The sequence below is a fragment of the Pyrgilauda ruficollis genome, unplaced genomic scaffold (assembly GCF_017590135.1).
Source record: "Pyrgilauda ruficollis isolate IOZ18807 unplaced genomic scaffold, ASM1759013v1 scaffold35, whole genome shotgun sequence".
NCBI classification, from domain to species: Eukaryota; Metazoa; Chordata; class Aves; order Passeriformes; family Passeridae; genus Pyrgilauda; species Pyrgilauda ruficollis.
The window spans coordinates 4,734,468-4,806,556 of record NW_024524934.1 but is presented as its reverse complement, the minus strand read 5'-3'; the positions used below and the strand labels follow the sequence as shown (position 1 = coordinate 4,806,556).

General features: G+C 42.7%; 1 protein-coding gene across 1 annotated transcript; it reads left to right on the top strand.

The window, feature by feature from the left end:
- The first annotated feature begins 29,098 nt into the window (after positions 1-29,098).
- Positions 29,099-58,964, top strand: LOC121357805 (androgen dependent TFPI regulating protein). The gene is made up of 6 exons (XM_041475425.1): positions 29,099-29,315; positions 36,593-36,727; positions 38,134-38,235; positions 48,651-48,766; positions 52,479-52,630; positions 58,452-58,964. Exons 1-6 carry the CDS (start codon positions 29,163-29,165, stop codon positions 58,493-58,495), a joined length of 702 nt encoding a protein of 233 aa, XP_041331359.1. The 5' UTR covers positions 29,099-29,162; the 3' UTR covers positions 58,496-58,964.
- The last annotated feature ends 13,125 nt before the right edge of the window (positions 58,965-72,089 follow it).

Genomic DNA, 72,089 nt, shown 5'->3' with positions numbered 1-72,089 from the left:
TCATCTGAACGTGCCTAGAAGATATCTGATGCTTGAGGATGAGAGAGTTTATCTGGCTCAGTACCTTGACTGCTGTCTCTTGGAAAGTTTCAGGTGTTGCAGAAAATGAAGAGAATGGTGGTGTACAATTATGATTTTTTTTTCTTCTGGGACCCAAAGCCAGGATTTTGCTTGGTACATGGAGAGCTTGTTTTAAACAGAGATTGCATCTAAGGGGAAATGAAATTTCTGCTCCAATCTTAATGCAAAATTAAAAGGTGTAATGTTTATTCCTTGAGAGCACCTTGACAGCATAGAATCTCCAGCATCACATTCCAGAGTAAATATGTAGATATGCCTATCTGCCAGGGACAGTGACTTAGAAAACTAATCTTCAACTGCAGAAACCACAGCCTCTGGCTCTTGCCCCTTGGGGCCAAATCTAGTAAAGAGAAAAAGGCAAATGTCACATTTCCCTGCCAGCAAAGTTTCTGACCACCCAGAAGGCTATTCAGCCCAGGGAGAAGCAAGCAGTTTTTAATGCAGCTTCTATAATATCTCCTCCCAACCCTATTTAGACACAAACCAGGCCTTTACAGGCAATGAACAGACTCTACAGGAGCTGTTATTCTGCATTTTAGAATCATGGTATGAGGTCTCACAACATTGCCCATGGTGACAGGCCTCACAGAAACCCACCATGAGAGGCAATACTTGTCCTGAGGAGCACCAGAGCCCAGAGAGAGGAAAAGAAAGGCTCATCTCAGTGGGTAAATATGCCTGCAATGACCCAGCCCCGCAGCCAAAGAGCAGAAGAGCAGACAGATCAGACAGAGAATCATAGAATCATTTAGTTTCACAAACACCTTTAAGTTCATAGAGTCCAACCACAAGCCTAACACTGACAAGTCCATTGCTAAACCACCTCTCATACCAGTGATCCTTGTGTGCTTTTCACATTTTATCCTGGATCTAATTGTCTGTGACCTGGTACAAACAGCACTGAGATGGACAGGGTAGGGGCAAGGTAAAGCGAAGCTCGGATTCTCTGGTTTTCTTTGGCAGGTCTCTTCTCCTACACATTATATGGGCATTTCTCTGATTTTCTAATCTAGACCTCGTTCAAATCTTATCATCCCAAACACAAAGGACAGCAGCTGTCACCCTGGCAGAAAGGGGCACTCCAGCAGACAGCCTTGCTTCAACTTCCCTCTCCAAATCAGGCAGATTGGGGATTTTAACATGGGCCTTCCCCAGTGATTTCTGAACCACAAGGCTGCTGGCTACTCTGCTAAAAGATTCAGCATTTCCTGGTGGAGCTGCTCCACTCTGTGCCAAATAATCTAGTTTGAACAAATCTGGTTTGGTCACTCTTGTTAAGCTTTAAGGGGAATAGGGAAACTAGGGAAGGGTTTTCATAAAGACAGTCATGATCACATCACGTCATGAGCGGAAGCTGCAAATTTCCTCTGCACACAAAGAAGGAACTGAAGTGGAAAGTGCAAACCCTGGACAACCCCTGTTGCTCCAACCGCAGAGTGAAACAGAAACAAACACAGCTAAAGGAGGAAGCAATGTGACCAGCAAAGTGTCACATCAGCACTGCTCCTCTGGAAACCTCCTGGCCCAGGTCTGCCTGCCTGTGGGTGGGACAAGACTGAATGAGGCAATGAAGAGAGAAAATGCCTATTCACTCTGCTTGTCCTCAGCTCAGCAGGGTTTCTGAAAAATTCCTTGTGTGCTCTGGATGTGCACATCTATTGGCATCCATTACCTTGCTCAAGGAAAACTCTCTTAGTTATTTGAGATCTGAGGAAATTTCTCAGGGATGCCGAGCAAATTAAACAATACAGGGATGGCTTCTGCATGGGAAAAATGCAGACATTTGAGAGCCACTCCTTCACACACCCCAGTTCAACATAATCTGGCTTCTTGAAGATCTGTGTCTTGTAGTTGCTTTCAAACTCCCAGGGTAGCTTTTCCTGTGGTTGGGACATTCATAAAGTCTCTCTCTCTCATGTGGGTGTTCCAGCAGTTAACACCATCTGCAATCATGTTGCAGACGTTGCTTGTGCTGGAGCACACTTTTCTTCTCTTTTTATTTTATTTTTTTTTTAAATGAAGACTCTAATTTTCACATGACTGATTGAATTTAATGACATCTCAGACATTTCCTCCTCTGAAAAAATGTGCTGAAAAATGTGCCTAAAAATGACCAAAGGATTCAAATATTGAGAGATTCAAGCCAGGCAGCCAATGTGATTGCATAAGACTTGCTTCCTTAGAAAAGCCATGCTAGAAAACAATGAAATTCAAAGTAGCTGCTTTTCTGTTCTCTTAATTCTCTGATTCTAACAAACTAGTCTGACAGTAGGACTGGAAAATTTTCCATTCACAGAAGCTGCATATCTGTGTCTGTAAGGTCCTAGAGATTTGCCGAGATTTGTGGGTGCCCAATTCTCTACAGAGGTGTGGAAATTAACCCTGTGTTTAGCAAAACATTCCCTTGTTTGCCAATGTCTTTTCATGAGAATAAGTAATGAAAATTCTGTTAACTATTTTCACAGCCCAGTTGATAAACAGATAAAAATCTGTGCAAAACTGAGCAGACTTCTCTTCAAAATACTCTCTTCTCAAGAAAAAAAAAATTAAAAAGCAAGAAAAATTTTGGTTGATGGTGTTCATCAACGTGTATAGCTGAGGGGTGAGCAAAACACTTCACTTACAGGCTGGCACTGTAAAAAAGAGGAAGATGACAAGGCAAAGGAAAAGACCATGTTCCACACCCACTGTATAAAATCCAGGGTAGGTGGACCTGCTTCCTCTGAAGAAGCTCAGACAAATACCACAGAAACACCTGGGAGAGTGGCACTGTGTTGATTTCTCAGCGGATCAGCACTCCAGGGTTGGACAGCCTGGCTGGGATTTTCCACACCCCCTACAGCCTTACCAGCCTCTGGGCCACCCCTCTGAGTCAGGTGAGATGCACATGAGCTCCTGGCACGAAGGACATAGCTGCAGCTCCAGAACAGCCCAAGCTGGCATATAATGCCAGCCTCTCTCCCTGGGGCCTGGGAGCATAGACATTTGGGCTGAGGAGGAAGAAGAGGAGGAGGAGGAAGTTGGTGTCCGTGACATATCTCACACATGTGGCAGCAACCACAACAGCTGAGAAGGCTCCTGAGTCAGGAAACTGGATTATAGATAATGGAGAGAGGTTTCTCCTGTGTCCTGGGGGTCCATAAACCTGCATGTGGGTGGGAGCATATCTGCCTGGGAGCATGCTTTGTCCCTTGATCAAACCTGGGCCAACAGCCCATCATTTCCAACAGTACCCAGCTTTGTGTTAAGGAGCAACTTGTGGCTTGAAAAGTGCCTTTGTCACCCTGTATATAAATAACAGACACAGCACAAGCTGCACCATGTCTAACTAGAAGACAATCATAGCTTCTCTGGATTTATTGTTGACTCTGAACACACTAACATGAAAATACTTTTTTAAAAGTCTGTATGCAGTACATGTTTTCTCCGTCTGTGTTCTTAAATTGATAAAATACATCTGCTCAGAAGAGCCATTACAGCTTATCACAGAAACTTGGATCTAATTTATTGCCAGCAAAAAGCTTTCTTCAAGCCTCTTTCTTTTTCAGATGCTCTACCATAAAACATGATAATTCACATTAAGAATGCATTTAAACACTGCTGAAAAGAAAACTTGTCCTGAATAAAAGGTAGCATTCAGGGTGATGGTTAGGATAAAACATAGCCAAGATTGGAAATACAAGCTTTAGTGATTTGGAATGCATCAAGTCTTGCCTAATAACCCTTTTATAGCCAAAGTGGCCTACAGCATGCTGAAAATCATCTCCCCTTAAATCAGCTTCCTTTTGAGTCCTCAAAATTGCCTGCTAGATGTTTGAGAAATCCAGATCCATTGCTTTCACCCATAACACTCTCTTTACCCTTTTTTGTGGCTTTGGGGGTGCACTCATCAGGCAAAACTTGTTGCTCCTCAGAGGTTTTAAAATCAAATTAAATCAAATCAAACAGAGCGGCGTGCAGTACCAAACATAACTGCTGCCTGTGGCCATAGGCTGAGGACAGGCACGGTGATGGACAATGTGAGGCCTCCTCCTCTGCAGGATGGAGCAGATACCACAGCACCTTCAGGGACAGTTAGGGGGAAGGGCTTACAGAAGGAGCCCAAAGGGCCAGTAGGGTCTGAATGAAGCAGTGCTGCTTGTGAGAGGTCCCTGTGCAGGACAGGATGCTGCCACAGCCCATGATGTTCCACAATTATCACCCAAATTCCTCCTCATTCTCCCCAGATTTTCATACCTTTGTCATGCATTCCGCAGCAGCCCTTGGCTCCTGTGCTCTCCTTCACCCCTGGATGGGGTGAGCACAGAGCAGGTGCTGGGGAAAAGTGATACAAACACACCCCTGGCATTCCCAAGCAGCACATGCTTCTGTAAGCAAACTGTGTCCCAGAAGCCATGCTCTTTTTGCTCCTTCACCAAGGATGCTCTCCAGATCCAGTGTGTTTCTGTAGTGGCCCTGCTGGATTTGGACAGGGAGAGCTGCAGTTGCCTGCTATAGTTGGTGCCTGTTCACCTGCTCAGGTCTTCTCCTCGGGTTCTATCTCAGTGCTCATTACATGAGTGCAAAGGCAGCCAGTGGCACTATGGGGTAGAAACTCCCTTCTCCCAAAGAGAAAGGCTGAGAGTAAACAGTGTAATGGCCAGACTTTGCCTTCTGGTGCCAGGACAGATCCAGCCTTCTAGGTGATCTCAGGGATTTCCAGGCAGCTGGCAGCTTTTTTGCAGCCTTGTCTCAGACACTGTTCCCTGCTTTCACATGGAAATTAACTGCTTTTCCCAGGAAACAAGTGGTGCTGAAGCGTTGCCCCACCAAACCCAAACCCTAACCCTAAGTCTTTGTTGTTCCTGTCCAAAGCCCCCCTACTGAAGGCCCAGTGGGTGGTGGGGCAGGGCTATCCATTGTGCACAAGACCACTGGGACTCACCTGGTGGCTGAGGAGACTCCGGGCAGAGTCACACCCCTGCTCCAAGATCCACTCTCCGGGCGTTCAGCAACCTCCCTCCCTAGACTCATCAGCTCAGCAAAGCAACCACGCTGCTCTGGCCACTCTAGGATCTCGTAGGGCAGCAATATTGGACTTGGCCACACTTCTAAGTTTGTTTCCACTGCTGTGTTAGTTTCATTAAATGCCCCCTAACAGCTGCTGATTTGAGCACTGGAAACACAGAGTCACTCCATTGCCCTGCTCAGTGCCACTGGCAGATGCACTTCTATGCACTTCTGCTCACATTGGTGCTTTCCTGTGCATCATTGGTGCTTTCCTGAGCATTGGCACCAGCAGAGCACAGCTGCACACCAGCCAGGAGGTGCAGAAGGCAAATTAATGTTTCATGTTAAAAGTGCAACGTCATAGATTAGTAGGAAGAAGGAAAAAACCCCCAAACCACCACATAGGTAACTCTCCTCCCTCAAAAGGATCAAGTTCACTGGCAGATTTAGAAGTTTGAAAGCTAACAATGCTCTTGCATTATTGCTTGAACAACTTGGCCAGACCTTCCTCCCTCTGAGCAGAACTCAGACTTTCCTGGAGACATCTCTGCAGCCATGGGTAAATCCTGTTTTTTTGGCAGTACTTAAGCATTATTGGGGATCTCTTTTCATGCACTCAGCTATCCATGTAAAAACACCATCAAAGTCTCCAGTGCCAAGCACGTAGCAAAAGCTGTGGACATCTAGGTTAGATGTTTTGGAAATGCCACCACGGAGTATTCTCCTCCAGATACTGACTCCAGCTATTTGCTTGCTGTTAGAAAAGGGCCTGCTCAGTCCAACAGCCACAAATCAAGAGTGTTGTGCAGTAATACAGCATTGTTCACTTTCTTTTCTCAAAGAAAAAAAAAAAGAAATCAGATTTCATCGCTTCTTTATGTGTTACAGTTGTTTAAATGAAAGACTTTGCTTCGAATTTTCCTACAGTCATTTTCTGTCTTATTTTTGTTATGCTTCCAAATAACATTCACTTGGGCATTCACTTGGGAAACACAAGAAAAGGAAAATGTTGAAAAGTTATTGATCTGCCAGGTGGAGAACTCTACATTTAATTTCCAGGACTTGTTTTTATTTTTTTTAGCTTGAGAAACAAGACATTATCCGTTCAGTAAAATTCTGGAATCATAAAATTGTTTTATAACAAGAACAATCACAAAGACAATTTGTTCTTTAAATTTATTTTGAAGCCTGCACATCTATTGTATGCTATGCTTATATGTATAAGTCAGTTGTGAATACAGTTTTGGTTCTTGTTCACAAAGCTGATTACAACCAGAAAAGAAAAAACTGCTAGCAATGCTAAAATTCGTCCCTATGGAAAAAGCATCTCTAAAATGACTGCTCGTGTGCCATGGAAGATGCCAAATTACAGTACCTCCCTTTCCATTAGTCACTCCACAACATTGTTCCCAGTTGCCACATCTTGCTCTTCCCCAGCAAGAAAGCAGAGAGGGCCACCAGACTCCCTGCTATCCTTAAGTGATAGATTGAAAACATTTCCTTTTTGTTTTGTCTTTTAGGAAGAGGAGAAATGGACCATGCATTTAGAGAAGAGTTTGAGATGCTGCAGTTCTAAATTTCCACAAAAATACCCATTGGCAGAACTGTGAGAAGCAAGAAGGCTCTGCTTAGTGGGGTTTCAACACTCTGTGCTACATATATTTTCTCCAACTGGTTCTCAGCTTATCATGCCATTTCTCTCCAAAATAAAGTGCCTGTCCTGCACTGTCTTTGGCAAAGCCTATACTCTAATGTCCCCTAGTCCTGCAGCAAACACAGAAGCAGCACCAGGTACTCTTTAATTGCCTACTTCAGCCATTGCTATTGTCAGACCTAAGGGAGGGGTGACATCACAGGTTTCTCTAACTTAATGAACACTGCCTGCACTGCAAGGGTCAGAGAAACCCTAGACAAACATCACCTGATGTTGAAAAAGAGCCTTAAAAAAAAAAAAAAAAAAAAAAAAAAAAGGTCAGAATCCTGTTCTTCCTGTATTTGCTCCAGAGCGAGTGAAGCTGTAGAGCAAGAACAGCTTTTAAAGGCACAAAGTGGATTCTGGCATGTTTCCCCTTTTGTATTCCAAGCTTCAAGTTGGAAAAGGCTGCATTGAGGGTGGGGTTTTTTGTTAGTTTAGTTGTGCTGCTAGACATATATTTAATCTGTTTCCCTGATATTCCTGTTATGAGAAGTCGCAGCCAGAATTAGGGAGACATTTATCAATAGAGAAAGCATACATGCAATTACTACAACATGGTCTAAAACAAAGGGAGTTCACTTTTCATTACCCTGAGGCACTGAAAAGGCCCTGCCATTCTTAGTATTCCCTCCCTCCTTCCAATATTAAGTTATTGGGAACTGGCACCCATCCTTTCCCCAAGAAGACATGGGAAGTTTGCAAGCTTTAAGTGAAAGCTCTGGAGGTGGATCACATCAGCCTGGTTGGGGTGAGAAGAGACCTGTGGGGACCACCTGGCCAAACTGCCCTGCTCAGTGAGGTCACCCAGAGGTGGTTGCTCAGAACCACGTCCAGAAGACTTTTGAGTATCTCTGAAGACGGGTATCTATGCACTTAGAAGCATTTGTTTACTTCATGTAAATGCAGAAAAGTGACTTGTCTTACCCAAACTGTCCTTCCACAAGAAGTAAATCCCATAGATCATGGATAGGTTCACACGTAAGGGAAAACAGAGCAAGCCTGAAGATACTGCATGGTCAGGGTGGGCATTAATTTCTCCCATGACACCAATCAATCCTTTCACTTATTGTGAGAGAAACAAACCCACTTTCTCTTTTCTCTGCATTTTACCTTTTTTGCCTCTCCTAACACCCACGCTTTGCCTGTGGCACTGGACCATCGAAGGGAATTACCAAGATGGAGGGAGCCCTTTACCAAGATGTCCAATAACCACACAGAGAACTTTCTAATCATCTTTTCCCATCACGAGGGACAGTAGGGGTGACAGACCTGGGTCAGATGGGTGGTTTTGTGGACAAAGGAGTGACTAAGCAAGTTTCAGTTCAGCCACCTTCCTGCTCTTCCCCTGGGGAAATACAAGCCCACGTAAGAACAAAGAAGTGGTTAAATATGGGGTTACCTGACCAGATCTCTCACCAATCTTCCACACTTGGGGATTCCTTCAGCCACTAGTACATACATTTCTGAATTTTGATAACATATACTAGTGCAGCTCTCCATATTCTTGTTAACCTTGGGACTGTTTGTTTGGAAGTCACAGTGAGGCTTTTGGTGTGGGTTTTGCTGTTCTTGGGGGGCTTTTGTTTGTGTTTTTCTTTCCCTGATTTTTGTTTTGTTTTGGTTCATTGTTGTTTTGGGGGGGTTTCATTTTGGTGTTTTTTTGTTGTTTTTTTGAATTGCAGCTTGCTAACTTGTGGACTTTACTGATTTGTGGTGGTAACAAGCTTTTCAAACAACTGTCCCTTATTTAAGGAACTTTTTTCACCGTATGCTCAGCAAAATACTCTTTGGAAGCTGGCACAGATTCCCCAGAGCTTTCCAGTTTTCCTGTTAGGTGTTTAATCCCTGCTCCAGCATGAGTGGAAGTAATTAGGAGCTATCTCTCTGGGCTTCAGCAGGCTGAGAATGAAGCTTCCAATTTGCTCTCTGAGACTTTTTGTAAAAGCATACCACAGTAAGTTGCCCTGAGGTGTGTCTTACTCAAGAAGGTGTCTGGGGCAGCTGGGGCTGAGGCCTCCTTCCCTTATCACTAGCAGGGAGATCTATAGTGCTGTTTCACTGCAGTGACTGCACTTTAAAAACAATCTTGTATTACAGGTTTCCTTATCCCAGTTGCCATCCTAACTTAATTTTTCATTAGAAGGATGGTGTGACTTTAACAGCCCAAATATTTTGGCTAATATTTAATGTTCTTGCCTAGACTGAGAATGTAAAATACCCTATTAATGAAAAAAAAATTCAGCATGATACATTTGGCTTGCGTCAGCTTATATTTTTCATTTGCCTTGTATCTCAGCTTTGGTAATCAAGTTGATTTTATTTTTATTTACACTTAAGTGTCACTGGCCAATTCAATTGCAAAGGCTGAAATAGGGAGGGGACAGAATCCTGTATGAAAACCAGCTGTTGACATTGGAATTTAAAAAAAAAAAAAGGGAGAGAGAGAGAGAGAGAAACATCTTCTGCATTTCTTTGCTTATCATTGCCTAATTTGTGGCAAATCATAGACACATTCCTAAGGATGCAGATGATGGCAGTGTCAGAAGACTCATTGTTCCAGAGGTCAAAGGAAGTCAGTGGCAATCGGAGGACCCAGGGTTCCCCTACAGAGATATTTCTAGTGTTTTTTGTATTTGTCCATAACAAGGTGAAATTTAAGTTGACAAAACTGCTTCAAAATCAATGCCTTGGAAAAGATATTGCATATGTTTTCACTTCTACCACATACATTTGATTGTTATGTCAGGGGGTTTTTTTCATACTTTTTCCACAAACACAAAAAGTGCCAAAACATGAAATTCTCTATTAACTGTGCAGTCTATCCTGTAAGCAAACTACAAATCACAGCATTACTCTTGTCTTTAACCCTATAAAGTGCATTAGAAAATCTGAATCATGCTGTTTCAAAAAGCTCATACCCTAGAGATGGGGTTCAGCTGTGACACACTGATATCACACATAAAATATCTCTCCTGCATGATGCTACCCAGCCGAGGGAGTACGAGACCACAGCCCCACTCAGATGCCCAGTAAAGCCAGGAGGGAATCACAGCAAGGCACAGAATTTGCCTGCCTCTACTGGTAACAAATACTATCTACACACAAAACTCAGGGGTGCTAAAATGCTTCACTCCAAGGAAAGGCCAGGACATCCCAGGGAAGCAGTCAGCCAGACACTGATAATTCATCCCATTTACACAAGGCAGTGAGAGCACCTCAACCACACTTTAAAGAGCATGACTTTTAACCCAGCTCAAACAGCCCTGAGGCAGCACTGTACTGTTTGCATCTTTTTCCTGAAGTCAACAAAGAAGCTGTGGATACTCCATCCACAGTTGCATCCAACAGTTACCCCCAAGTATTCAAGTCCAGGTTGGTGTAATCTGGACTTTACTTACTCCAGGCTTTGGAGTCATCTGTCTCATGGAAGGTATCCCTGACTGTGACAGGGGAGTGAAACTAGGCTATCTTTAAGGTCCCTGTCCAACATAAACCGTCCTGTGATTCTATGTCTTACACAGTGTTTTCATATTCCTTCTTGCTCCGTCATTCACTGCTTGATTTGGTTTCACACGCTGATGAACTCCTGCATTTTACTGTCTCTCACCTACCAACTCACTTTAGTTTCTTTAATCAGGCCATTGCTTCTCTCTGATTCAGCAAGCCAGATAGTTCCACTCGAGTAACCATCAGCTTCCAAAGTATACCAAAGGCTGTTTGTTTTATTCCTGCAATTTTAATTTTCACCAGCTCTGCCTACCTCCCAGGCTGCAGTTGGCAGCAACATGAGGAGATGCAGGACACAAGCAGACCAAACAGTCTGTGGCTACACAGCTCTGAGGAAGCAGCTCTGCAGTACAGCAGCAGACAGCAGCTCCCAATGTCTTCACTTTGAAGGGAGACAGCTTCCCCTTAAATGCTACCCAGCAAAAACTCAGTTGTGCATCAATTGCTATTGATGAAAAATTAAGACCTGAAGGTCTTGGAATCAAACTCAGAAATGAATAAACAATTAGTAAGAAATTACCTCTCTCTTCCTCTGTGTGCATTTTGTTCACCAGCATTTCTTAACTTTTAGACATGTGTCGTCTGACATACTTCATCAAATAACTTAATCTACATGACAAAAATTATGCACATAATTTGGGAGCAGACTCCACAAACACTTAATATTCAAAATTCAAGCTGCGGTGATTAGTCTTGATTGAACACACAAATCAGCCAGTGTCTTACTGTATTTGAATGATTAACTGCATAGTTTTTGGAAAAAAACCTCCACACTTATGATTATGATGAATTCAGAATCTGCTTTTTTGGGACTATTCTGATATTGGCTTGTGATTTTGCAACCCCTCTTTTTTTTTAAATTTTTTTTTTTATTTGAATTCTATAACTCTCTCACCATTAAATCCATTTGCAGACAGTAAACAGAAAAGGAGGATGTATTCCAGGATGCATTCTGGTAGAAATTTGGAACTGACTTTTTGTAAAAGCTTTCTGCAACACTTACTCTGACCTCTGATTTTTCAGGCAAATAATGAATTCATGCTGATGAACAGTGTGCAATTTGACAATACCAAGTCAAAAGTGCTTTAGAATTATTTTTCTTCTCCCTGCTCCATCTTTCTTTCCTAGGATCAGATCAGCACATATGAAAGACCATAATCTGGATGTCTTCCATTTAACTATTTTCAGAGGAACACCTTGAAAGTTTCCTTTCTCCTTCTTAAGATGAAAAGTTCTTTTGAACTCCATTGGCACTTCGGTGCCAGAAATGAGATCAAAATGAAGGGTTTCTTATTTCTTCCCCTCAGTGAACACCTGGAAGAACACCAGAGGGTATCTGATATTCTGAATGTCTGCCACTTTTCTCCGGGTAGCAGATGGTTTCTTCATCCTTGGACACTGCTGTCCTGTACTACACTTAGAAGCCCAGAGTCAAGGAAGAACGCTCTAGAACAACAACAAAAAATCAATTACTAGAATGTAAACATCAGTATAAATTCCTCATTTGTAATCAGTTTTATTACATTATTACAGCAAAATGCACATTTCACCCCCATGTGGGAGATGACTGAAGCGGTAAGTATACAGCAAAGCAAAACCACCATTGGAAGAGCACAACTTCCTTTGGAAAACAGCCTTAGAGCAAAATCAGAGAAGCACAAAATCCTGCCAAGACATCAAGTCTTGCTGACATTTTGTTTTGGAAATAACATCAAAAAGTAAATGTTGTCAATACCAAAAAGGAATCTGATAGCAGTATTTACAGTTTCAGTGTGCTAAAATAAAGTTGTTTAACTTAATTCCAAAACCACCTTTGCTTCAAATTTCACTCAGTCATGATACCTGAATTAATACCTAAACCCTCAAGAAAAAGAGTGGGATGGAAATGCTCCAGTTACACTGAGACATGCTGAGAGGAAGATTTGAGTTTTATTATTATAAATATTTTGGGCAAGAATACTGCAATTCGGGAATGATAGTTTGAATTAACATAAAATCATAGCTGGAAAAAAAATTCAGCAGGGATAGTTAAAGAGAATCTCAATCCTGCACTCAGCTCCTGGTGTGGAAGCAAGGGGAAAGTTGTTGAGATGCTGCAGATGTTCAACCTCTGCCTGGCAGGAAAGATCTAAGTATCTTCTGGGGTTTGCAATCTCTATACAAGGGGGAAGGAGATGCTCAACATCCTACTGCCAGTGACAGAGCAACTGCACAGGGCAGGGATTTCTGCAATAGAAACCTCAAGAGGGCAGAAAGGGTAGCAAGAAATTTGGTGGGTGTATGAAAAAGGAAAGAGCAAACAGGGCCAGCTGCTCCTGGATATGGGGCAAAGGTGTTTTCCTGAGGTTTCTGCAGGAGGGAATTCCCCAGCAGCTATTTATTGCCATTTCTGACTTAAAAAGACAAGACTTGGGGAAATACAGCACAGGGGTAGATGGTACTGAGAAATACCCATCCCTCCATCTCCCATTTCTTCTTTAGATGAGGAAACCAACTGAAGCCTGCTTCTGCTCCTCTAAGCAGCTGCATCACACACATACACAGACTTTATGTGCATATTTCTTTTTATGCATCTTTTGACTTGCCCAGGAGGAGGACAAGGGCATGGGGAATGATTACATTTACAGAGGTAGAAAGCCTAGATTTTTTTCCGGGGAAGAGCAAGGTGAGGTCAGACAAGGTGCAAACTGGCACAGCTATGCCTGTTTATGCTATGGGGTATTTTTGGCAGAAGGGGAACCCCAGTTTCAAAGTGAGCCTGATCCTACAAATAGGAGCTATCTCATGATGAGGAGCCCATCTCCCATGTGCTTGCAGGGAAGTGAGAATCACAGCACTCCCCAAAAAGTGATGCCTCCAAAGCCCAGAGAGGAGCGAGGAGAAGGAGTCCTACTCCACCATGAGGGTTCCTACTAAACCCTGCAAGATTGGGCATGGATGAGACCCTGTGCTGCCACCATCCTGCTGAATTAAAGGATGATACCCTGCACTCTTGCTGCAGCATCCTTTTGGGAAACTAAATCCCACACTAGCAACTTTTCACCTCCTTCAGGGAGATGGGGCTATGCTGTGGCCAAGGAAGAGGGTGCTCTTTCCCACACCAAGGCCAGACCCTTGCTCCCAGAACAGAGTAATTTCATGCACCGAGAGACCAGATGGCAAAGCTCAAATGTCATATTAGCTTGTTTCTGAAAAAAATCCACAGCCCAGGACAAGACTGGCAGAGCAGAGGGAGCACAGCACATGAGCACACACGCCCACTCACCAAAACACAGCTGGCTGGGGTTATTTTTAGACCTGATTTGACAGGGTCCCTTTAAATTTCGCTGGCTTTTGTCAGTTTGTATCACAGAGCGAACGTTGTTTAAACAGAACACATTATTTTTGGCCCGTGAATCACAGGACCCGCTCAGCAGCCTTTTCATGCAAACCACTGAGAGGCCTCTGTTTTTCTCTGCACCGGATTATTGCAGAAAAACCCTTAATCACCAGGTATGGCGATTGGCTTCAAAGATTTGCAAATTAGGAGTAAGCTATCAAATAGCTTCCTAGGGGCTGTAAACCACACAAATCCCATTGCCATTAATGAGGGCTTATGGCACTAAATGGTATCTTTTTGTACATGCACGCACATATATATACTCCTGCACACACACGGAGCGTACAGCACGCCTGGCTGGTTTACTCCCGTAGGAGGCACATGGGATTTCCCCCATGTAACATCCTTGGTAAACCTAACTGGCAGGCAAGCGGGGAGATCTCCCGGGGACCCCTCACTCGTCCCCTGGGAGCCAGCACCCTGGGAGCGGCGGTGCTAATTGCTCAGCTGCGGTTCTAAGGGAGATGCTGGCAGAGCAGCTGTGGGAGTGTTACGAGGGAGGGCGAAGCACCAGGGGACTTTTAAGGAAAAGGAAAAAAAAGCAAAGGCAGTTTGTTTTAAAGGTCCCAAAGACCTCTGTAAATACGTGTGCCTCGTGCCTGACACTGCCAGCGGTGACAGGGATCTTCCTGGCTCCTCCGTGGCGGGAGGAGGAACATCCCCATCCCTGAGCTCAGCGCCTACGTAGGCTCGTGGTTCCCCAGTGCCGCTGGGCTGCGGGCAGCCCTCCTCCAGCCCTGGAGCACCCCCAGCGCCCGGAGTCACCAGCTGCTGGGGCCGGGCGCCTCGGCCAGCGGACCGCAGCCTGCGCAGTGCTCGGGGAAAGCAAAACAAAAACAAGGCACAGGCTCCCCCGCCCCGCTCCCACCCGAGGATGGCTTCGAAATGATTCGCAGCTGCTGCACGGAACTGTCAGCTTTCGGCTGCATCAGTCCCTCCTCAGCGGCCAGGGGACGGGACGGCAGGACAAGGGGAAAGCAAAGTCCCGGGGAGGGCACAGCTCTGGGAAACCCGGTCCTCCCGCTGGATTTCCTCAGCTTGTGCACATTCAGACCCACTGCTTTAGACTGGCAGGATTATCCAAATCATGACATGCGTGTGAAAATGAAAGGAATGCAAGTGTTCCGTTTCGTTGTTTTTTTTTTTTTTTAACTCAGATCTGCAGATTCTCTTCTGCTCTGAATAAAAAAAAAAAAAAAAAAAAAAAAAAAAAAAAAAAAGGGAAGGAAAAAAAAAAAAAAAAAAAAAAAAAAAACCCCACCAAACCACATAGCTTCCATGTCCCAGGGTGAAATAAAATACAGCGTTTGCTCTTTTGCACTGGGGATTTCCAGGACCTTCCTTCCCCCGAGCGCGGCCGCTCTGCCCGGCACAGCTGGAGCCTGTGTCAGGGCCCCGGGCAAAGGGCACGGCACCAGTGGGCGGGCTCCAAAATAAACTCGGCTGCGGCCACGTTTCCTCCTCACGGCCCTTTCTGTGACAAGGCAGGAGCCTTGCCCAACCCTGTCTAGCCCCATTCTTCTTAACCGAGGCAAACGCAGCTGCAGTTTGTCCAAAAGGGGTAAAGAGAAGGCGGTGGGGAGGGATGGAGCACAGCCCAAAAAAGCAAGAGGCTGTGAGGGACAAAAGGCAGGATTAAAACAACAGCAATCATTTCCAGGATAAAAATGGTAACTGCTGAGAAAAGATGGCTTAGAAAGTCTCCAGGCAGATGGAAAGTCTCAAACTTTGTTTCTTTATTAAAAAAAAAAAAAAAAAAAAAAAAAAAAAAAAAAAAAAGAAAAAACCTTATAAAAAAAAAAAAAAAAAAAAAAAAAAAAGAAAACAGAAGGAGAAACCCCACCTAATGGTCTCGGTTTTAAAGACCACTTTCCCAGTGTGGCAGCAGCAGTCATTCCCTTCACTGCCCTGTGGAGCAGGCACTGAACATCACACCCCAGTAAGGTGTCTGAGCACAACTCCTTGTTCATTTCAATTTACACCATCATTCCAGCATCCCAAATCCAACCGTTCCAGAAGGGCCCAGGAGGTACCTGTGGTGGGAAGCTCAGGACAGGGGGCCTGAGGTTGCAGGTGAGGCACTGGCCCTATCACACACAGGTCACATTGCCTTTCCTCACTGTACCCACAACAAACAGTGAGCAAAACAAATGAATTCAAGTCTTAGGGGAAAGTCTGGGACAGGTACTGGACAAGGGCTCAAAGAAAAAAGAGGCCTGAAAACACAAGGTTGTATAGATGGCTCTTTTCCCCTAGCAAACATTTCCATTTTGTTCACCCTCTGATGACATTGTCTCCTTTGTACAGTACTCTTGGAATCTTGGACCTCATAAGCATCTTCTTTGAAAGACATATCATCATCTGGGATTTGTGGATAACTTATCCACTTAAAAAAATACACATTACATACAATTACTGCTGTAGCTTCATAGGAATTGTTTTCTCTCCAAAATAAACACTCTGGGCCAGTGAGCTTCAAGTGATTTTCAAACAAGGTTTACCAAAACAGAAACAAAAGTGAAAGATGATACCTACTTTCTGTATTCCTACCTCTCAAATAAAACAGTTTTGTCCTCAGTGGAAGATTCCACCAGAAACAGAGGAATGATAGGATTACATGGAGTCTCCCATATTTGGGAGAGATGGGGGAGGGCTACTGAGAGAGGAAAAGACTGATTACTATCTGCTGTTTCTTCTCAACAGTTGAGAAACAAGGGAAATGAGTTAGTTTTGACCCTGGGGCACTGGGGACACGCAGATCTCAGCAGGTTCCAGGGAATAGCCTCAAGAGAGCTTTTCCTGAGGTCCTTGGGACACAAAAAAACAAAAAAAAAAGTGATGACAAAGGAATTAACACTTTAATGCAGAGCAAGCATGCTAGTATCACCCAATTTTGGGAGCAGATCAGATCCTGGGTTTGGGGACAAGGCTGATAAGTGTATGCTTTGTCATTTTCATTAATGTCTAATTCCAGTTCCACATCCAGATCCTTAGCAGCACACTGGAAATACTCAAGCAACACTGGATTTACTCAAGCTTCCAATTCACCCTGCTTTGGGTAGGGGCTTAGCCAAAGAAAAAGCAACCTATAGGTGAAATGTGTGTTCTGACTGAAGAGTGGTTATCAATCACCAGGGTCTCACACAGGAGTCCAATGCAGACAGGCTCTTCCTTCCATCATGGCATCTGATAGAAATGGAGCAACCCATGAAAGGCCATTCAGCATGTCATCCACACTCATTAGACATTTTGTACTAAAATAAACACAGGGACTCCAGAAAACAGAATGCTCCTCCCTGCTTCACTCAGCCTTAGCAGTACATCTTCTTTTAAGGAATCAATATCCAAAGGTAGCAAGACCATTCTGAACTGCTGTTCCTGACCTAACTACCTACTTGCACTTGATCTTCTACATTTGAAAAGCAAAATACTTTGGAAAAAGTTATAATCCAGCTTCCTGGAGATTGTTTGCTGTTTCTTCTTTCCATTCCTTTAGGCTGCTTTCTCCCTTGCCCTCCTTCTTTCTTCCTGTAGTTCTTATTATATTTTTGAATGCTTGACTTCACCTTTTCTTGCCAGCCACACTTCTCTCAGTGGCCTAAATTCAAATCTAAATATTGAGGCTCATTGAAAGAGAAGGTGCACTCAGTGAAACCAATTACACAGAACAGACAGCTTATTTCTCCACAGCAAAAAGACAGTTTTAGAAAGTTTTAGGAGTCCATGCATATCCCACAGGACTACATGGCTAACCACAGATTTGCAACAGCAATCCTCAAACTCATCAGATAAAGATGCCTAGAACACTGCACTACTGAGTCAGTTCAGAACCCACTTAAATCAATGTTCTCCTACATGTTTTCATATGTATTTCTGGCATTATTTAATATTTTCTTCAATATATTTAGAAAAAACCACCAAAGAGTAAATGAGATATCCATTTGCTACTGACTGCATGTATGTATTCAAAGCCCCAGCATTGAAATGCAGGGCTCCTGTTCTAGATTGAAAATCTGTTATCTTCTCTCTCCTGTAAGCTGGAACCACTACTGGATCGGCTTCTGCAAGTTCTGCATAGCCATGAATTTTGTGGAGTCACTTGTCACTTGGACGTTACAAAAACTAGTTCTATGGAAGAATCAGCTTTGGGGCAGCTTACCTTTTTTTTTTTTTTTTTAATTATCCCCATAGATGACATTTTCACTAATCTGTAGCAAAGTGCTCACATGCCCTGGCTTTCATGTTGTTGGGAAACAAGTTTCTGTTCCATGAAGGTGCAAGCCACCTCTGTTGTGGCTCAGATCTGCTCATTATTTTACGCTTCAGTTTCACTCTGCTCACGATCTCCTCTGGAGCTGGCTTCTGGCAGAGCAGTGCAAAGCTGCACTAGCAAATCCCTCTGCCAGCTGTGGGTCCCAAACCTGCAAAAGCTGTCCTGGGAAGGAGCCCTTCCAGTTCTTTGCAGGGCCGCTGCTAATTGACTTTCACTGTGCTCATGGAAACCATCTCCAGCATGATCCAGTTGGATCCACTGGAGATGAATCTGCCCCCATGAATGATGCCCTGTGTTGCCTGTGTGCACACATCCCATCAGGATGCATTTTAGGGCTCCACTGGAAGGACACTCAGGCATGTGGCAGGAGGGAAGTTCAACAGAAGGCCTCATCTGGATAGCCAGGGGAGCAGGGCTGCAGAGTGCAGCACTTTCTACCTCCCACACAGTACAGATGCAGCCCAGGTGGCTCAGAGTTTTTATTACTGCACCGATGGAGAAACTTGAAGGAATGTAGATTTGGACAGTCTGGAAGTCATTATCCCATGGTGCTGTCTTTAGAGTAGCTATTCTGCCTTGGACAAGCTCCCTGAAAATGTGCACAAGCTAACTCTTATGCAATAATAAATGAAATAGAGCTTTACATAAAAATAGCAATTGCCAGGATGTATAGATTTGTCTTTGAGGGAAGTATGCATTTGCTGAATTACAAGAACTGTTGTGGAAAGCAAAGATGCTTTGCTCAAGGTTGTTACTAAATATCTGCAAAGAACCAGAGGCCCAACTTCATTCAGCACAGACCTTCCTTGTGCTGTGCAGTCAGCAATATTCACATGTGATACTTGACCTTCCTGAACTGCATACTTTGCAGCTCAATTTTTTTTTTTAAAGCAAAAATAAAAGCAAAAAAGACACTTCAAAGCATCTTCAGCATGTGCTGCAGGCATGTGCCGCATCCTAGCTACAGCTAGTGGGATTGAACTAGACACTGTCAGCAGACAGTAGTTTGATCCAGTCACTGGGGTCCCAGAAAAGCCTTTCTTCTGGAAGAGCATCAGTTTGCTTCAGCTCTCACACCAAAGTGGATAGCAGCTTACAAAGCTTATAACCTTTTACATTTTAAGAGTGTATTTTTTCCGTTTTCCAGTCACATACAGAGCAAAAGTTCTTTCCCCTTTGTGTGTCCTAAAAGACATTAGATTTTGAGTTCAGAAATTTACATCTCAATGGAGAGGAAAGACAAAGAAAAGGGTGAAAAAGCAAAATATGTGAAACGAGGAAGGCTCACCCTTTTAATGTGTCAGCCTCTGTTCCTCCCATTGTTGTGTGAACTGTGAGTCCCTTCCTTTAACCAGCTAGGTCTGCTATTTGGTTATTTCTCAGTTGTCATTCTGCTCTATTTTGCTCCTGGTTTCATCATGAAGCAATACTGCCCAGTTTCCCAGCACTGAGCCCACTTAGCTGACACCAGCACCTTTCCTTTCAGCCAGGGTGGTCTGAACCAGGTTCTCTTACACTGCAATGATTACTGCATTTAGTGAGAGAGCAGTGGCATCTGGAATCATGCTTACTGTGTGAGTGCACCAGCAGGCATGAGCAAAGAAGCACAGACTGCTGACATACATGGCTGTGAGAGCTTCTACCACCCAAGTCAGTGGCACAACACCGAGCTAAAACCGAGGGCACAGGCAAGCTCTGGGCTCTCAGCATCAGCACAGCATCACCTACTTTTCCCCCTGTGCTTTCTGCATACGTGCTGGGCTAAACTCCAGGGATTAATTTACCACCCACTGTGCAGTTTTGCAGAGGAGGAAGGGATCAAAGATTAGTTCAACAACATGAAGCTGTCACTAATGACGCAGAGGCCGATATTTCCTCTTGGCAGCCCGGAGTGCCGAGAGAGCTGGCTCTGGCACCTCCTTAGGTGACACCAGCACTACTCTCCGTGACAGAGTAGCACCACTGGAAGGCAGCACTGCCCAGGCCTATATACATTTGGCTGCAAGAAAAGCTCCAGGCATGGTATCCCAGGAAAATGCCGGCTCTGCTTGCATGAGGCCGGCGCTGATGGTACTCAGGGAAAGCCTCATCAAGATCTGAGATACTTCTGGTTATTTTTACACTCTTATCCTCCTCCCACCATATATTTTCCTGCCTTGATCACCAACACTGAAAGGAGTCATCGCAAGTCTGACTCCTGCTCTCAGACACCTGCAGCAGCACCGCTTAAGCATCAGTCCATATTAGCATGGGGCAAAATTTGTGAAGAAACAAAACTCTCTGAACTCCTAACTGTTCTTTGTCTTTTTACCAGCTTCCATCTAATGTATTGGAACCAGCACATCTGCACTGCTTGTCTAAAAACTCAGGTTCCTTTTTCAAAGCAAGGGAGATGACACCCTCCTTCCTTAAGCGGTCTTGGAACGCACACAGAGAAAGCAGCACAGCACATCACCGCTGAGTGCTACAATTAAACACCAGCAGAAAGCTCCTGAAGAAAACAAGCAGGCAGCTCTGTCCTGCACTCTGCAGATGAACCCAAGCTCACTGCCAAACACAAGCAGTTCTCTTGCTGCATGAACAGTAAACAGTAGAATTAGCTGATAACCAGCATCTTGAATTTGGCAAAGGCCCACTTTTTTACCACCCCCACTTTTAGGAAGCAAGAATGCATGAAAACTCCAAGGCTTTGAGGTGGAAAGTGAACAGCAAACACTGCCTCCCTTCACCAGCTGATCCCAGAAACATAAAGGTGTACAAACTGCCTATGTTTTCACTAAGCAGCTAAAGCACATGACTGAGAAGGTTCAGATCCTGCAAACACATTTAGTGTTAATGAAGCACAGAATGATTTCAGAGGGCAGGGAAAAGGAGGCAGCACAAGAGTTTCATACCAAGTGGCCTTATTCCAGTCTCAAATTCCTCACAAATACATTAGATTATCTGACCAATAATCAAATGAAATGTTGCAAAAACTGGAGGCACTTCTCCTCAGCACTGAAAATAGCTGTAATGAAAGGAAATGTGCCAATGTGCATCATATAATGGAACTGACAGTGGGAGAAGGAAACTTTAGGTGTATGAAATAAGTGGATTTTGTGGGGAATATTTTTTTTCTTTTTTCCCACCCTTTCCCCCTCACTCAAGTTCATTTCTACACAAGATAACTCCTGAAGGATAACACTTTGTTATGGGAGACAGCCAGTCTTATGAACAGCTATGGCAAAATGCCCTGGGAGAAGCCATCACTAAATCAATCCAGTCCATGAAATTGTGACATGCTAAATCAAGTAAAGAGGCCCTGGCTGCAGACGCAAAGGTAAGCCACAGCTGCTCCAGGAAGCACAGGGCTCCCCATTGCCTCTCAGAGGGCAAGCTCAAGCTGTGCCCCAAGCACAGCCTGCAAAGCAAGAGGCTCAGAAGCAGAAAGTGCTTGTACTGCCACCTCCCTCACATGTAGCACTGCTGGAGCACAGGTATACTGCAGGTAGGTGCTGTGGGCCAGAACTTGGTCATGCCTGGCACAGCTCTTTGGGCAATATACATTACCACTGCACTTTAAGGAGGTAGGAGAAACAACCAAGGGGGGAAGACCTGTGAAAATTAGGAGCTACAGTGAGTGTGGATACATGTGATAGCTAAGAGGAAGCTGGAGGGAATGGATTGACATCCTCAGAAAGGTGCTGGTGTTAGGAAACCTCTTTATGTGGGGGTTACCAGGGTCCTGGTGATCAGGATAAGAAGTGAAGCAGAGGCAGCAGGCCACTTCAGCTTAGGGAAGCAGGGCAGGGCTTGCTCCTTCCCCATCCCAACTTCACCAAGGTAACAAGAAAATTCAGAGAATTTCCCAGGGTAAAGGGTCTGAATAATACTAGGGGCAATTTGCCAGCTCTTCACAGTTGCAGGAATACTCATATGTTGCTGGTGAAGAACAACAGCCAAGACACTGAGATATCATTGGTATCACACACAGCTTCTGCTGCAGGATTTGCTTTTTTGTTTGAGAAGGGGGAGATTGAAGAGCAGCATTGACTTGGTAAACCCAACATTTGCCTGCTGACAGTGCCCAGCTAGAGTCTGATTGCCATGGCAATGCCTCCTTGGAGAGCTGAGCAGGGGGTTTAGGCTGTGCCTGAGCCGGAATAGCCCTCTGAGTAACCCCTGTCCCAGCAAGGGCCTACTAACAGCTGACTGCTCAGTACACAAGTAGGATTCAGAGCCACAAGCTGTGTCAGACACTGCTGATATTTTTTGTGAAAACCACAGCAGCGGCTCTTGCGTAGGAAACCCACTCTCTGTACCCATTGCTTGAACAGCAGTTGGACCAACCCACTGGTTCAAACTTCATTATTTTGTTAGCATCATTAAAACATTGCAACCTTTGTTTTATCCTGTCTTTGACAGACTGAAAAAATTACTTTGTTCTTTAGTGTCTGGTAGTGAGCAGAACTGGACATGGATTTGGTGTACAAAGGATATTAGTGTCCCTAGGGAGAGGAGATCCTTGTGCTTGCCACTCTGACCAGCTTGCAAGGTCCCCAGCTTCTAGCAGGGTATAGGAAATTCTGGCATTTACAGATGTTTTATAACCCACTGAGTCATCCAGCAAGGTAATACCAGTGGTGGGAAGCAAGCCAGCACCTCTTCAACATCTCTTGCAGAATTATGTCCTTTCCTCCAACATGATTCAGAGGTTATCAGGAATAATCATTAGTGGGAATAATCATTAATTTACATTTCAGCCGAAGATTTCCATGTGACCAGAACACCGTTTCACTGCTCTGGATTACACTTCTCCATGCACATGGCAGGGATAAGCAGTTCCATGCTCTGCTCTGCATTTGTTGCAATCTAAGTACCAAAGGTTGTGAAAACAGATTTAGGTACTATACTAATACAAACTATAGATTGGACTTTATCTTATTATCTAATACATAATCCAATATTATCTAAGACAGAGTTGCACATAAATGACACCAATTCAGCAAGCACTTATTGGAGTCAGTGCTGGATCTCTATTGCCTTGTATGTGGAATAATTACTTATGGTTATAAATAGACCACATTAAGGGTAACATGATATGCAGTATGTTATCAAACACACATCTATTTACAAGACAAGTTCTTGACCCCCCTCTAGAAAGGCCAAAGCAAAAAAAAACCAAAACAAAACAAATATATATATATATAAAATGCATATCTTAGCTTGCCCAACAAAATCATCTAGAAGAACAGAGTCTGAGAATCAGTTATACTTTTTGTGTATGCAGGATAAATACCCTGGCATTTTTTCCTAGTAAACTGTGGTGTGTTTTTTTCACTCTGAACTTCAGGTTGTTTTTGCACAATATTTCTAAATAGTCATATATTAATTTTGCCTCTCTGATAGAAAAGGGAAAAGGTAAAATTAGGAAGCAACTTATATATCCCTTAAAAAAAAAAAAAGTATGTAAGTTCTTGGAAGCTGTTGAAAATAAGTGAAAAACATGCCTTTTATTTCTAAACAATATTAACCTTGCCAAGAGAGAACACACTCTTGGGGTTTGGTGGTAAGGTAAACAATTACTAATTTCCCCTATGAGTAGGAGATAATGAGATAGGCAAGCGTTTTTCTGATAAAATGTTCCTTAATTTCAACATATCTACTTTTAGAATCCAAGTTGCTAGCTGAAAAGGTTTTGTTTTGATTGATGTCATAATTCTCATTCATTTAAAAGAGTCAGAAATGTCAAATCATTGTTACACAGGAAGTTTTGGGCTTGGATCAAAGTGACATTTCATTTAGCAGTCTGAATAAACACACAGTTTAAAAACCAACTCAATGAGAAGGAGACACTCTGAAATCTAAGCAAATACTTCCAACTACGGGATCCAATTTCTGCTTGTACACAAGTCATCCCTTTGGGACTGGGAAATCCCTCTGAATTCTGGCTTTTTGGAACAACCTTTTAATTCAATTCAGAACAAAGATCTCCAGATGAGGTAGGCCATTACCTACCTTCTCCTTAAAAATACATATTAAAAATATTAATCTTACACAAGAGAGAGAGGAGAGGTGCATGCAGGAGAACGCATAAGCTGTCTAAGAACCGTAAACGTTCCTGCTTGCTGCACACATTAGGTAGATGTTGCAGCATTGCTTGTTCTCAGATTTGTAGTGAAATCTTTCAGGATATTTTTAATCAATCTTCATTACTTGTTGCTATCACTGCTGCATTGCTGGGCAAAGCCCTGAGCTTTTATTAGAAGTTAAAATATTTTTACACTTGTTACTTGCACCGCTGCGAAGAAAAGTTAACTCAGCCAGAACTCCCAGAAGCTACCAAAGCCCAAGACAAATAAAACCAGAAAGGATTAAGTCTTGTGAATTACACCAACCATATCACTTTGCCTCAGGATTTGATGACGCCTGGAGCAGACTATGCCGAGCTTGCAATTTTGTCAATTATGTTTCATTTCATACATTGGGGCTGTCATAGAATGAATTGTTATCGTAGATGTCCCTGGGGACATAGAGCTCAGGCAGCCTCACACTACATGTTAAAAAGCTTTCTCAGACAGGGCTTGTCAGAAAACACATCTTCCACACAGAGCTCTGCACTACCTGCAACTGAGCCAGAACGAGGGAAGCAGAGCCCCCAGACGCATTCACATTCTGCTCAGGGGATGCTGCACAAGAACAGCCCGGGGCCCCCCTTGCAAGGGATGCTGCCCCTAATGCAAGCCAGCTGAAAACAGCAGTACATTAAAAACAACCTACATGTGAAATAGTAGAACTGAGTCAAGGACAGAAACATGCAGTAAAAAATGAGAAGAAAGATGTAATTGCCCAACTCCTTGTCACTTTTTTACCTTATAAAAAAATCACTCTGGCAGAAGCAAGACACCCTTCTGTACCAGTCTCTTATTCTTAGATGGTGCCTAGAAAGGAGAGCTAAGCACAAAGACAGAATTTTTTAAGTCCCCAAACCTTTCCTAGGCTTTTGCATGGCTTTGAATCTGTTCTTATCATCTGATCCTAACTGCTGTCACCTGCCAGTAATTTCCTGCCTTGCTCTCGCTTGTTTTGCCATCACTGGATGCTGCCATGGCAGAGAGGAAGCCTTGCTAGTGCAAAAATATTGAACGAGATTTGAAAAGCACCTATCTGGTCTCTAAACGAAATGTCAGAAGTGAGGAAGCAAGAATATTTTTTTCTATCAGCTGCTTCATTAATGCAGGCTGAGGTGGTAATTAGACACTATTGTGATAATGATGGACTTAACTGGGGGCTGCTTGATGGCCTGGAAATACCATGCCCATCAGTGAAGACACACAATTATCTAAGATATTGCCACTGCACACTCTTTGCTGTCACTTCTGTACCTGAGCCATACTAATAACATGAGTGAGTCAAACCCATTGCGGTGCAGCCAAGCAAGCTGGCCTAAGTCACTCTCATGGAATTGGGAATGTGCAGAGGACATTTTATGGACACAAGGTGATTTATGGCTCCAGTTACTTGTTCTATCCTTCAGCTGAACCATATTAATGAAGTAACTGTGAGCTCCAGTTTGCTTCAGCACAAAGTCAGCTATTGCTGCACAAATCAGATGAGCCCCTGAAGTGGATTGGGAGCATTGTCAGTGTGTGAATGTGGCTCAGCTCCAGGGGAGAAGCAGATGCAAGCTGGGGTGTGGTACGAAGCAGATGGAAAATGGTGTTTCCCTAAACAGTCCCACTAGATCTGCAGCAGCACATCTGCTGCACCCCAGTGTGCGCCTTCTTCCTTTTTCCACTCACTGCAAAAAGATTTGGGCCGAATCCCCTCTTCCACTGACCCTTCAGTTGATGTTCCCATGGAGAGATGACATAAGATATGACCTTTCCTGTGTATTTTCTTCCTACATCACACTGGCTGTGAAATGAGAAAGACTCCATGAATTGCGGAGTGTTGGATTTCAGATCCTGTTTGGTGCTCATGCTTTCTTTGCAATGTTTCTGCATCCAAATTGCATCCTTTAACTAGGCTGAAGGGAATGTATCTTCTTCTTGTATATGGGAAAACAAAGCAGATGGTCTCAGTCTGAGGGACAGATGTCCACATCAGAAAGCTGTCACCGCACTTGACACCTTCCCAGCCATACTGGCCAAAATCCTCCAGAAAAGAAAAAACACACCTTGCCATTTTGCATACATTTGCATTCATTTGCATGCATTCAGGCACCTACTGAGCAGAATGCTCAGCCTTCCCATTTCTTAAGTTGCACTCTACCTCAGAAAGACTGGTGTGAAGATTACTTGTTAAAAGAGCTGACTGCCTGGTGACTTTGGTATGCAAGCTATTAATAAAAAGGACCCTTCCGTGCCAGTGTCCTATTGTCTTCCTGCCTTTTGTCACAGGGATGAGTCTAGACATTGAAAAGCAGCTCATAACGGCACTGCCCCTACCCAGAAATTCTGTAAAGGCAAATGAAAACCCTTTTCTGCTAGATTTTCTAGGACATGAGCAAAGCATTTGACACTGTCCCACATGACATGATCCTTGTTGCTAAACTGGAGAGATACAAATTTGAGAGAGGCACCACTCAGTGGATAAGGAATTGACTGAATAGTTGCACTGAAAGAGCTGTGGTCAACAGCTCAATGTTCAAGTGGAAAGCAGTGGAAATGGCATTCCTAAAGGGATGATATTAAGACCAGTGCTACTTAACATCTCTGTGAGTGACATGGACAGTGGGATTGAGTCTGCAAATCTGCTGGTGACACCGAGCTGTGTGGCACAGTCAGCACACTGGAGGGAAGGGATGCATCCAGGGGGACCTGCACAGGCTGGAGAGGGGGCCTGTGTGAAACACATGAAATTCAACAAGGCCAAGTTCAAGGTCCTACATCTGGGTCAGGGCAATCCCAAGCACAAATACAGGCTGGGGGAGAATGGATTGTGAGCAGCCTCGAAAGAAGGTCTGGGGGTTCTTAACAAGAAGCTCAGCATGGCCTGGAAATGTTCATTTACAGCCCAGAAAGCCAAATGTATCCCGGGCTGCATAAAAAGTAGTGTGGCCATCAGGTCAAAGGAAGTGATTCTGCCCCCTATGACACCCTCATGAGACCCCACCTGCATCAGTCCCATTCAGCTCTGTTTGTAAGAAGGACCTGGACCTGTTGTAGCAAGTCCAGAGAAAGCCACAAAGATGCTCAGAGGGCTGGAGCACCTCTTCTGTGAAGACAGGCTGAGAGAGCTGGAGTTGTTCAGCCTGGAGAAGAGAAGGCTCCAAGGAGACCTTAGAGCAGCCTTCCAGTGCCTAAAGGGGGTTCAGCAAGAGGGCTGGAGAGGGTCTTCTTAAAAGGGCATTTGGTGGCAGGACAAGGGGGAATGGCTTTAAACTGACAGAGGATGGGTTTAACTTAGATATTAGGAAGAAATTCTTCACTGGTGGTGAAGTACTGGAACAGGCTGCCCAGAGAAGTGGATGCCCCATCTCATCAAGTGTTCAAGGCCAGGTTGGATGGGGCTTTGAGCAACCTGCTCTGGTGGAAGATGTCCCTTCCTATGATAGGGGAGCTGGAACTAGATGATCTTGAAGGTCCCTTCCTACCCAAATAATTCTTCTATGATTCTGTGAAAAGACTGGTGACATTGTCAGAGTGCAAAAAACATAATCCCATCTTGTTTTCCTTTTTTTTTTTTTTTTTTTTTCCTGGCAGGGAGTTTTCTCTTCCAACTTCAAACAACCACAGAAGGCTCTATGTCTTTATTTTTCATAAGTGAGGCAGCAATAATTCACTGGGATTGTGGTGGCTGGAATGCCTGGGGGATCTGGATGCGGGCAATCTGAATTAGGGGAGAAGTCAATGAAACACAGGAGAATACTGAAGCGCCTTAGCACGAGGCCTGTTTCTCAACATGCAGGCACATTGCTGCCTGAGTTCATAGGAAATTATCCCGCATGGAGCCTTGCATCCAGTAGGAGGGGAAAAAAAAAAGCCAGATAAAAACAAACCAAACCAAAACACATCAGATTGCTCAATGCCGTCTATAAGCCAGTTAAAAGGGGAGGAAAAAGAGATCTCTTAATGCAGTCTGCCCGGCCAAAGCTGAGCCCTGCTCATGGGGCAATGTCTGCAGGGGCAGGAGGAGCATCCTGCATCCCCATCTTGCATGAGGAAGGTCCAGCTGTGGGCTGGGACATGATACCTGCTCCCCATTAAGGCCCCTGTGAAACCCTCAGGTGGCAATTACTGCTGAGAGCACAGCAGTTATGAAGACTAGGAAATGCAGTGTGTGTTTTCCACTGCTAGTTATGACTGCACGGTGAGGCAGGAGAAGGGAAAGCAACCATTCTCATTTTAGGGTCATTTTATACTGGTTCTTCTCTTCTTCTCAGCCCTGATGATGCGATGATGTTGTGCCAGGGAGGAGGGGCTGTCTGAAGGTGAGTAGTAGCAAATAAAAAAGCAGAGAGGCAAGACATGCTGCTCAGCACTTCTTGTTTGTCACCCAATGCCTTTGTCCTGTGTCTCCATCCCTGCCAGCGCTTCAGAGTGACTCAGGGTTTGTCCAACCTGCCATGCATGGCTGTGATGAATTCCAGCTGCTGGGAGCAGCATAAAGGTGGCAGAGCCTTTTCCCACAAAAAGAAATGTTAACAGACAGAGAGATTTTCAGCCCCAAGGACCTTTGCTTATGAATCCTGTCAGCTTCCTTGTCACCTCCATAGCCCATCAACAAATCAACTAGGTTTTTCTTTCACAGGCCATTACATTTCCCACTTCTTTCTTTGGCACAATGCAAAAACAGTCACAGAGGCTTCCCATGCTGAGCTGGAGACATGGCTGCACACACAGCTACAAGTGAGGAAAATGCCACTTGTTTTCACTCTCTACCCGACACATGACAGCCTGTTACACAAAATCAGCAGCAAAACTCCCCCCCACTTTTGCAAAAGAATAACACAACCCAAAATTTATGTAACTCTGCAACTAATCTTTGGTAATCTTGAGCAAGGCATTTAAATCCATGGAATAAGCCTATTCTTCTCATCCCCCCCACCCCCCAGCCTATCTGTAAAGTAAAAAGGGAGACAAATAGAAGCAAAGTTCACAGCCTTGTGATTTTTCCTTTTGACTAGAGCAAAGTGGCATCGTGTCCCGAGACTGCTCTGAAGTAAACCCTCCTGCCTTGCCTTATCCCATGCACTGAGCACCTTAAGAGAAAAGCTGCTTTCAGAGCAGCTGTCAGTTGCTCCTGGCTGAAGCATGGAAGTCTCTACCCTCGCCACGTACCACTGCCTTGCTTTTGTCTGGTACCTTTTCGTTGCCTATTCCATCGCACACGTAAAAACAGAGGAGCAGCCATCTGAAGTGTTCCTTTACGGGGCGCAGTGGAAATATTTGACAGTCCTCAATCTGGTAAGCAAATTGTGTTATACAGTGATACCAATATGTCTGTTTGTTTGTCTGCCATCTGCGCCTCAAGACATATGCAGCTGGTGTATTTGCTGCTGTTAAACTGCTTCCTTTGGTGGTTTTTACCCCAGAGGAAACTAAGGAGGGTTCTGTGCTTGTGCTGTGAAATGTATTCACAGGTTTCATGCAGAAAGAATATTGGCTGGTGATGTGCTTGATTTTCAGAAAGTACTTCAAAGCTAGCTGCCTCCTTGTAAAAGAGATATTGTCAGTGAGGGGAAGGACAGAAAAGTGGGGGTATGTCCTGCCAGGACACACACAAGTTTGGTGCCTGTTTTCTAACCTTTGATTCAAAACATTTCAACACTGCTTGGAGTTTTACTTCAATTTTTAAATAGGCTTTTATGTCCTCTAAATTACAGGAAAAGTGAAACAAAGCAGAGCACCATGCTAATTTAGCCATTCAGAGTACCTGCTTCTTTTGACAATCAGTTGAGAACACAAGGGAAAGAAATTCCAGCCTGTGGAGAGAAGTGCTTGTGATATTATTACATGAGTTTCAGCAGTGCTTTCAACTGGTTGCACATTTCCTAAAAGCACACAGAAAAAGAGAGATTGTAATGTGTTCTGGTTCTTCTAATGTGCTATCATTTCACAGGATAGAAATCAAAGTGAAAGTACATGAGATACCCAGGGGAGAAGGCTTGTTCAGAGTCCAAGGCGTTCATCAGCAGCTCGGGAAAGTAGTACTGGTGGGGTGGAAAGACCAGGCTTGTGGAGAGGTTTCCTACAAGGGAAAAATTTCAGGCACGCTTGCTAATTTGAAGGATGACTGCAGGGACCTGGCCTTTCATCTATTCTGTGTGACCATCAGAGTTAAATATCAGTGAGAAGTCTGGTCTGGGGCATGTTTGTCTCTACTTTTACCCTTCAGAAGGAGACATCCTATGCTGGAGCTCAGCTCACTTGGCTCCCCAGCTCCAAGTGGGGCTTTTGGAGACCTTCAGGGAAGCGGGGAATTTGGTTCTCTTCCATCCTCAACCATTCTGTGACACATTTGCAAGAAAGAGGCGGTGAGTGGCAAGTGAAGTGACCACAACAACCCAGGGATTCTGGGAGCCCCAGCCCTCTCCTCAGTGGCCAAGTGAGCTGTGGAAGGATGAGGACACATATATATCACTGCAGTCAGGTGGCATTTGTACTGCTAATTGCAATGGTGCCTGTTTATCAGTATTGCCAATTTGGGGAAGTAGCTGACTCCACTAAAACACCACCCATACTTTCAGGCAAAACAGCATCTCCACCCCCATCCCCTAGCACCATTATAATGAGATTTACCACCGAGCTCTAAAGCTTGAGATCAAAAGGTCAAAGCAAGTAACCAATCTCCCAGTATTTTGGGATGAAGAAATACTCACTGAAATTGTCATCCAGTTTCCCTTAGTGACCAGCAGTCAGGGATGGTCAGGGAAAGGCTGCACAAGGCAAGAGCATGTACAAGCATGAACTGAAGTTTCCATAGCTTTACTGTCCCACTAGCATACCCAGCCAAAAAAATAAATCCAGACTAAGGTAGCTAATACCCAATCAAAGCCTTGCTTTCATCTATGTAAAGGAAAAACATGCCTGTTCATACTTCTGGTACTTTCCCTGTGCCATAAGGCAAGTGTGTCTTGTGTGAAAGACATGTTCATTCTGTCAGTGTAAACCTGCTTCCTTGACAGCTGAGCTGGATGCCTCATTGTTTCTGTGTGGTAATTTAATCATCCATCCCTGTTCACATTTTCTTTGCCACTCATTAGAATGGCATTAGATTATCCTCTCAGTTACTGTTTTCTGCAGGCTGGAAGTCCAAACCTTTTTCATTTCTCTTCACAAAGGGTTGCTTCTCATTAAATTGTCCACGTCACCTTTGCAGCAGTTTTTCTAGTTTCAGGAGGGAGCAGGCGGGGCAGGCTGCAGTGGTCAAGTTATGAGCATATATGGGTTTATATAGTGGCCTAAAGGTGTTTCCTTGTTTGTAGTTTAATTCTTCTTGACTGCTCTTAACTCTCTATTTGTCTTTTTTGATCACTGGTAGGCAAGGAGAGAGCAAGTTGAGAAAGCAATCCACACTGAGACTAATATTTCTTTACTGGATGGTGACAGCTAATATAGAACCCACTGTTGAAAAATATATAATTGAAGGTGCTTTTTAATTTTTTCTGAAATGCTTTACATTGCACTTATCAACACAGATTTTTGCCTACTATTTGATTGCTCAGGCACTCAGTATCCTGATGTTATTTGGCAATTTTTCACTCAGGTCGCTTTGCAAGGGAAAAAAACCCCATCAGGTTCACGAAAGTGTACCACCTCAGTGTTTGCTCCCTTTGCCAGCTCATTTACAGATCTGCTGAACAGCTCAGGTTTTCTTAAATCTCCATGAGTGAGGGCTCTTTCTCCACTTCCCCAGTCCTTTGAGTACCAAATTTTAACCACTCATTGATCAGATTCCAATGCCAAAATGCAGCTGCCGGCCAAAGGAAAATGGTTTGGGCTGAGCATATTGCCTATCTTATGCACAAAATGTGGCAGTGGGAAAGGATGTGCAAAATTACTCCTTCATGGATGGTAGTCCTTCTTCTTCAGAGATTTATTTATTTAAAGAAAGGATTGCCAAAAAATGAAGAGGCATTAGGGAAAGAAATGCTGACATCCCCCTTCTCCTGCTGAACTGGGTAGCATTTTTTAGTAAAGCAGCAGCAAAAAGGTGGCAAAAGTTTCTTGAGCCACTGCATAAGAGAGGAAGAGTGTGAGAAGACATGTCCCACATGCTGTGGTGCTCTCTGTGGGGCTCCACTGGACTTAAAGGACTCATCCCACGGTCTGGCATTAAACCATTCCCTGTTGTTGCTGAGGAACATCGAGGAACAAGAGGTGCCTGTCAACCACCCTTGTCCATTGGGTGCACATCCAAGGCACTGAATTTCTGTTGGTCTGGACACAGCCCTAGAAAGCACCTAGGGTTGTCGGGAGTTACGGTTGTGGGGAAGAAGAGTGGGCAAGACCTTCACACTGGGCTGCTCTGGTTCAGTGGATCTGCTGTGCAGGGCAGGCCTGGGCAGTGCCTTGGAGGCTTCCCCAGAGCCAGGAACACAGAGACAGCCTTTGTCCAGCTCTTCTGCCTGTGTCCTGCCAGACTGGGATTGCCTGCCTTCTGGCACTGGCTGTCTGAATCCCTTGGAAATTTTCCCTCCAAAAATTTCATTTATTTCTTTGGAATAGCATTTAAAAATTTCTTTCTGTGGAAAGCTGCTCTGGCTGCCTCACTGTGATCTGAAATAGAAATACTGGGAAAACTAACATTTTCTGGGGATGGAAATGCTCCTTGTCTCCCATTTTGCTGGAGAGATGCTGGAAGAATTCCTTCTAGATATGACCCTCTTTTAGCACCTCATTCAATTCCTTGCCAGTCATGTGGCTCTCCCAAGGGAGCTACATCTCTGACATTGCTTCAGATTCATCTTCTTAATGATCATAGCAATCAAGATTCAGTAAGGAAATATTTTTGTAGGGGGAAAAAAAGAATAAGTGGGCTTTGTATCAAAGAGGTTCTTTGACCCATCATTGAAGAAGCAGAAATGACAGATAAAACCAGTTTTGTATTTATTTCATTCATCTGTGACACAAAACAGTGCAAGCGGAATCATTCATTGCCTGAAATATCTGAGCTCATAAAAATCTGCTCACTGCTGTAAATCCATTAGTAAATCACTGCATAATGAGCACACTGCACCTTTAGAAACTATTGACTGCGTTCCTTCCCCATTTTATTCCATATACTTTTGTCTTTCATAATGGAAATACTTTTCAATTGTCCTGAAAGCTGCTTTGTATTTATTTCAGAATAGGCCCAGTATTTAGTAAAGATATTTTCCAAGACACTATCAAGTGAATGGATGTGTGTCTACACTAAATGTTGATTTTTATGTCTAATAACTTGCTCAGAATATTGGATTTATCCCTCCCTAAAGGGCAGAGCTTGGAGCCCGATTTATTTGTACTAGCTGGAGATTTCAATATACACATATGGCAAGATCTTATACACAAAAGTAAATCATGTCAGGTTAGTTAAACAGAAACACCCTTTTGATCACTGCACCAGATAAAAATTGAGCTTTGTCTTTGTCACTGTGAGTCTCAGTTTGGAAAATTGATCTGGCCAAATTAAATGTTTCTACAGCACCCAGCACCATGGAACTCTGCAGGGTCTAGAGGGGAAAGCAGCCTCTCTCCAGCAGGGATAATCATATCCATATTCTCCTCTTTGGGTTAATCATTAGCTTTCTGAATGCTTCCAGTCTTCCTTCTGTTCGTGTGGGAACACTTTAGGGAATCCTTTCTATTTACAGCCAGTGGATTTATATTCCATGAGTGCCTGCAATGGATTTGTGAGTGCCAGCACTGTTGCTTGGGAAATTCACAGGACATCTGGAATAATTTGATGTTTTCACTTTTTTTTTTTTTTTTTTTTTTTTTTTTTTTTTTTTAATGTCAGCATTTTCCTTTTAATGGGGGGCTACAATATTTGGATGCACCTTTCTTACAAGAATAACCCCAGTAGGTTTGGAGCTTGGATTAGCTTGGATTTTAATCTACTGGGGGTGTACCATGCCAGACTGCGCAGTACTAGGGATGTTCCTAGCTAAGTTCAGTTTTCTGGTTTGAAACTTACTTGTAAAACCTTCCATTGCTCTTGGAAATACAGGGTGATCACTAAAGATCACTAAATTGTCTGAAACACCTTTGAAACTATGGTGATGAATGACAGTAGAGTTACAGCAGAACAAATCCAAGCTCCTGAGGCTGAGTTCAAACTTCTTCAAGAGCTGTTCTTCTCCATGTTTAGCTGGAGAAATGGGTCAGGTTACACATTCAGATAAGAATTTTCCATACAGAAGATAACATTGTCCTCCCCTGTGTATAACAGAATATTTACCAGGCTGACAATGTGGCTGTTTTGGGACTGTTTCTTTTCAGTAATGTTTATTTTAGTTAATTTTGAAGCAGGGAAAGAAGCAGCCTATCCCTGTTCCATGATTAATGTAAGGCTGACCATGAACAAGATAATAATAGCCCCATCCTCTGGGAACCAGGCTTCTCCCTAATTGCTTTATTGGCAATTAGTCACCATGTGTCACTGGACTGTCACCACCCTCACGTTCATTTTTCATGCCTTTTACAGAAAGTTGCTGCTGACTCTACAGGGTGTAACAAGAGCTTCTGTTTATTACCAGGCTTTTCTTAGCTCTTTGAGGACTCAGTATTGGTGTCCTGGTGAGACCAAGGATTGGGACAGACATTTGGGCTGAACATGTGTTTGTGTCTAAGTACACTGCACTCCAGCATGGACTTTACTGAACCAGACCCGTGACTTGGAGAGCTGAATCCCTACTGACTGAAAAAATGCCTGCTAATTGTGATAATGGGGAGGAAAAAATCACACTCAAAAGAGCTGTTTTGGGCACCTCAAAATTGAACAAAAACCTGTGTGGGTTCTGATGAAGCTGTTTGGGTTTTTTTTTTTTTTTTTAATGTAAAGATGTGTAGGTTCTCTCTAGACCTTGATAGGAAATGTCTTTGCAGACATCTATCTGTCTATCTTGATAGGATAGGCTTTGCAGCAGAACTGGATGATGCACAGCCTGTGATACCTGGTCCTGGATGACCCTGGGCCAGTTACCCAGCCTGTGTCAGCACCTCCCTTCTTCCACTGCTGTGGGTGGGGGACAATCCAACAGTGGTACTTACTGTCGTGGCTCTCTGGGCTGTGGAAAGCATAGGGAAGGAAGACTGTATCTTTTCCTGTGCTGGGAAGAAACAAAATGTTTGGGGATGGTTGCAGATAACTGCAAGCTATGGTAATTTTGTTGCCCAGGAAGACTCCGTCTCTGGAAACCAAAGATTGCAGAAGCCCTTGTTCGACAACAAGCATGGTGAAATCATAGTCTCCTCCTCCCCTCATATATTTTGATAATAAAGGAATTTCTGAAGGAAAAACATTGCACTAATCCTGTCCCCTCCCAAGCACCACCCTTTTCAGCTTCTTCAGAAACTGATGAAATAACCAGCCACAACTTCAGAGACTTTGCTCTAAATAAATATCTGAGTCAGAGTAAGATCATGGCAAAAGAGATCTCATCCTGAAAGCTGTAGCCCTCTTTCCATTTAAGCATCACTAGCTGATCCAGTGTTTGCAGCAGGCTGCATTTCCCATATTGCATGTGACAACATAGCCTTAAAAAGAAGAGGTCACCCCATGAGTTAAGTGAACTGAACTGACTTGGTGTTAAATGTAAGACAGTGGGAGAAGTATTTTTCTGCAAGGTTCTATTCTGCCTTTGTGTGTCTGACAAATCTAGTTCATCTTGATCTGCTGTGTAGTATTAGGAGAGAAAATGAAGCAATTAGAAAAGCAATATTGGTTTAAACCACAGTAATATGACAATTTTACACGTAATTTGGAGAACTCTGTTTTGTCGCTGTGCATGTATCTAATTCTTTACCAAATCCTCCTAGTGTCCTTCCCCAAAAAATCCCACCCTCACTACCTATAAATGATTTAAAGAAAGAAGGAAAAAAACTTCAAAACACAACCTTCCAATCCTAAAATTCATTAGTTATACATCATTTCATTTAAACTTAAGTAAAACTTCATTTTTATTTGGTGATGTCTGGATCTTTGCTTGTAGGCATTTGAAATCCTTTCTTGAATCCCTTTGAGTTCAGCAAAAGAGGTTCTGTTTTTGTAACTTCTGCGCCTAATTCTCACCTTAGATCATTCTGAGCTACTTGGCACTGAGATCAGTTGCACTGTGAGTCCCTAGAAAGAAGAACCTGTGTTGGCTAAACAGTGGAAAAGCTACCTAGCAATTGCTTTACAGGAAAAATGTCCTGGCATAATTTGTTCTCTCCTGCTCAGATATATCCAGTGGTCAACCATTAACATAGGAAGTGTGATGGAGCTGGCTTTCAACATGTCCCTTCACTTCACCCATCTGAATCACATCACACATCTCTGTTTAATCTATTAACTGGGATACTGTTAAAGTTATCTCCTGACCAACTTTATTTAATCAGTTTGGGTTAGTAAAAGAGATTTAGCCAACAGCTATTTCCCTCACGCAGGCTTGCAGCTCATGAACAAAACAGCTCCCTGAAGAGCAAGAACAGATTTCGTTGAGGAACATGCTAATGAAAGCTGGATGAGTTTCCCTCATTAGGTGTAATTACTTTAGGTTTTGCAGGCTGTCTTCTATGGGGTGTCCTTCCTGGCTGATGTGTTGAGACTAATTAAGAATCTGCGATGTGCTAAGTGCATAATTTCCAGCAGAGACCTTCTTTTCAGTGTCCTGGCTTTCCCAGTGTCCACAGTAAGTACCCTTTGTCTTTGTATTTGAAAATAATGTTTGCATAAAAAATTAGGGGTGTATAGCACCAAAAGTATGTGTATGAAACAGATAAGAACTAAGGGTTTTCTTTTACCGTTGAATTTGGAATGGATTTAGAAGAAGAAACAATGCTGAGCCTGTCATGGTTGAGAGCAAAGCCTCTTGCACAAACATTAGGGTTGCTGTCCTCAAGTGGACACAGATTGACCCCAAAGGCTGAATGAGGTGTAACCTCTCTGTTAATCTCATGGTCCAAATAGCTGTGGATTTATCAATTTAGGGCTTTTCTCTAAAGGGCAGCACAGGTCAGGAGGACACAAGAGGGTACCTAAGAGGCAGCAGAACCTCACATCTCCTTCTTTGACGCCAGAGTAACTTTAAATAAGCACTGGAGAGAAACAGATTCACGGAAAAAAATAATTATAGTCACAGCCTACGTCAGATTCATCATGGATCACCTACGCCTTCACAGACAATGCTGTTTATCAAAATGCCGTGGGTTGGAGAGGAACTGATGGGTTATTTATACATGTAGGTACGCTCTGTGAGAGTGATGCCTGCAGCCACCACTGAATCTCAGAGGGTTGAAAAACACTGCTTAAACATGGTCCACAAGCAGCTCAGCTAGCTGGCTCTCTAAAAAAGCCCTGCCTGGGATGGAGTCAGAGTGTTAACTATGCTGCTCTCATATCCCACCAGGCATCCTCACCATGCCTGCAGGACTGTGGCACAGTCTCACTCTTCCAGCATCTCACACCCCTGGTTTCTAACCCCAAGCACAAAGTGTGCTCAAAAGCCGGGCCAAAAATTGCAAATCAGCTCCCAGGTATCAGTAACTGATGCCAGGGACCATTTCTCCAGTTAAGTTGTCCCACTGTAATTCCTGATTTATTGGGGAAAAAATGGGTGCCCACAGTGCGCAGCTTTCACCTGCAATTTAGGAATTAGGCTTATGAGTTGTGAAGGTCAAGGGTAAGTTTATGTGAACTGCCTTATCAAGATCTGTTTTTACTTTGTTACTGAGAAAAACAAAAGTTTGACAGACAGTCCCTTGAGGAGAACTACTTGACCATCAAAAGATCCCATCTGCAAAGGGAAAGGGAAAGAGGGAGAAAAAAAAAAAAGCAGCAGCTAATCTCAGATTCCACAGAAAATGTCAGTGTTAGCAGTTTATAAAGCAGGAGTTTTTTTCTCTCAGTATCAACACAGAACACTGCATCTCTGAGTTAATGTGAGATAGCATGAGTTTATCTGGCAGTGTCATCATTTTTCATGTAAAAAAGCATGGAGACATTTTGCCTTCTCAGAAATGAAAGCACTAACCAAATCCTATCAGTTATGTTTGTCTTCCATTTTTAAATTTCTTTCATTTTGCATTTTGGTTCCAGTTTGTGTGTATATCCTTTTGGACACTGTATACCTACAACCGAGAGCTGGTTTACCCCAAAAGCCTTGATGGAGTCATCCCGCTCTGGTTAAATCATGCTATGGTGAGTAAGAAACACCTCAGCCTCTTGCAGAGAAAAGGGAGACTTTGCAACGTGTGCCCCACCACTGCATTGTGCCGTTTTCCAGAAGAGCTTCACAGCTTTTCCGTTCTCACCTCCTCCTTCCTGCTTATCTGAGTCTGATGTTGAGCTGTACGCAGCAATCAGATGCATGTGCTTGAAGCTGCCTCAAGAAGCCTTTTAGCACATAAGGAACGTCAGTTAATCGGTGCTTGTCAAACCTCTGAAGTCAATGAAATGATGTGTAGTCATAAGGAAAGAAAATCTCACTTATTGTAGCTCAAAAAAGAAATTGTGTCTGCTAACAGAAGTCTCTGAAATACAAAATGGCTGTGAATGAAACAAAGCAGACCTTAATTTTTAAAAAAGGTGAAATAACAAAAGAGAATCTGACAGCTCTACAGCTAATAAGCTAATGTGTGCGTAGCTTTGAATAGCTGGATTGCAATGATTGTTTACAGATTTTCTATAAATACTTTCCAGATTTCTCCTTCATTTGCTCTGGCCGTTTTTATGATGTGTTGAATAATCACATATTTCTCATCAGTCAAGTGAAAGGAGGGCTGACAGTAACATGGAAACTGTGGGTGGATTGCAAGGTCAGGGAGGCCTCGTGGGACGAATGGGAAGTGGGAGAGAAGGGAGAGGTTCAGCTCTAGGCTGAATCAGAGAAGCCGAAAAGTATGAAATAATCACACAGAAGACTCATTTCTCTCCAGACTTCATTTCTTAAGAACTTGCCATCCACTGCAGTGGATGTAGCCAGTGAGTGTTGAAGGTAAATCTGGGAGGCTTTGGGGTGTCTGGCTGAGGACAGCTCGAGGTTTGAGCAGCTCTTGATTTAGACAGGTGCATTCAGAGTCGTGTGACTGGAATCCAAACACACAGAGAGGCATGTCCGCACTGCTGATACCCGAGTGGTGAACCACAGCCATCATGCACTTTTAACCTCATCACCTGCTCTCTGTCCACCAATTCACTTCCACCGGGACCTTTCTGTGGCTGTCCAAACCTCTGCACAGGTGCAGAAGGGCTCTGCTCTTTCTGAGAACCATCATCCACCAAAATGAAAGATTCTTCATGTCCTCAGCATCATGCTGGTTTCGGGTCCAGGATTCAGTATGGGCAACTGGTTTAAAATCCTCACAGTGGTGGAGGTGCTGGGCAAGGGGGGAGGGGGGAGTAGCGCAAAGCGAAGCTCAGAGAAGATAGACTTTGCTGCTTGTTTTAATCCTGGCTCACAGCTGAGAATTTGCCCTTTCCATTTCCACATTTGTTTATGACATCAGAAGGTTGAGAAGTGTTAGGACACACATTTTTTATTTCATGTGCAAGAACTCTTTGCAGGAACCCCTCAAACATATCAGTTATAACATCTTCTTACCTTACCTACATCTACATTTCATAACAGAGTCATTTTGACTACAACAAAAAGCTTTTCTGTATCAGAAGTGTCAAAAACAGGTGATAAAAAAGGAAAAACAATTCTTACTGAAAATTATTTTGACGAGAGAGAAACTTCACATAAAGCAAACCTCTATCACAACCTGATATTTTATTTCTAAAGCTCTTAATACACTGCAGACATCTTGTGCTTGACAGTTCCTGGGTAGGAAATTTTCCTTCCAGTCACTATCAAGCATAAAACATCTGCCACCAGCATGGACTGATCCCTGCTATCGACAACCCTTGTGTTTTAGAACACCTTCCAACAGGTGCCTTCAGGCTTAGCTGAGGCATTTTCTTCTTCCAACACTAAATATCCGCTGGAGGCACTAGGGAGATCCAGGGACATACCAACACTTTAAGGGACAATCTCCAAGTTCTGATTGCCAAGCAGACACTTTTTCTTTGGGTTCCTTTCCTTGCATATTGCTATTACATTATGGCTCTGAGATTACAGGCATTTCATGGCAGATTGAAGCAGCATGTAGCTGGCTTTGGAGCAGAAAGACATGGGTGTATCAGTAGTAACCATCAGTGCCTTATCTTTGCAGTAGGAATATTTTTTTTTTTTAAATCTCAGTCTATTTTAACATTGTACATAGGGAAAGCATATGTTGTTATGTAACTGGAGAGTGAACCTAAAAAATAACCATACAAACCCACTTCAGGAATACTGAGCTCCTTGGCTTTGTAGTGATGCTGCAGCAGCTTCCTTGCAGAAATGAATAACAATATTTTTCCTCACATGGACTGTTCTTACAGTGGGAAAGGGTTATTGCTGCCCACCTGATAGCCCAGAGTTGCAGAGTGAGCACTATAATTTAGCCATGTTTTTGCACTCTGAACAGAAATATTTTGTTTTGCAGATGGGATGGTTAATGTAGAAAGGAATTTTGCTCATAGTTGAAGGAGACCAAATATTCCAGACTATCTAGGTTTCTCTCTTTGCTTTTCTACTGAGTTTAACCCAAAAACTGGGCCTCAGTTTCCACTTCTGTTTGCATGGAATAATTATGTTTTACCATTTTTATACAAAATCTTGACTTTTGAAAAAAGTCCACTCTACTTATGTCTCAAGCACAATTATTTTATTTGAACAAGATTTTTGAAGTGAAAAATGGCTGAGACAAAAGATACGCTGGCCAATTCATCAAGTGAATTTGTTTATTTCTTTCCCAGTCATCGCTTTGCAAGCAACATCTGGATACTCTCCAGAAGGAGACTAACTGCTGGAGACAGCTTGGATTAAACCATGTGCATATATTATTCAACTTAATGGCAGTATTGGGGAACACTACACTTTGAAAGGCCTGACAGAATTGAATGCTAAATAAAGTGGGCCACTGGTGGGTCAGAAGAGATAACTCAAAAGCATTTTTGATCTATAACAAAAGATACATATAAATGTTGAGCAGATGTGTTCACAAAAATAGAAATGGTACAATTGTGTTTTGTAAAAGAAGATTTATATTTTCAGTCTGTTGGCACAGTTTTCTTTATTTTCAGACTGCAGCTAAGTTGAGTTTGGCCACCTCTTTTTCTAATTTACCCTGTAGCTGTGTTACCCTTTCACCTTTACAAAAACCAGCATTTTAGTTCCCCGGGCACTCTACTGACACATGGTTATGAATTGTGCATGTTCAGAAGATATTGTAAGCTATAAAGCTGAGAATAGACAAGGAAGAAAGGTAAATGGAGGCTCAGAAGAAACATCTTTTACCTGGCAGACTTTCAGCAAAGACGACAACAGATCCCCCATTGCCTGAGCTTCTGAAGCTCCTTTGCACTTTGCCCTGTTGTGGCTAAGCTGTACCTGAAAATGAAAACTGAAAATGTAAGGGAGTGAGAGAACAAGCAAGGTACATACAAGAAATTTTCCTTCACTGAAGCAGGCCACCGATGCCCTGACAGTAGGAGTACCAGCAGGACTCACTATGTCCCCTCTCATCTTGGATCTTCTTGGTATATACAAGCTGCTTGTGTTCTGCCTACCTAGCTATACCTCAGCTTTCCCAGTGTGGACACATCTACATCAACAGAAATGGCATTTTGGATCAGTGTGATTTACGTCCATCTGGAAAAAATGTAAGTTATGTGAATATAAGTTTCTCTTACCCTCATGTGAGGGTATCTGTGTGAAGGATTACATCTTACTGCAGCTATTTTAGGAAGCTGCTGCATCACTAACCAAAAAAGGGGACACAAATTCAGTTTGTAGGGCAGAACCCTCTTGTCCAGGCCACTTGAATTCGACTCCTTCTCCAGGTGTGGACACGAGAACAACCTCAGGTTCATCTTTGGCCATCTTAAACGATTCTCTTTGCAAGCGTTATTTAATGCTTAATAATTCTTGCATATTTACACAAGGGAGAAACATTTCCATTTGTTTGCATTTCACAGTATCTCAATTTTAAGCTGTCTGGCAACTATGGACATTCACAGGCTGCCAATTACATTCAGCTTTTGGCAAAAGAAGAAGAATGTGTGTGTGAGGAATATGGCACACAAAATTAATCACCCCACACATTTAAGAGCAAAGATGCTTAGCTTTTCCCAGCACTACACAGATTTTTTTGAAGTTTCCGTTTTTGTTGACATAAGCCCATTTCCTCAGGGAGAAAGTATGTGTTTCAGAGACAAATGTTATGGCAGGGAATCCTCCCGGGCTGCTGCTACCCCAGCGTGCACAGGTGCAGTCTCCGTAACCCTCCCTGCAAAGGAACAGCTGGAGGAAAATATTCCACGGCAAAGGATATGTCACTTCAGTCTCATGTCAACCTCCAGCTGCAGTGCAACATCATTTTCTTAGACTACATATCTAATGTCAGGGAGAAAGGAAATTAAAATTCTGGCATTGACAATGAGACAAAACATTTGCTAGTAAGCAATAGGATATTCAGCCAGGGCCTTATTCCCAAAAATGCATGTGTGCAGGCAAGAAAATATCTCTGAAGCTCTTTTACCTTTGATCACACAATTGGTCTAATGCTTCATCCATTTTTCACTGTAACATTCCCAAACTACCTACACATCTAAGAAAAAAAAAAATCATGTTGCTTTACAGGTGAGGATGAATGGATCTGGAAAGGGCAGAAACAGGTAGTAGCTGATGGTTCAGAGAAGAGTGCTGCTGGAATTAAATTGAGCAATAGCTTCCTCACTAATCTGCTACACACCTGCTCAGTAACAGGACTCCCTGTGCCTCCCGCTCTATCCATAAAATAAATATGTGGTTCCCTGAAAATGCACTGATGGTTGGAAACACAAGACACGTAGCAACCCTAAGACAGAATTGTACCTTCAACTAAACATGGCAAGGTAGTAGTTAAAGAAATAAAATGAACAATAAAGCTTAAGCCCCTTCCACCCTGAAAAATAAAGAGAGGTTAAGGGAAGAAGAAAAATGTATAGGGAGAGATTGTGAAAGAAAATTTTGAAGGAGGCATTTGAACACAGACAAAATAATAGCAAAATAAATCAAAAGAGGGAATTAGTTCCAAAATTAAGCCAAGAAAGTAGAGACCATACAGAGATTTGGAAAATTATGAGTATAAAAACTAAACAGAGGTTTTGGTGACAGGAAGCCATTTAGTTTTATTATGCTCAGATAACACAGGCTGTAATTGTTCACGAAAGCATCCAACTGAAGGAAATTTCCATAGACAAGGGGACGTTTTCCAACAAAGAGCTGAGTATCTGAGTAAACACCTCAAGGGACAACCAATGAACACTGGCTTATGAGCCTCATAAGGCAACACCGAAGTGGGTTTTTCCTTTTACTTTGCAGTAACATACCGATGGGGAAGAGAGAAGCACGAGTATTGGCCACGACTGCTTGTCAGCACACAGGCTCTGCGGGGAATTGGTCTGAAAGGAGAAACACAGGCAGTTTTTCAAAAGCACTTGATGGTCTCCAACTGTGCCCAATGGAGTTTAGTTTGGCCAGTGGTAACTGTTTGTGAAAAGATCCCTCCCTAAAGTCTCACATGTTAATGGAAAGCAGACATGGAGGGTATGTAAATGCAGACGAATTAGAAACAAACAGCTCTGGTCAACCGAGGCATCATTTCCTTCGCTCTGGAGTCAAACAAGGTCACACCGAGTCAACTGCGACACACGCGTCAGGAGCACGAGTGATCTCAGCAGCTCTGGAGAGAGTGAGTGGTCATGGGCTCAAAGCTCAGCCTAGCCGGAGCCTGCAGCCCAGCACAAACTCTGCCTTCTCAGCCCCAGGAAGCTCGCTCTCACTTGAATTCTCACTGGTGAAAAGAGGATATAGCATTAAATAAATACACCAACTACTCAAAATACAGGAAGTAAAAATTCCATATGGTCTTAGCAAACACTGGAAATAATATTCAGAGAGGACTATTTATCTCAGCTTAAACTCATGAACCTGAAACGTATCCTGGGAAACATACAGCTCAGGGTAGGAAACAAAAAGTAAAGAAGCAGGGGAATGTTCTTGTCTGCAGGAGAAAAGTTAACGTGCCAATATTTGAGATAAAGTTCAGAATATGTTTAAGAAACTTTTTTCCCCCTCTATTCATATGCCAGAGTTTGTATGAGCAACCAAAATAAATTTGTAATTTTATAACTAGTTCAGATTCACCTGAGTTTTTCAGGAATGAAGCAAAGAAATTAAAACCAAATGGAAAATCACGACTGCCAAAAAAGAGACACAAAGGATTTTAAAATTGAATGTTTGGAAGCAGAATTCAGGCCAAAAGTGTGATTAGTTAGCTAAATGTCTCCGATAATTTTGAAAGTCCCATCACTTTTATCTCTTCACTCTAGGAAGAAATAAAAAAAAAATTGCCTCTTGCAAAATTTGTAAGCTGAAAGCTTTCCTCAACAAACAGAGGTTGTTAGACAAATAAATACATTAATATTTCAAAGAACATAAAAAATAAGTACCAACAGGATCCTTGCCAAGAGTAGGGAAAAGCTCTCTGATTCAGTTTGGTTCATTGATAGCCTGATCAGTACACACAGCTATTGTGTTAGCCTGTTTTCCTTATCTTGGAGTGAAATAGGTGGGTTTTCCCCCCTCCCTCTGTGATAATTATTTTTGACAGTTTCACTGTTTATATGTGAAACTGAGAAACTGTTAATTGAAATAAAAAATGAGTCATTGTTTCCAGCAAGTTTTGCCAATGTTTTGATCTGTGTCAATCTGAGCTTAATTATTAAGTTTGCTTTAAAGGAAGAGGCACAACTGTATATTTTAATTTGGCCCCATACAAATACTGTGTTCCACAGACACATGTCAGTTAAAGAATATGAAATGCTGCTAAGTAGGATTGAAAATATATTTAATGACTATGCACCAGAGACCTACAGTTAAAAATAATGCGGATGAGAAAATACATCTTTTTTTTTATCCTTCTTTTTTTCTTTTATTTTTTTAGAAAAGGATATGAGAAGCCTTTATAGCCTTTCAGCAGATCTGATTAACCATGATATATGCTCTATCACTAATGATGTTGCCAAAGTCAACGTCTCTGGGCTTTGAGAGGGAAATCATGTGGAAAGCCAATTGTATGTCGTAGGCGGAGGGCAGGCTCTGCACCCTGTAGCCATCCACACATTCCCCCAGTGTCTGCTCTGCAAACACACATCTGCTGTCAGAAACTTGCTCGGGTACTCCATAGAAACTCCTCTGTGATTTTACTGTTAATGCACAAATTCAGCTTGGCAGAAATAGGCTCTGGGATAGCAGAAGTGCGAGGGAAGATTTTCCCACATGTTTACGAGCCTGGGGTGTATGTGTACATGAGAAGAAGGAACTGGGGGGTAGAGGGATAAATGAAAAAAAATCCTTTATATCCACAAAGGAAAAATAATAACATTTTTAAAAAATCATCCTGGGGGTGCTTGAGGAGGCTGAGAACTGTTGTAGAAATCTGTCTCAAGAAAGCTTTTTCACAGCAAATTTAAATGACTTGACAAAAAACCCCCACCCACATCTAGTTAATATACTTGGCAAAATATATTTTAAAAGATGCAATTATTTGAACAGAAACACAGCGCAGAGTCATAGGCCAGTGACATAACTGGACTTGGGAAGAGAGAAGCTTGCAGCTTTCCTATGCCACAACAAATTTCTTTCTTTGTTTTTTGGGTTTTTTTTTTTTTTTTTTTTTTTTGGTTGCATTTGTTTTTCCAAATCAGGATAGCTGCAAGAACTTTAAGAAACTGTTTGCAAAACAAGAGGCAGACAGTCCCACTTCTGAATGCTTTTGCTGTCCTTAGACAAGGAAATTCTCTTACAAGCAATGGAAAACTCGTCAAATCAGGAATTGCAGAAATTTCAACTTACCCCTTCCACTAAACTCCTGGCTATTCCCAAGAGCAGCCAAATTTTCCAATTTTGCCAGCAACTTTCAAGCTTCTATTGATTTATAGGCCCTCAAGTGTTTTCTCTAACTCCTACATAAGTGGAGGAGCCTGACAAAAATGAGTAGTAAAGCATATCAACCTTTTCTAAACCAGCACAGACTAAAAAGCAGATCTCCCAGCAATCTTTTGCAGGCACTACCAGCCTGCTGCTCAGCAGCAGTGCCAATGCACGGCGTGTTTGAGCAGCAGGCTGCCCCTCACCACCCCCAACCTCTCCCTGTGACGGTATCCTGCTGTCCACACGTTATCTGTGTGCTGCCGGAGCGTATGTGCTTCCCAGCATGAAGCGACGTCTCTCTTGTGGAACACTGAGCCACTCCTCCCTGGTGATGGACATGATGGACATGGAACACTCACCCATCACAGCCATCACTGCATCAATCTCTGAAGCCTTTGAAACTTCTCGTTTTCCTCTCCTCTCTAGTTGCAACAACACATTCAGTGCATTCACAGTTTCTATGCCTGCCTTTGGGCTGCTTCACTGTTCATACTTTCTGGCTCTTTGTGCTGCTCTTTCCTGGGTATGCTCCAAAATACCTGGCAAAATGAGGTGCTCTAAATCAGCGTGCCCACCAAAGGCTTAGGCTAAAGCCTAAAAATGAGGACAAGGTGTAGGTTTTCCATCGCTGCTGCCTTGCCATGGGCATTTTGGGTTTTGTTCAAGGACAAACTATTGTTCAACTATGGAAAATAAACTCTTTTAAATCTTTTTGAAAGCAGCTTAACACATAGATTTCTGACTAAAAGAAGTTATAGGGATTATATCTGAAAACTGTGTGCACTGAAGATATATTTCTGGTTAAATGAATTCAGGAATCGCTTGTACTGATACAGAACTTCTGCAATCAACCAAGCAGGTTGTAGAGCTGAAGAATATCTTTGTGAAACAGAACAGAAGAAAAGAACAAAGCCAATGACTGAAAGGAACTGGAACATCAAAGAAATATTTTCTATCTCTTTTCTCTGAAAAAGGAATAAGTGAGGTGGAATGGTAATTTTGATAGAAGGATAGCCGAGAATGAATAGCAGCTCCTGGACGTGGTAGGAGGGCTGAGGGAGGACACTCAGCTCCCAGGCAGTGGTCACTTGGAAACAGCAGACAAAAGTGAATGTCCATCTCTTAAACAAATAGCTACATACACGCATGCTGTTTATAGCTCACTGTGCATTTAAAGAAATTAATGTGTATTTTTTCACAACCTATAGCATAAATATAAGGAAATAAAACTTTGACACTGTATTGCCATATCAGGTACTGACCAAAGTTTCTGAAAAACACATACATTAAAAATGTTAGAACCATTTCTTTGGGACAAGAGGAATCTTCATACCATACACCCAGCAGGTTATGCCTTTTTAAAAAAAATCCTTAGTTTGACATTTTTTGTATTTAAAACTCTATCTATCTTTCTGTGTTGCCCTCCTCCCATACCTCCCCCATCTACCTATTAAACTATTTACTTAATTACCATGAATTTAAGCAACTAATCAGCTACAGTTGTTACTATAGTTTTTCTCCTGCTGCATTTCATGGACTAGTTTTGCTTTGTTGCTGCCCAACATTGTTTAAGCCAACTGTCCTAGGTATTGCAATTCAAAGTTATTGTTTGCTTGCACAGGGAGTACAACATTTTCAGTGGGGAAACTTCACCCAGGCAAATTATCTTCTGAAATTGTTTCAAATCAGTCAAAAATTTGAGGTATTGGCATCCCATGAATCCCTGCATTGGCCATTTAACATCTGAGCCCAGAAGGCTTTCTGCTGTGCTCTCAACATCCCTATGGTGAGGAGCATCCCTCTTGGAGGCAGCTCCTCACTACAAAACACTCAATGCCACCAAACTGTCTGCCCAGAGCTGAAAATCCTCCATTCTCAGACAGTTACCATTAAAGTCCTTGAAACTGAAGCTGCAATTCAAACTCTTCAACAAGAAAAAAAAGAAAAACCACATTTCTCTATTTAACTTCTTTCTGACTCTGGGATAAACTTGTTTGAAGTTTCTTCATCACCTTCAATCACAGCTAACTGAAGTCTCCTGTATGTTTACAACCCCATTTTTCCATTTACAAAGGGAAGCACAACGCACTGGGATTGCACTGGAGCAAGTAATAAATGATACTATATAAAGTACAATAATGACTAGAAGAGAACATGAAGGCAATTCAGCAATTGCTCAGTGAGTTCAAGGAGCACTCTTCTGACATCCTCAACTGCACATAATGATAGATCTCAATATCTTTTGTACTGTAATAGGAATTATAAAAAAAATTATTGCATTACAAAATGCAAAAGGAGAGCTCACCTATTATAAACATACACCACACCACAGGCAAGACTCATTTTTATATCTTATTAACAAGAAAATTTTTGTGCTTATTACTCTAGGGGTACTTCATTGTAAAAAATGAAGCATGCACATTTGTATACAATTATTCTCAGTATTGTTAAATAATTCTTTGCTTCTGAGCAGGTGCCTGAACTTTGTGATCAGCAATGACTGAAGGCAAGGCACTGTGATGTGTCAGTGACAGACTCTCTTTTTCCTCAGCACACAGCTGTATTGCCATTTGCTCTCCTGGAAATCCTTGCCTTGCCGCATCGTTACCCAGCAAAGAAGAAGGGATTGTTCCTACTGGGATTTGTTGCTTTTCTCTATATCAGTTGGTAAGAATTTAAGTATTTTTTCTTCAAGTAATCTACTTCTTAAAATAAGGCCAAATGCTGTACGGTAAGAATTTAAGTAATTTTTCTTCAAGTAATCTACTTCTTAAAATAAGGCCAAATGCTGTACTTTAGATCAAATTTCCCAGCCAGACACAAGGAGGACAACACTCTTTTCTGTGAAGAAATCATTTAAACTTCAGCTGAGACCCATGAAAACTATATCCAAACATAGGCGAGGCAGGTTTCTTCAAACACAATATAGGTCCTGAGACCTTACACAGTATCTCCTGCTCTTGTAAGGCCTCTTAAAGGAAAGTAACTAAACTGCCATAAATTCAGGGATAATTTGAGTAATTTCTTCTCGGCTGGAGTTTTTACTTATACTGGTACCATCAAATTTACCTCCACTCACTGTTCTGCTCACTGCAAAACCACCAAATCCCAAAAGGTCTGGGGGTCTTGGGAGCAGGAAAGGAGGAAAACTCAGTTTAGCGTTTGGCAGGGACACGTGGCTCGTTTTAGAAACTTGAGCCAGAAAATGATACTCTGAGCCAGGTGCAAACTGGCGGGTAGAGAGGAGACATCTGCCCACCACCACCTCCCACTCCACCAGTGGACACTGCCCACGTTTCCAACAACACACAAGTTGACCCCCAACCTGTTGGAGAATCATCCTGAGAGAATAAACTATGTCTAATCAGCACCTCCCACAGCTCACAGCCATCTGTCCACCTGTTGTGTGTGTGCCATGCACCCCTGGAGTGGGTTTGCTCATTGCATCCTGGCTGCAGTGCTGGGATATGGAGGCACTGCCACCCCATGTAACTGTGGGTAGCTGCCAATGCTTCAAAGGTCTCAGAGGATGCCTTGTATTGAGACCCAACTCAGGAAGGGGGCTGTATAATTTCAAGACATTATACAACTTTCCAGAGCTGAGGAAACATCCAGGCTCCAGGGTGGAGAATATAGATCATATATATAACAACAAGAGGATACTGGTCAGCGAGGAAGTGACTTGTCCTCGTGCAAAGACTTCTGAGAAGTCACTGGAACTATGAGGAAACTCATCCTTCCCATTCCTACTCACCAGTTCTCACTCTCATCTTGAGACCATCTTCAGTCCAGTGAGTGAACATCTGAAATAGAAAATAAACTGCTCAGCTGAAACACTGGAGTGACTTGAAGCCCATCAGAGTGGCTGTGGAAACAGGGGACTTCAATGATACATTGCATAAGCAAATTAGGAGCCATTTATTCTAATCCTGCCCAGAGCCTAATAGGATTACGACCATGGCTTCCTAAATTCCTTTTCTGTGTTCTGATTCACCCCATTGCTTAATGCCAGCTTTGTTTTGCTTGTCTTATGACAACATTTGGGTTTTACTGTCTTTGAGACCAGACTGCTCTTACAGCCATGTGAGCCGTGCTTTCCCCTAAAATCCCTATCAGCTGAGCAATTTCACCCCTCAGGAGACATGGCTCATATCAGGAGCTGAATCCACACCAAAGAATGAAGATCAAAACAAGCATCAACACACTGGAGCCCTCCCAGTATCTTCTATGGGTTGGTGCTGCATTGTGTTGCCAGGATCCTGAGTGGAAGGTGGTCCCTTAAAGTGCTTGTCCCCTGTGTGGTAGGGCCCTGATGACTGGATAAAAGATATTAGGATGTCAATACAGTTTTCAAATCAGCAAGGAACCTCCTGCCTGCTTTCTTTTTTCCTCCACTTCGTGGTTCCCTGCAAACCACAAACAACAGCTTTCAACCAACAGAAACATGTTCTGGCCTGTGCACTGAAATCTCAACACACATACATATTTTACTGTTGGTGCTACAACCTGGTGATTAATAGCCCCATTTGGGCACCATATGTTTCACAAGCAACAGAGTCCTTCCTCCAAGCCTCTCCTTGGACTGTCACCTCCATCGCTGCAGCGCCAATGGGCTGAGAAGTGACTGGTCCCTCCAAGGCAGCCGGGAAACTGAGCAGCCAGCTACACCTCGCAGCAGACACCTGCCTCTGAGCAGGGTGTCACTGTGGCTTTGAATAGTCATTTATTTGGGTTTGAAAATACAGGTTGGAATGTTTCATATGAGACACACCAGCTGGCCAAATGCATGAAGACAATCCAGTTCCTCGTTATATAAAAGAAAGGTGGTTGTCACTCTCTGTTTTGCTGTTGAAGGTACGACATGAGGAGTCCTGTGCAGAGAAGAACACACGCTGACATTTGCACAGGCTCCACTTAGCGCTTGGACGTCCGCATTTCTGCTCAGCCTCTCAGGGGCTTTTCCTGCAGGTTTTTTTTTTTTTTAATTTTTATATTACTTAGGTGTTTCACAGCTCTGTTTGTTAGATGAAAGAATCTTGAATCATAAAAATGAGTCCCTACATTTAAATACTTCCATGCTCAGTCCAGATAGCTCTACTATCAATCCCCTCAATTCCTCCACTCTATCCCTCAGGTGAGGATAGTAAAACTTTATTCACAGGCAAGACAAAACCACCTTTTTATGCCCCACTCCTTCCTTTTCTTACTGGAGAAAGGAAGAAGCATCCTTTTAGCCTTTTTTTATATCCTTAGTATTCTCCCATTCCTCAGTGTCATGACACAGTTTCAGGATAGTGTGGCAGCCTGTTTGTCACTTCTCTTTGAGGCATGATGCTCAGTGTAAGGTAGCAGGCTGGGTGACATCAGAAAAAATTACAATTATGTTCCCATGTTAGCACTGATGGTGGAAAGTATGGCATAATCCTCAGATATGGGGTTTTTTAATGAAGAATTAAACCTTTTAGGACCATTTGGACCCAAAAGTTTGTTTTAGGGAATTACTGTCTTTGTTAAAATGGCACATCCTGTTAACAATCAATGAAGAATTACCCTATTTCTTAAATTCTTTACATAATCAATACAAATATAAATAATTTTATTCACAAAATATATTCACAAGAAAGCAATTTTTTTCCGATACTTAAGATATCTAAAGATCACTTTTATATTCTTTAGTTCAGGCAGAAAGAGAGGGCACAATTAGAAGAAAAGAAACCCTATAAAACAGGCATATTAATCTTCTTTCTTTTCCAAACCATGCTTTGCAAACAGTTCTGGCACAAAAGGGTGAAGCAGCCACATCTGTTTCCCACCTAACCATTCCTCTTCTTTTCCTTCTCTTACAAAAGAAAAGCTCCAGGAGAATTCCCCTTGCCCTCTCACCTCCTGAAAACTTCTTTCCACTCCTCAAAACAGTGGTCAACAGCAGAAGGATTGAGACAGGGAGGAACAGCTCTGTGTCTCCACAGACTCTAGGGATCTGGATAGGGGCTGAAAGGCTGCTGTATCTAAAGAGCAAACATATTTGAGAGCTTATTTGAATAAGCTTCACTTAGCATAGCCAAGTGCACATCCCTGTTCCTGAACATTTTGCTATTTTACTGTGCTTTTACTGCTGTTAATAGCCAATGCCACTAGGGTGACAGCAGAATATTGTGTGCATTTCAACCTGCACTGAAACCCATCTAATTTAGCACTGGCTCAAGTGTGCTTCACAACAAATAGCCCAAGTGCCGAGGAGATGTATTGACAGCCGAGCTAATTTTCTCTGTATCAAGCCTGTTTTGATAACTCAGCCCCTCAGGAGCTGGAAATTTTGAAGTGGTTCTTCTAATTGAATGGTCCTAACCAAAGGTAATTTCTCTCCTTCCTTGCCTAGGATCCTGTGGATTTATTCTGTAACAGGAGAGTGGGTATATCCTCTCTTAGCTTTGTTCAGCCCCCCTGGACTAGCAGCCTTTTTTGCCGGTAGCCTTGCCATCATCATCGCCTTCTACAACTTCGGAGAGTTCCTCAACCGTATGATATGGGGTCAGTCCAAGTTTTCTTCATTACTTCCATGCATATGAAAAAAACACCCCTGAAATGAACTGCTGTGATTGCCCAGGCAGGCAGGAGGAGGAAGGGGGCATGAGTACATTGGGGAAGGTGTTGGGGTGGTGGCACTTGAGTGTCAGACAGTGATTGCTAGGTGCCACCCACATGCTAACAAATAAACAACAAATCGGAGCAAGACAAACGTTGGACCAGCTTCCTCTAACTTGGGTCAAGAAGTGTTTCTTACCAGCATAATCACTGGGTTTTGAATTCCTGCTCAAAGAAGGGTCCAGAGAAGCCACATGTCTTGAGCTGAAACTCTTACACCTGCATCACATGTTGTTTGTCAGACTAGGAATTATCAATGTTTACTGCAAATTTACAGGAATGCATCAGTGTATCCAAGTGGCAGCAGCTCCATGACTAAAACAGCACTTTGGAAACTTTTATAAACTGTTCAGAAATTTTTCCTTCTGCTTTAGTAGTGGTATGACCAGTAGTGACATAAAAAAAAGTGAAAAGCAGCTTCCTTGGACATAATGGGCAGTTGGAGGGGGGGAAAAAACGTAGTTTAGGAAAGCATATTTAACACGTGGAAGAGAGAGAACTGAGGGAGCACCTTTGAGGGTTTGGCATGGGATACTATTATTATTATTATTGTTATTGTTATTTTTATTATTGTTTCTGTTATTATTATTCCTTCTGGTTTTCTCTCCTTTTCCATTCAAGATTGAATTTTTGAGGATGAAAGTGTTTCTGTCAAGAAAACGTGTGTATTTTATTTAGGACAAACGTGGGAACATTTGCAATTTCTTAAACTAGCTTTCTGATTAAAGAAAAAACACTGCAAAAACACCTCTGAAAATAAATAAGACAACCTCCCTCTGTTCTCAGGGAACATTTGATGCCTGATCCATTTTGCAAAGTCTCACATGCCTGTCAAGCCAAAGTAGAGTGTCTGTAGCTAGTCTCTCACCATCCATACACAGCTACCTAAAAGCAGCAGATTGGCTTTCAAATGTGCTGAATAACCAACTTCACCACTTGCTACCTTTGCAAACAAGATGCCTGCTTTACATGTCCATGTTTGGAGATTTTGGCCACATTCTATTCTGCAAAAACATCATATGAGATGAGGATTGCTGGTAAATGAAAACAGATCTGCAGCCTTTCTGCACTAGCTCTGTTTTAAGAGCCATCACATATAAATAGTAACTACTGCTAATCAAAGACTGCACCACCACCACATGATGGCATAAGTCTTTATATGAGATATCTGATACATTTATGTATCAGATTTTTTTCATCACTGAGTACATATTAGTAATTTTAGGGCTAGAGTATGCCTGCTGCAAATGCTGGAGATAATCAGAATAAAAATAATTTGATTTCCAATGTGCTAAGTGATTGATTGGACAAAATATTGTGCCAAGAAGAGATCAAATTAACTGCAAAAATTAGATGCATATTCAACAGCTGACTAAAGAAACTTGGGCAAGCACTCAACTTTACTGTGCACACAGAGAGGCTGAAAAGCACTCCAGTTGTGGCGACATGAATGTAACCTCAGAATATGTATATAAACTATACACAATATTCTCCATTGATATCTGGTGTGCTCTTGTGATCCCTGGAGGCCTCATCTGTGTGGTGGGTCTGCCTTTCCATGCATAGTTGCTCCTTTTCAAAAGAGCCACAAAATCCTGGCCTTCACAATTACATGGTGTTTTCATCCACGTGCAAGACACTCCCCTTGAGTTACAGTTCCCCATGTTGGTGCCAAGTGTTTTTACTGATCCACATCCCAGCTGTGTCCACCCAAGAGAAGAGTAGGACTTCCTTAAGCTGGTATCAATAACGAAGTCCCAATAAGCCTTGAAACATAGCCACAGGGAAGCTATTCCAAATTACAATGTGCCAGAGTTTTAATATATTCCCGACTGAGACAAATTTTTGGTTCAGCATTGCCAGAGAAAAAAGAGCTGCAAACTGAATGAAGATGCGATTCCAACATACCTTTGTTCCCACAGCAAAAATGGCTCCATGTACTTTTTTTCATCCTACCCTTTCCTCTCTCTCTTTCCCATCACAATAAGGCAGAGGATGCAGGGGAAAAGATCCTTCAGAAAACAAAAAAAAAAAAAAAAAACCACCAACCAACCAAACAAAAAACAACACCTCCCACCTCCCCCCACCCCGTCCCCCAAGGTAAAACAATCAGTGGTTGTAGAGGACAGACCTCTTCATCTTTCCATACTCTCCACTCTGCCCACCTCCTCTCTCCCTCAAAGATAAAGTACATGGAAGGGCACTTTTGATCTCTCTTCTGCTTCCTCTTCATTCCCCAAAGGCAGTTTGGGTTACAGGTTAATACAGATATCTACTAGGTTCCTGTAGGCACATCTGAAAACACCCTGTGTAATAACACCTGAAGCCACCAAAAAATTAGACCTGATGCTGGTGGGATCTGACAAGACAGAGCTCTCTGGCTGGGCTGCTGGCACCAGGATTCTCCCCAAATTAAAAAAAAAAAAAAAAATTAGGCTGTTGCTTCTTTCTATTTCTTTCCCACTCGAATGAAGAACGGTTGCCCAGAGGTGTTTATTCAAAGGTGCAAGAAGAGATTAACAAACAGCTCCACCAGAGTGGTAAAGCCTGGCTCCCTCCTGGACTTAAATCCTTTGGCAGACCATAGGCTGCTAAAGAAGCTTGTTCCACAGCACACCATGCTTCATATGGGCTCTTCCACACTCCCTTATAACTACAGGCCATTATTATTTTTCCTAAAACCAGCTACATAAATATTTACTCTTTTTCACACTTAAAGGTATATTTAGTTCCAACTTATTCCAAAGTCTGTAGATGGCAGCTTCCAGTTTCAAGCAAGTAAGTGTTAAATCTACGTCCTGTGCTCGACTAAAAAGATGCAATATCATTTCTGAGAGCTGGAAAATCTAGGCTGTAGAATAATATAACCTTTTTTTTTTCCTTTTCAGGATGCCAGACCCTAAATTAATTTTATTATTTATAGACAAACTGTTTCATACAGTATTGGAGGTTTTAAAAATGTATTATCTCTCATGTGCCTCTCCTCTCCCTCCCCTTGCACAGTTGGATTGGTGGTAACTAAGGCAACCCAGCTGCACAGCCTGAGAGGCACAGAAAATAGTACCAGTAATGACTTCTTTTTGTTTTAAATCCCAGAGTTTCTAGAGTACAAGACAATGTTGAGCAATAGAGAAACTCCAAAGAGGATAATTTGAAACAATGAGCTGATTCTTTTACTGCCATAAATTTACCTCAGCCAAGAGCTTGGCTGCAGGGTCTGAGTACCAAAGATGAACCCTGTGATAGCTTCTCCCCTTCCTGATGGGTGGAAAACATCACACAGGCAACTGATCTCATGTTTCTTTGACCAGTCAAACTAGAATCCTTAAAAATAAAGTAAAGTAATGCTCGCTTGGGGTTTGCTCTTGTTGGGACAATCAGATCCTTGGGAGAAATTTGGATCAAAGTTCTCCACATCAGACAGAGCAACCTTTCAAGTGAGGTGTCTTATCTAGAACTCGCATTTGAAGATGGAGCACATTAATTTGTCTTCCATCTAACACATCTGAAAAAAAAACCAAAATAACATTCATCAGCTGCTTCATTTCAGTATTCTGAAATGCAGCTGGAGAGGAGCTATAGCTAGCAACAGCTACTTGCTCCAGCATTGAAAAGCCTCCTGATGTTTTTGCCTCTGCTTGCAAGATTTTGTGGGCCCAAGGCCTCTCCCAGAGACATGCTTATCACCCCATGGCAGAACTGTTCTTTGGGAGAGAAACAGGGGGGGGAAAGGAAGCTGATTGTTGGAGTGGGCAGCAGATCCAAGAGACCCACCCAGATGCTTTGCTGTCCACCAGAAGGGAAAGCTTTGGCCAGCAGGAACACTGTCAGGGGCAAAACAAAAATTAAAGATATTATAATGCAAGAGGTAAGGCAGCTCAACAGGAATAGAGCCATTGCTTTGAGGAAAAAGAGAAAACTTATGGTAGAATACCTTCCTTATGCTCAGTGCAGAGATGGATGCACTCTTCCAGATCTTCTATGAGCTCTTAAATATCTCGGGAAGACATTGCTGAAACCTATTTACCTAAGGCTGAAACAAAGTTAAACAACAATCTTCTCTTTAGCCTGTTTTTCCTCTTTTTTTTTTTTTTTTTTGAGTACTTTTGCATTCAATGCATTTTCCAGAATCATATAACATTTTCAGAACTGATTATTTTCCCTGAGTTTTATTTTTGTATTTATGGGCTTTTGAAACCAAGCTCCCTTAATACCCTGTAGCCTTGGGAAATCCAGCCTATGTGACAGCTCACAAATCTGTGCAATACAAAGCAATACTATAATAAGATTGAATTCTTGATGCTGTCATTATTCTGAGCAGCTGCTGAGATCGCAGAAACCCAAATGGCAAATAAAGGGATGCAAAGGGCAACTGTGTGGGGCATGAAGCTGTGCTACCATTTTAATGGTACAGGCTTATCAACAGCAGTTTTTGTATGAATGTTGAAATGCTGATGTTGTGCACATAGTTATTACTCAAGACACAGGTTCCGCCCTTTGTTATCACAGTATCCAGGAGGGATTTTTAAACTGAGATTCCTTTCCAGAGGCTTTGTTCTATCATGCAAAGAATAAGAGTCCAGAGTCTATCTACTCCTTTCAGTAACCAAATAATATTTCTATCCATAATTTCCCTATATTGCCAATGATTAATGGAACTCAGATTTTACAGGATTTAAATCCCAGAGTTTGAAAACTAAATATGAGTATTTACTTTTGACTCATCCATTGGTCCTAGTGGTACCACAAACCTGTGATGGCACATTTATGTCCTTCATATTTGTCACTCCCCAAAGCTGCAGTTTATCCCTCAGGCAGAGATGACTGACTGTGTAAAGGAAACCTACACTATTTGTCACAGGTCCTATTTCTGGTGATAAGTCTATCTGGTGATCCACTGGAGGCAGACTGGATTGGAACCTCTAGCAAACCAGAGTTTACAAATTCATCAGTGGAGGCCAGACATTAAGAAGTGCTGGTCAACATGCTGGTCCTGGCCTGCCAGGCTATTATTTTTCTTTGTTGTTTGGATTTTTTTTCCCCTCACCCATAAATATCAATTTAGTCAGTACACACCAATACAATACAAGAATTAGTGTTTCAGAGCCTATGAGGTCCATGGACAAGGAAAGGTCATTTTTAAAGGGGAGTTTCCTATGAGTGAATGATCGTAGGAGGGGAAGAAGAGAGGCTGAGATAGTGTGTTAGAAAAGGTACCCATCAACATTTGATTATTGCCACACGGGGTGCCCCGCAGTAGCACAATAACTGGTGCATCAGAAAGCTGTGGGATTTCAGTAGGTCCTATGCTGTCCTGACCAGCCATGTGAGGATGCTCCAGCTTTTCACTTGCTCTTACAACAAGCTAGATTTGCTTGGTGGCAGATACTTTTTCCCGCTGGCAAAGCACAATTATTCTCAATGGGTGTGGCCCATGGCAGATTTCAAATAATTCCTCAGTCATTGAGTAATCTGTTAATTGCTGTGGGGACATCCCAGGCTCATTTGACTTCTGCAGAACTTAGCATTAGCAGCTGGTCCAAGACATGCACTCGCAGTTCACTCCCACTCCCAGATGGGTAGAGTTCCCCAGGGATGTTGGGAGGCTGGGGCCAGTTTCCTCCTCATCCCTGATGTGTGAAAGGACTTCTCTGTTGTGCCTTCCCTCTCAGATCCCAATAATGTCTTCTCCTCTGTCTCCAAACAGGAGATTCAATAGTAATACTGGACCACAAGTGGAAAGGCAAGTGAATCCTCCTCTTGAAGCCAAACAATCTCTCCATGAATGCTGAAGCCATGAAGTAGAGGAAAATAAATGTAGCTGTGATAAATCCTTTCTCCAATGCATTGCAGCTTCTGGTGAAGCCATTATGACATCAGACATACGGAAAACTGGTGGAAAATATGAAATGTTTCCCTCTTTCATGATAACTCTGCAACTGCTATGAATAAGAAAATTGTGTTCATCTGTTTACACAGATTTCTCATCTCTTGCACAACGTACGTGTCCATGGTTAAAAGTTGTCACTGGTAAATGCACTCCCTCATGAGCCTCACACCACTCTGTAAAAGACCTGTGAATGCAAGCCAGCTCTTATTTGGATTGCCCTTCATCAAGTCTGGAAAAAATTAAGAGGAGAGATAATTTTAACAGTGCTGTGACTTCCAAGCTAGCTAGATAACAAATTGGGCTAACAAGCACTGTAATTAGGAATGTCTGCTCAGAAAGTTCACCAAGAAGCCGAGTTCTTCTAACGAGAAACTTTCTGTAATATTAATATGCTTATATTATGCTTAATATCTCCCCTCCACTATAACAGGAAATCTGAAGGCAACAGTTTCTTCCTTTTTCTTGGTCTCAGTTAATCTCGCAGCAAAAGTAACCTAATTATACTCACTGTATGATTGCTTTGACAGAAAGCATGTTAATTTAAAGCACTGTTTAACATAAAGCTGCCTGCCATATAATTACACTCCATTCACATGTTTACTAATTTTCCTCAATATAGTTGATTTCTGTTATTAGCCTCAACATTTTGTTAACATCCAAAACACTGGAGATCTGCTTTGCAAACTCCAATAAACACGAAAAAACCGAGACTAGCACAAGTGTTCCTTAATGGTCAATGTGAAAAAGAAAAATCTCTCTTATTATTCCTGCATTCAAAGAGGATTTTAAACTAGTTGCAGTACTTAAATGTCTAAATCCATCCTCACTGGCAAAGCCTCTCGCTTAGAGCTACTGTGCACGCTGTTCACCGGGGTGTTATTTTCACCTTTCAAATGCCGCTGGAGCTCAGTAAAAACAAAACACATTGTAAGCTGCCTGTGAGCAATAAAAAGATAATGTGTATACATAAGATTGTTCTTCTCATGTGTTAAGCATCTGATAAAAATTCTAATCTGGGAAGTTAACATGCTAGGCCTAGACTGTAAACTAAGTGAAATCAATGAGAGACGTGCATGCATTCAGTAATTCCCAGCCTATCTAGATAACGCGCTCCAGCTAACTTTGCAAGGGGAATGTAAGCAATTACACATGCCCACACACAAACACACTCCCCCCTCCTTTTTGGTTGAAGCTGAAAGATGCTGGTCAAAGGAAATATATTGGAGAGACAGACAGAAGAAAAAAACACGGAGGGAATTAGGGAAGAAGAGAAAGTTATGGAAACTGCCTCTACAGGTTTGCTGGATATTTTTGTCTCTACCTCTCTTCTTTTTAAATTATTTTATTTTGTACTGATACTCCAGTACAAACAGTTTGTCAGAAACTCAAAACGAAGCCTGGGCCCCAGCACAGAGGAATAGGTTTTTCCATTTCCAACCAGAGAAGCCAAATGGCAGACCTCACCCCCAGCTCCTGCTCACACCAGTGGTACCTTTGGGATCTGATGTGGTGACTGAGCTGCTGGACTACAGGGCTTTGAGGAGAATCATGGGAGAGATCGTTTATTTCTTTGAAAAGGGCTCAGAAGAGGCACTTCTCTCTGCTAAATCCTGTACAGAGAGAAGCTGGATTCCAGTCATGCACTTTGGGAAAGCAATGAGGAGTGCCTGTCCCCAAAATACAACTGCTGGGATCTTGGATTTGCTTTGTTCCTTTCTCTCATATCCACAAAGCTCCGAAAGGGGGAAAATGTGTCATTGCTCACAAACCAACATTTTCCCTGTGATTTTTCAGAAGGTTTTACTGAGACACCCTGTGTAAGGATCTGGCCTTGATGACATTTACACCAGATTTCTCTTTCCAGTCCATCCGTCTCTCCCATTTCATTTTAAGTACGCGAAGCCAGTCAGAGCTGTTTATTTATAGCCGTCGATGTTCATGGCTGTATAAATTAGCTGTTTTTACTGAAGGAGGTGCCGCCCACTCGCCCAGAGCAGCTGCACAGGAGCCCTTTCATGCTGCTCCATGGAACGCAGCCCCAGCGGGGAGGGAAACGGCGCTGTCTTGGGCAGACGAAGGGACCACGGCTCAAACCCTCGGCGAAAAAACAGCAATTAATTTTTTCCACAGTGCAATCTGCAGCATGACAACCACAATTACCTAATACTGTTTAGACCTGCCACTTGCATTTGGCAGAGGGAGAGAAAATGAAGGATTAAATTCACCAGAGGGAAAAAACCCACCCAGACTAGAACCTACCCCTGGACTTTCATTTTATAAGATTAAGCGATATTTGTTTAGAGGGGGTGAGGGGGAAGGGACAGTGGGGGAATGGAAATGAAAAACTGGTTTTTATTTGAGACAGAGCACCGTCAGAAAATAAGGACCCATCCCAAACACACACACACACACACACACACACTGAGCTGTTTCCAGCAGAAACAGCTGGGAAGCAATATCCACCACCATGAGGAGCTTTCATCTTAACTCACACCTTTGTAACAGTTTACTTCCACAAAAAGCATAGGCAAGTGCTAATTTATTCCCTCCCCAGTTTCCCACACAAATTTCTTGGTTTGGGTCTCTGCCAGAGCTTCAGGGTCACAATGTGACCTCCACAACATAATTTAAGATTGTTCCAAGCCTTCAGTGGAACTACTGAGGATTTACTTTGATGGATATGGAGCCAGGATCTGGCATGCAGAAAATATGCATTTACATTCTACCAAATCGTCTAAAATAGTTGCCCAGGGATGCTGCAATTCAATTTGAGACCTTGTATTCACTTGGCAGAGCACATAATTAAATATTTTGTGCCACAAAATTAACCAGAGTCTCAGGGGTATGGGCAAGAGACGGCTTAGAATCAACCATGAGAGCCAAACTAAGACCTACTTCCCAGGCAAGTTATTCAGTAAATATTGGGAAAAAATCATTGCAGTCATATATGGGTTCATAATAATTTTTGTCAGTATTTAATCTTGCTGATTATCTGTAGTAACCTCTTACCTCTGAGGAAGAGTTTATCAGCAGTGTGCATTCATTGAAATAACCCCAATATCAAGAACTACTCTTGAACTAAAGCTCCTGCTTTACAGCTAAAAACTGTTCTTGAATTAACCATTTGGAAAGAGCATCAGGTAAAAACCAAATACAATTACAATAGGCCAGACCTCAGAATAAGTGGTTAAAAGCCCCAAAGCAGAATTTTTGCCTTTTGAGGTCTCCAGACACCCTACACTGCAAGGAGTTCAATGTTCCTGAAAAGCAAACCAAATTCCTTCAGTGTTTGATGTCACCACCCTTCAGTTTAGATTTCAGACATGGTGAGTCTAAAAACAAGAGACTGAGTTAAACCTCTAGGGTATGGCCCAGTAATAGTCCTGAGCTATAAAATTTAATGGTAATAGTTGGTGTTTCAAATGTCACTTTCTATCAAATGCTCTCAAAACATAAACATAAAGCTGCCTGCCATGTTTATGAAGCTTTAAGCAAAGCTTCAAGCTCCTTTCACCTTGAGAGGGTTATTTCCCTCAGTACCAGGAGAACAGCACACATATAAGAGAATAATGCTTTATTTTACACCTAAGACAAGCAGAATTACCTCCTCCAAATATGCAGGACAATATGGTTTCACTGTTGGTATGGACTAAGTTCCTTAGGCAGAGGAGAAAGAACCCAATATATACCAAAACAAGACTGCTTTTTGAGATGTTAGTTCAAGTTTTTGGTGTGGAAACCCCCAGGGAGTGTGCAAAAAGCATCAGTGCTCAAGTGGGAAATGAAGACACGTGTATAAAAGGAGCTCCATGGTTAAGCATTTCTTTCCATCAGGCTTTTCTAGCTGCGGACAGAGAGAAGCACAACTGTGGAAGAGCGCTTCAAACAGGGAAGAACCACACTTTCAATCATAGAGGTACTAAGGTTGGAAAAGATCTCTAAGATCTTTCAATTCATTCCATAAAAACATTAATCCAGCACTGCCAAGTCCACCACTAAACCATGTCCCAAAATGCCACATCCACGCGTCTTTTCAACACCTCCAGGTCCGGCGGTTCCACGCCTTCTGTGGGCAGCAGTTCCAGCCCTCGGTGTCCTTGCTGGAGCGCGGTCCCAGCGGCGCCGAGCACCGGCTGCACTGAGCACAGAAGCGGCAGCACCGCTGCCTCCGGGCCCCTCAGCGCCAGAAGCAGCGCGGCGGAGCCCGGCAGCTCCGCTCCACCGGAGGGGCCGGCGCTGCGGCCACTCCGTGAGGCGCAATTCCCGGAGGGAAGCGCGGCAGGGCGGGAGCGCGGCCCGCTCCCGAGGCGCCGCAGCGCCACCTGGCGGCCCCGCTGCGCCGAGAGCGCGGGCGGCAGCGGAGATCCCGGGGCCGCTCCCGGGCCAGCCCTGCCGGGAAGGGCCCTTCCCCACCGCGGAACGCTGCCGCGCCCTCCCCGCAGCAGCTCCTTGCACCGCCCATGGATGGCGATTTCAGCGTTTCGGGGGTGCGGCAGCCTCAGCGCTCTAAGCGGCCTTAATGAGTAACTGGCTGCTGGACACGCCGGGTGGATTCTCAGGGATGCAGCCCCGTTCGCCTCTCGGGCACGGGGACAGTCCTTCGGCGCTGGCGTTCTTGCACTCGCACATCTGCGAGCCCAAAGCAGCCCCAGCCCGAAAGCAAATCCCCGCGGTGTCCCCCTGCGGCGTCCCCCAGTCAGCCAACACCACCTTATTGAGTCAAAATCACAGGAAGAGGGAGAACAAATGGAATGTCATTTTGATCAGCACTTGTAACAATTATGTGCAAGAGGAAAAAACCTCAAAGTTAATAGAGCACATTATTTTATCCATAGATTCAGTTTTGTGGATGATTTGCACTTTTTTCATTTTTTCCCCTCTTTACCACACCCCTCTCCCTTTTTTTTTTTTTTTTTTTTTGTTTTTTTTTTTTTCTTTTTTAAAAAACAGATGTTGCCAAATGTTTTTGAATCACACATATTCCAAAATGCCTCACAATCATGTCTGGAACCACCCCCAGGCTCCAAACCCTTATATCACTAACGCAGCCTCCTTGTTGCTAGCTTGCCAAACAATAGCCATTGTTCCTGAAGGGTCTAGCCAAAAATAATATGATGTGCAACTGCCTTCCCACTGTTGTCTTTGCAAAATTACTTAAAAGTTCCAGAGATGCCTTTACGGATGGTGTACAGCACAAATAAATGCAAAAGAAGCAGAACAATTTGAAAAGCTTGTAGGAACATTGGAAGTGGGTGGAGTAGAAATAAAAAAGTTGTAGGGGGTGGAAGAGAGAAAAGCATTATGAGAAGGAGTTTATATTAAATGATAGTGAAGTGTTTAGCTATGCAGCTGGTTTTGTGTTGTTGCAGAAGTGAAACCACAAACATTTGAGTATTCATATCACTACAACTTGCATATAATTTGTGAGTTTGGTGGTTGTGTAATTGCACCTTAAATGATACTTTTATGTAGCTCTGATTTTGGAAAGAATCACTTGGAATGAAGATTTGGGAAGGAATATAAAATGGCTACCATTCCTGGTTGGAGAAATACATTATCTGAAGAAGAAATACCTGGAAATCATAGGGGTCACAGACCCACAGCTATATATATATGGCCTGTAGCTTATGGGCAGTCTGCTCTGTATTGAATTCAAAACTTAAGCATTGAGGCAGGGGGGAAAAAAAAAGAAAAAAAATTGAGTTACTTTGAAGTGCCATCATAAAAATTGAATTTATTTCTTATGTGTAGTTCATTAAGTGAAGGATCAGCTTGACTCTTCTGCTATTAGTAGTCGAGGCCATGAAAGAGGCTCCTTCATGAACCAGTGGAACTTCATACTGATGTTCTCTGTGTTGTACTTCTCTGGATATAAAGATCACTCATCTTCCATCAGCAACACATTTATCGATAAAGAAAGCCCTGCAAGGTAGGTCAAATCCACAGGCACACTGTGTGTGGTGTGAGAATCGACTCTCAAGTTTTCCTTCGCATTTCTACTTCTAATCATCGATCCACTTAGTCATCCTAAGTCTCAGTCCTAGACTCTGATACAAAGTCAGAGCTGAACTTTGACCACAGTCCTGAATCAGAGGTATAGAAAAAACCTAGGCAAATGAAAAAAAGTCATCACAACTATTTCAGAGGAAAGCTAATTAAAAAAGAAATCCACAACATTCTGGCAATTACCAAAGCTGATATTTCTACATAATGTAACTCAATTATGAGGTATTTACTAATCACATCATATTTATTGTTAACAAATTGTTGCAAGTGCCTGCTACAATGGGCCTCTGTTTAGCCATTACTGGCTACTTGACAAATGATCTGCAGTGTTAGAAGGTCACAGAAGAGTAGTAGAGAAACACTGGGAGGGGGGAAAAAGGGAAGGAGAAAAACCCCAAACCCCAACTATACAGCAAGACGAGACTGTGGGAGAATCTTAGATATGCTCTTAAAGTATAGCCATCCCTTATAAGGAAGAAAATCATCACCAGCATAAAGCACAGCCTGTGGGCAAAGCCTGTGCCACTCAGATGTACCCCCAGCGTGTGTCCCTGGTGACGTGTCCGTGTACTCATCATGGAAATATGTTCCACTCAATGTACAGCTGCAGCGTCTTCCTCCCCGGGGGACACGGCATCTATATGTCCAGAGAAACAACACGTGGGCCCAGGTCTGACCCCCCGACCTCCACATGCTGCAAGCTGCTTCCAGAGCTGAGGGAAAGGAAATGACCCAGAGGAAACAATGCAGGACATCATTCCATGAGTGCACTCTTGTGGTCAGCTGGGAAAAAAAAAAAAAACAAACCAAGAAATGAAACAGTCATGACAGAAATTAGGTTGATTTGGTCATTACGCTGACAGAAAAAATGCTTTTCCTTTTAGTGGCTGTGGTGCCTTTTAGGAGTTTCTGTTTTGTTTTGCAGAATTGCTGGGGTTTGGAGTTTCCCGATTATCAGAGCCCTCCCAAAGCACTCCTACACTCTCTGTCTGTGCATGTGAGTGCCGTCTCCTATTCCCCAATGAGAAAGGCATTTTTAACAAATTGATAAGACAGAATTTTCCCATACAGTCACTATCAGGCAAGCAGAGCACTGCATAGTGTGTTAGAAATGAAAAAATGTGCTCTAACTTGGACTAGCCCTCCAGTTCCTCCCCCTTCCTCATCCCAGGGTCAGAGCCAGAGCAAGAAACATCTCCCAGTTTACAGCACTCGCATTCCTGAAGCAAATGCCAGATGCAGTCCTGTGCCCTGGGTTTGGTCCATTTGCCCACCTACATTAACTCTTGGGGAATTTCAAGGAAGCAGGAAAAACAGCAGCTGAAGGAATGAAAAACCAGCCACGGCATCCAACATCGGCAGCAAGCACACAAAATCTATGTGTTGTGCCTTCCTTGTGTGTTGCCCCTTATGCTTTGAGGAGCAATCAGTAAAGCCTGATTTCCCTCATACAGACGGAAAATATCTGAGACCTGATCTTGTAATGAAAACCATGCTTAGACAGGGGTTTGCACAGGAGGGTTTTCTATGGAAATGAGACAAGGGGCAAAGTAGATTTTCCCTTTTGCTAACATACCATCCCATAAAACACCTAAAATGTCAAAAAACATCGAAGAGGAGGTTTAGGTTTGGGCAAGAAGTATGGTCACAGAATAATTTAATAATTAATGAAGGGGTTCTTTCCTTTAACTCCAGTTACTTTAACTCCAGTGAGCTTTCAGTTCTCCTTGGTGTCGGGAGCAGCCAGGGCTTTCCAAGGGTGGGCAGCATGAGGCAGCAGGCCATATCTGTCAACAAGGCACTGTGTGGGCCAGCTTAAAAACCTCTCTTCCTGCCATTGTTAACCTTGAAGTCCTGGAATTTCATCCAAATGGATTTGACCCCTTGCAAAACAGCCGGTGCATACTTCCCTGATTATGGTATTCCTGTTAGATGAAAAGAAGGAGGGGTGGAAGTGGAAGAAGAGCAGCTTTCTCCACCTCTGCCCAAGCAACACAAGTGTCCTGCTGCACTCCGGGATGGGCATGTGGTTTTGAGGAAAAACATCTTGTCCATTGTCCAGTGAGGGAGCAGGTCTGTGCACCTCAGGTGTGCCCCACAAGCAGCGACTGCTAAAGGGGAGAGAAAATAACTCAAAGGATACAGTTGTTCACCCAGCTTGCATTATCTTGTGGAAGAAAGTTGTTGGTGTAATTTTGACCCAAGCTTTAGGAAAAGTCTGTTATGGCAAATTCAAGTCTGAAATGCCATGTCCTTTCCCATGGTGCAGCTCTCAGTCTACCCTAATGCTTTGCCATGCTTGCAGCGAGTTCTCAAACCTCTCCATCTATTTCCCCCCTCATTTTTGTACCAGTCTATACCCTGCTAAATTTCCCGTACCTGACTAGATGATCTCAAAATTCCATATAATTCAGAATAATCACCGATTAGTATTACCATCTGCTTCCAGCTCTCCCACTTTGTTTTTCTCCATTCTATTTCCTCAACCTTCCTATAAAAGGAACTTCAGTTTCTTCCTTGACAGGGAAGGATGTCCACTACAGACTACTGCTACCACTTCAGCTCTATCACTCAGCATATTCCTCTGCCCATACATGAAGGTGTTCCAATAACCAAACTGGATTTCCCGGAAATAGAAGAGAACTTAAAGCAAAAACTACCTTCAAAACACCTGAAACGAAAAGATCTGGACAGAACATTCCAGACTTAATCAGAAGAGGATCTGAGTCTTCTCACTTCTGGCACAAGACTTCATTCCCTTTGTCTTCACTAGGCTTTGGATCAATGCATGCAAAAAATATTTCCACTGGGTTTTAACTTTGGCCATTCACCCAGCTATGCACTCCTGTACAGCCATGTGCTGTTATTGTGGTTCTAATTAGCAAAGGTTACACAGCTATATCTATTGTTTCAGCAAAGTTTGGGCCACGAAGTTCACATGATCATACTGAGCTGAAAATAGAGGTTATCAAGCAATCAAGCTAAGCACATTACTTGCAATTACAGCTCCTTATTTGTTTTATTCCCATACACTCACCTTCTTGTCCTGCCTTCCCTTCTCCCCAGCTGTACTGCCAGCATACCACTTGGAGCAGTGCAGCAGCCTTGCTGTGAGCAGTGACCCTGCATTGTGCAGGCAGCTGAAATAAACCCTATCGCTGTACCCATCAAAAGGGACATTGGGACAGGGGTGACACGGGTGTGCCTTGGCAGCCACGGGGCAGTAAATGATATTACAGCACACCATTGGAAAGGACAAAGCACATTGCGTTAAACCTCAAGCCAGGCTGTTCATAGCCAGTGGATGCAAATGATTGACAGAGAGTTTTCCCTGTGGCAGAACAATAATGAGAGATAAAAAGGGATTTGGACATTGTCCCCCTTTCACTCTCAGACAGAATCCAAAGAAACAAGCATCACACATGCACACATTCAGGTATTTTGAAAAAAAAGTGCACACAGAAGATTGAAGTTGTGGAACCAACTCTGTTCTTAGCATCATTGTCAGTAGTCATGTAAACTACTATGGCTATATGGTTGTTTTCTTATTTACATTTCATCCATCTTGAACTGTGTTGTTGAATGGGACCACTTTACTTTTATATTCAGCCTGTCATATTTTTGGTTCTAAGGAGCTAGCATGAGGTGGTTATGTTTGGATCACAGTGATGTATGCTGATATTCAAAATTTGCAAAAAGCTAGCTTAAAATAGCTTATTAATTGAATTAGCTCAATACCTGAAAACTTCTATGGATAGTGTTACCTGTTTAAGCCCTGCTTGGTTCAGTTTAGTTGTGTCTCTTAGAGATTCAGGTTACTGATAAGTGTGGCCTGCCAGCACACTCTGCTTTTCACTGACTTTAAATGCCATGCTGAAAAATTGTGACATTAAGGGTACTTCAGCCTGGGGTTCTTTTTGTTTGCATTCTGCCCAAAGACTCCTTAAGCCTTACGCTGTTCTCAGAAGCAAAATCATGTCTAGAATATCTTTTTCTGCCTTTTGTGTTCTATTTATAAAAAAATCAGATTTCCTCATAATTAAGTGACACTAGAACAGTGGACTCTAAACCAAGATGTCACCCTTATTCATTAAAGGAAAACTAGGGGCTTCCAGCATGGCTGCTGCACTCCACAGAAACAGTCTGGTACTACAGCCTCTTCCCAGAGACCACCTTTTGTTCTTTAACTTCTTCCACTAGTTTATTCCTCAACAGATTCTCCATATACAGGAACCTTAAATAGCCCTTCTTGAGCTCTCTAGCTTGAGAGAAAACATTGCCAGCTATCCTCAAATCTAGCAGTGATCTCTCCACCAAAACTTATTTAAAGCAAGGGTTATTTGTGGGTCGCACAAGTCTGTTGTTAGCCAAATACTTTGTGCCTGTCATGGAGTGGCAACCTCCTTTCTCATAAATGCAACCACAGAAAAATCACATTCAGTTTAATTAAATGGTAAGATTTATCCTTTTTTTCAAGAATTAGTGGTGTTTCAAATATGATGGTGAAAACAAACTTTTCTAGATCTCAGAGCAAATGACACCAAGTCCTCAAAGACAACTATTCTAGGAATACCCCAAAATGAACATTAAGGGAAAAGATGCAGGCTATTCTTTGATAAGAGGCTAGAGGTCAGATCTGATATAGCAAGCAGAATTTTTTTGTTCTTTCTCAAAAAATAAGTGGGGTGGTCTGATCAGGATTCCTCAAAAAACTGTGCAAGAACTGACTTACACAAAACATGGTAATTCTGAATGGTAATTCTGCTCTTCTCAAGCATCCGTTTTGTTTTCCCAGGTAATGCATTGTTAAGCACAGTATTGATTATCTTTGATTTAATGCAGGTTCTTCTGTGACCACTTATCCATAGCAATGAAGATTTTTCCTCCCTAAATGGAAATAAGAAGCAATAACATTTTCGAGCAGTAGGTATCAAACCCCATGGTGGCTTATACCTGGAATATAAGAGTTCAGAAATTAAAATTAAAAATCCTGTTCATTCTTAATAACCCAAAATTTAAATACTCCCTTTATTATAAGGCTGTAGTTATAATAAATTCTGGGAAGCTAATGGAGACATAAAGTACTTTCAGAACCAGGTTGGAGTGGTAAATATCAACTATATTTCATTTGACTCCATGTAAGAGAAACACCTAGTTGTCCTTTCCCAAGTAACTTTTTGTGGTTCTTTAGGAACACAGAACAGTTTGCATTTTGTTAAAACTGGTGCCACTTACAGAAAGAAATGAGAGCTTTCTAATACAGTGATTCCTAATACAATTCATCTGTCCCTGCATGAAACTCATATTGCAATGGAAAATGAGCAGCATAGCTTAGCTGTACACTGGAGACTTTTTGCTAGCCATTTCCTTCCCAAGCTCTGAAAAGGCTTGCAATTAAATCTGGCAGGCACAAGAAATTACATAACATGAGGCTCACACAACACAGAGCTCCTGAGAAAGGCAGGAACAGCAGACACTCCCATCCCAGGCCTCTGCTGCTTCACAAGGAACAGCAGCAAGAACATCTTATTGCACAAGTGCCATTAATCTAGTTCAGGCTGTCCCCATGTGAGGCATCCAGACACTGGACACAACAGGTGACACAGGAGGTAGGATGCCATCAGACAGTGCCAGACAGGTTGTGCAAGGGCACTTGACCGCTGAAATAAAGGTGATGAAAGATCGTGCCCACCTTCTTCTCCTTCTGGCAATGGCTCTGAGTCCTGTTCCATGTCTGTTCAGCTGACTCACTGTTAAACACACAGAGAGCAGAAAGGAGCAGCGATGTAAAGCCTTGGCTGGCATTTTGGAAAGGTCTTTGGTTGGGTTTGTTCCCCCTGCCTCACCCCAAGAATAGTATTTCTATTTCTGTCTCTGCCACTTCTCCATCTCTAATGGCATCTTTAATGTCAGACAGAGTAAGAAAGTATAACAGAGAGAGATTTGGAAGCTACTACAAACCAAACCCTTTTGCTAAATCTGTCTTTGCATTCCCAATTTCTGTGAGTACAGGTTGAGACCAACGTGAGGTTGAAAAGGCATATAAAAGCCCCGTGTTACCTCACAGCCTTTGAGCCAGGTTTTCTTTTTGTGTGAAAGTATTTAATAAACCTAAAAGAGCATTTTTATTAGAAATTTTTAAAGTGCTTAAAAAACCACGGTGGTGCAAGGACAGCAGTCAGAACTCTATGTAATGGGTACAAAAATATTTTTACTCCAGAACTGGTGTTATAGACTTACTTTCTATTCCACAACTTGCTCCTGCTTTCTTCCTTTTTGGTCTCCTACATGTTGTACATATTCATGGCAGTCTTCCAGGGGCTGAGGTTACAGTGAGAGTGCAGACAGCAGCCCTCACCTGCAACAGAAAATGAGCTTCTACTTATGCCATGAATATCCTATGCCATTTATAAATGCCAAGTTGTTTGGTTGTGGGTTTGGGTCTTGGGTTTTTTTTTCCTAAGATATATGCATTTTGGAAAACATGCTTGCTTCCTCAAAATGCTAAGCAGCTTCACAATGTCTCATAGGGAGGAAATATAACTAATAGTCATCTTTTAAAAAGTGACAACTGGCACATGAGTAGCAACTGTGCCTCATGAAGTATAATTGCTGGTATTTCAAAAGGTGACTTTGTAAGCAGGGATGTTTATAAGGCACCCTGCTGTCTGCATGCTATTCAAAAGTTGCTGTGGATTTGTGTGATTTTCTTTTAAATTTTTGTTTGTTTTGAGCTTTTATCTTCTCTGTAAAAGCAACGGTTTGACATTAAAGCAGAGTTTGGCAGGCAATTTAACTCTCAAGTAACAAAACTGTGGTCTCATATAGTGTCTGATACCAGAAGAGAACATGGAGAATAGAAATGAAACATGGAGATAAATTCTGAAAATTATTTTAAAAGACCTACTTCTAAAATACTGTCTCCTTGTGAAAAAACAGCTGTATAAGAGAGAAGTATAAAATGAAGTGCTACCAAATAATTTTTTACTGAAATTTCCCCAAGTGATGCATTTAAGTTACCTGCTTTCACCTCAAACAGGTTCATAGGATCATGGACTCAGCCAGGTGAGAAGGAGCCTAAGGAGATCATCCAGTCCAGCCTCCTGACAGAGCAGAGTCAGCTGTGAACAAGGGGGTTTTAAAAAACAAATCTCCCAATTCTTTTTGTTTATGTCCTAACCACCACTTAGGACTGGAAGGCAGCCTCCTCCTCATCAAGCTTTTGAAAACAATTACACAGGAATTTCTTTTCTTCTTTAGGTACAAGGGTATTTATTTTAATATGACAGAACATGAAGCCTTTTCCATCGTGCAGTGAACAAGGCAGGGAAAGAAAAGCCTCTCTTGGTAAATAAATACATCAGCACATACAAGCAAGGATTTGTGGAGACAATGGAAACGTGGACATCTGACTTGTACCAGTTAACTCCAGGGAAAAGAGGTAAAAAA

What these genes read in the sequence shown, in the direction of transcription:
- LOC121357805 (XM_041475425.1), top strand. Translation starts at nt 29,163, where the DNA reads ATGGAAGTCTCTACCCTCGCCACGTACCACTGCCTTGCTTTTGTCTGG. An exon ending in ATTTGACAGTCCTCAATCTG is followed by an intron (nt 29,316 to 36,592) that starts GTAAGCAAATTG and finishes TAATTACTTTAG; the next exon opens with GTTTTGCAGGCTGTCTTCTA. An exon ending in CCTCAACCGTATGATATGGG is followed by an intron (nt 52,631 to 58,451) that starts GTCAGTCCAAGT and finishes GTCTCCAAACAG; the next exon opens with GAGATTCAATAGTAATACTG.